The sequence below is a fragment of the Nannobrachium achirus genome (genome assembly GCF_963921795.1).
Source record: "Nannobrachium achirus genome assembly, chromosome: 3".
Classification (NCBI taxonomy): domain Eukaryota; kingdom Metazoa; phylum Chordata; class Actinopteri; order Myctophiformes; family Myctophidae; genus Nannobrachium; species Nannobrachium achirus.
Genome location: NC_137812.1, coordinates 46264354 through 46336442, shown reverse-complemented (window position 1 = coordinate 46336442; position 72089 = coordinate 46264354). Strand labels below are relative to the sequence as shown.

The window sequence follows — 72089 nt, the reverse complement described above, 5'->3', positions numbered from 1 at the left end:
GCAGGCAGTCGGCTCATTTCTCACTTTCAAAGCAGATCCAGGTCAACATGTTTTTAGAAATGCAGGCTGGGGGGGAGACAGTGACAGGCCAATCACTCCCCATGGATGAATTTCTCTAAATAAGTAATGCATTTAGTGTATTTTTAACACCAGATGTGCCAAAATGTCATTTTTGCCTGCTGTGTTTTTCCACTTTAAAGGACAACTTTAGTTTTTTACAACAAGGGTTCATATTTTAGATTGTAATTAAAGAATATAAAAGATGAGTGTTAAAATTATTTCATTTGCTTCTTTCTATTGTTTTAGAGATTCTTATTTCAGTGGTTGGGGGCAAGCGTACAAGTGGCTAAATATGTAATTTTACACAGAATAAGCCCATTCCCAAGATACAACGCAACCTTTCATGGTTGGATGTGACTTATGGGGGCTAGAAGTGTTACTGTAAATAGCAATAAAGAAACTGCTGGCTTATTGTGTGTAAAAAGACATATTTAGCCACTTGTACGCATGCCCCCATGCGTACGCATGCGCCACATTTTAGCACGGTAAACACGATAAAAGAATAGAACGAAGCAAATGAAAACATTTTAACACTCACTTTTTCTATTCTCTAATTACAATCTAAAATATGAACCCTTGTTGTAAAAAAACAAAGTTGTCCTTTAACATTAGTGTTTGAATGAACCACTTTGGACCCCAAGTCCAAAATGTCTAACCATCGGCACCCATATTCTGGTGGGAATATTAGCCAAAGATAGCAGATGAACATGCTCAGCTTGTATATTGTCTATTTTTGGTGGAGAAATCTGGTGTAGAGGGACCAAGTACAGAGCTAACTCAGGTCTAGATGGTTTAAGTGGTTAATAGGCTACATCTGTTATTTATCAGTTCAGAAAGCAAACACAAAACAAAGACATCAATATCATTATCATCTAATTACTCTGAATATTCATGTTGCGGATCAGTCAGGGATTTCGCCCCTCTTGTATTCTTAGAAATTATGGTGAATTTGTGGATATAGCTCTGGTGACGTCGCAAACGCTCTGGACCAGAGCTATGGATATACTGTACATGCAACAATTACTGATTTTGTGTTCGGTACATGATACCCTGCTATCTGCAGGCAACATAATACATATTATGAATATAGAATATATTGGGGCTGGTTTACCTGAGAATGTAAAAGAGTTTTTTTTGGGTTGTAGAGTACTGTAGAGGCTGTTCTGCATCCATTAAGTATCCCAGAGTAGGAGTGCTGGTAAGGATCAATAGTTGCCTTGGGGTAGGGTTACGATTAGGTTAGGAGTGCCATCATGGGATTGATCTCATATTTATATAGGACGTGATATATATATTTTTTTCATAAAGATTATTTTTAAAACCATGTAGTCCACTTGATACTAGTGTATATGGAGAGAGAACAGGGGACCAGAAAGATGGGAGTGACTGAGAGAGAGTATGTCATATACTGTAGCTTAGGCCACAGGTTTTCAATGTGTGGGCAAAGGGGTCCGCAATGTGGGGATCCTTGGCATGCATGTCAGAGTTTATAGGAATCCCTGATGTAGGCCATCATCATGACCTGGTGCCTGAACTGACATTAGTATGAGGCCATCACAAATGTGCCTCAGCCTGTCAACAAGTCAAGCAACATGTGACATCCCCTGACTTTAATAAGTCGCACCTGGGACAACTGTTTTCCAAGGCAGGCACTCTCACCATTCAGCTATGCCGCCCCCAATTACTGCAGATTTAGATTATTATTACAAAACATACGTACAAAGTGATACATTTTAGGTAACCTCTTCCACCACTGATCACAACAGAAGTGGATGTCTTCTTTGATATTATGGTAGTTATTAAGTCACATACTGTTGAGCAGTGGTTCTCAACCTGTGGGTCGGGACGTCCCCAAATTATTTGGGGGGGTCCCCAGATGTTTAACTTAATGTTAACATTCTTTTCTCACTCAGCAGTAAGCAGACCAACATACAGTATAAGTGTATAGAGGGTATATGCACATTTCTAAAGTGACAATCTAAGGACTTTTTAATACCCCCAGTTCAAATATGATTATTTTGGGGGTCGCGGCATGAAAAGGTTGGGAAACACTGCTGTAGAACAGTAGAACATTAAAAATAAATGTCAGCAGAGATTCTTTGAATAGTTTTGCCATTCTTAGCCTATGAAGTTGTGTGTCTAACTTTTCCAATCTCATTTCCATGGATACTGATCTCCTCTCTCATTATGCCACTGATGTTGCCGGAGCAACCGAGTGTAGCTATGCAACTGTGACTCTGCAAAAGGTTTAAGGCAAAAATAAATCTACCAAATTATCATCAGTGTTGTTCTAGACTAGAGTGTGTTATGTAATTAGGTTATGGCATAGATAGAGGAATAAACTTTCCTTCCCTACAATTACTCACACCGTAATTAATCATCACAAACTTTCAACATGCCTTAATTTAACACTCAAGCAACTTCACCTGTTGTTTTCCTCACCTATTTTCTTATACTAGCTGCTCGGGGGAAAAAGAAAATGTTACCATTGTGTACCTGTACATAAATAAAGAAACTTGAACCTCAATATAGTCAGGTGATATCTTAAAAAGTCCTGGAATAAATTCCTTACCAAAAGCTTTCTTCACCAATGTGTTTGTAAAGGTGTCTAGTAACACATCTCACAAAGACTGAAATTCAGTTTCCCTAGGAGAATCCGTTACAGCTGCTGAAAGTTGGAGTCCCATTAAATGAACTATACAGGATGAAACACACCAAAATAAATATGCTTTTAGTAGCAAGTGAGGGGTCAAACTAGGGGTTTTTAATGATTCTGAATCCATTGCAAGCATTTGTTTTGCAAGAAAAACATTTCTTGGGGTAAAGGCGGCTCTCACAAAACTGTGAAAAGTGATGACTCATCACTAAACATGGGGGCTATTTTTAGCCCAAGGAATGTTTTTTGTGCAAAACAAATGCTTGCAATGGATTCAGCATCATTAAAAAGTTTGACCCCTCACATGCTACATAAAGCATATTTATTTTGGTATGTTTTATCCTGTATAGTTAATTTAATGGGACTCCAACTTTCATCAGCTGTGACGGATTCTCCTAGGGAAACTGAATTTCAGTCTTTGTGAGATGTGTTACTAGACACCTTTACCAACACATTGGTGAAGAATTTGGTAAGGAATTTATTCCAGGATCTGACACTATTTCTGAAGATATCCCCTGACTAATATACAAATCAGTTCAGTGAATCTCAGATGAACAGTCAGCTATTTTTATTTCTCTGTGTACCCAGGGGCGTCACACCAAATTCTGGGCCCTGGGTACAAGGATTCACTGCGGGCCCCCCATGAATGTTATTCATAGGGGGAGGGGGTTTAACCCATTTAGACTGGGAACCCTTTATTACGCATTATTTTGTGCTTTAACTATTGAAGAATAGCATATCTACAAGCTCACAGCGCGGCACTGCGAGCTTGTAGATCTGCTATTTTAGAAAAATCTTGAAAATGTGTAGCCTGACACTCAGCCTGAATTGCATTTCGTTTCACTCCATTATTCTCGCCGAAACAAAATTTTAAAGGGGTGTGGCTAGCGATGCAGGGTCTGGACTCTGGAACCAGGCTAGAAAATGTGTGCAAGTCTTTGAAAAACCTATGTTTCTACGTCAGTGGTTCCGTGGTTCTCAAAATTTTTCATGTGAAGGACCCCCAAAATGAAATGTATTTGGCCACAGACCCCTCGAAATATTTAGTTCCAGGGACTCCCACAGAATCAAAATTTGAGTTACAAAAGTTCGCTTAAAAAATACATATTGAAAGATTTGCACACATTTTCACGACTTTTCAAAACTAGCAGATCTACAAGCTCACAGTGCCGCGCTGTGAGCTTGTATATCTGCTATTTTTCAATAGCTAAAGTATAAAATAAATAAGGCCCCTCCACCTTGGGCCCTATAGTAACTCAGTCCCACTCCCCCCCTTGTGACGCCCCTGTGTGTACCTGTGCGCGCGTGCGCGTGTGGGTGAGTGGGTGGGTGGGTGGGTGTGTGCGTGTGCACACGTGTGTGTGTGTGTGTGTCGTTGGTGCCCTCTGGTGGCTTCTATGAACACTAATATTCCCACTGGACCTATGGTGGACCTATAATGGTAAGCATTTTGTCATGATTGTCATCAGATGCGAAATTAAGCAAAAATAAATGCAGCCCTCACAAGAAAGTATAGGCCTACCCATGGGAGTTATTACAGAAAATAGAGTTGTGCAACTTATTTGTTCGCACAGGTTTTGACACAAATAACTTTGTGTCTTGTGCAAATAAATTTGCATAAGACGGAATTCATTTGCAAATGTGATTCGAGTTGAGGCTGCCGTTGGTTGTTTATGTTGCACAAAATGTGGACAAAATATTTTCCCAAATAGATATGACTGACGTCTGACATCATAGATGTTATAGGCCTTTGAACGGCTGGTTCTAAACCAACTGAGACCGGCGGTCAGTGATCACCAGGACCCCCTTCAGTTTGCCTACCAGGCTGACATTGGAGTTGATGACGCCATCACCTACATGCTCCACAAGGCTTTCACCCACCTGGAAGATCTGGGCAGCACGGTCAGAATTATGTTTTTTGACTTCTCCAGTGCTTTCAACACTATCCAACCGGCTCTGCTTGCGGAGAAGCTTGCGCTGATGGGGGTGGACAAGGGCTTTGTGGCATGGATCACAGACTACCTTTCAGAAAGACCACAGTTTGTGAGACTGCAGAGCTGTCGGTCTGATGTGCTGGTGAGCAACACGGGGGCCCCTCAGGGAACTGTGCTCTCACCCTTCCTGTTCACTCTCTATACATCGGACTTCCGCTTTAATTCCAAGACCTGTCATCTGCAGAAGTTCTCAGATGATACCGTGGTGGTCAGCAAGATCTCGACACGGCTGAGCACGATGGTGTGGTTAGGGACTTTGTGCAGTGGAGCGAGGCTAACCATCTCAGGCTCAACTCAAGCAAGACCAAGGAGATGGTGGTGGACTTCCGTACTTCCAAGAGAGTCCCCCCGGTGCCAAGCACCATTAACGGAGAGGTGGTTGAGTTTGTGGATAACTACAAATTCCTCGGAGTACACCTGAATAGTTCACTGGACTGGTCGGACAACGCGCAGGCGATTCACAGCAAGGGGAAAAGCAGGCTGTTCCTCCTGAGAAGACTGAGATCGTTTGGTGTGTGCAAAAGGATGTTACAGATGTTCTACCAGTCTGTCATGGCAAGTGTCCTCTTCTTTGGTATAACATGCTGGGGTGGCAACAACAGAGCAGGTGACACGTTAAACCTAAACAGACTGGTGAGGAAAGCAGGCTCTGTCGTTGGGTCCTCTCTGCAGGGGGTGGAGGAAGTAACCAGGGTGCGATCAGCGAGGAAGCTGGACTCCATCTTGGAGAACTCCTCCCACCCCCTCCATCTTGAGATCACCAGCTACTGGAGTAAGAGAGGAAACGACCGCTTTGCCTACCCAGGACGGAGATGCGAGAGATTAGGAAAATCTTTTGTACCGGCTGCCCTTAAGCTGTACAACGAGACACATAACGGACGAATGAAAAGGACTTCCTTCCTAACTTAGACTGACGGAACTATTGCTGTATTGACTTTGACCTCTAAGGACCTTCCAGGGAAAGTGCTCATGTGCGTCTTGCGGTGACATGCTTCCTAGTTTCTTCTTCTCTGAGCTGTTATTGTTTTTTTTTTTTTTTTTTGCACTGTTTTTTTGACTTTGCACTATTAAGTTGGAACTATTGCTGTATTGACTTTGACCTCTAAGGACCTTCCAGGGAGAGTGCTCATGTGCGTCTTGCGGTGACACGCTGCCTAGTTTTTCTGTTTTTTTCGCACTGTTTTTCGACATTGCACTATTGGGTTGTGTTGGTAGTTTCTGAGTATGTGTCTTGTTTAACAATGACAGTGAGATACTTGTTGCACTAACTAGCATTGACTGCTTTGGTCTCTTTTTGTAAGACACTTTATGTATATATACTTATATTTAATTCGCCCCCTCTATTTGATGCACCTTCTCTTTTTTGGTACTGTACTGCTCTTGTTTTTACTCTTATCTATTTTTTCCTACTTCTCTGTAACTTTGTAAATAACTGTATACTGCTGTGCTACAACTGGACAACTAAATTTCCCCCTTGGGATAATAAAGGTATCTATCTATCTATCTACTGACAAGATGTGACGGTTTTCATAGTTAAGTGCGACCTACGGTCGCAATAACCAACACAATGTAACTGTTCCTTCCTGCCTAAAGAAAAGGAAAAAATAAAAATAAAATAAGAAAACCTGCATGCGTACCAAAGCTACTTCCAGCTAAACTCAAGGTCTTCTGGGGGGAAGACCATCAATGGGGCAGACCCACAACACCCCGGGGCCCTTTGGTGTCGCGTTGGTCCACTTCTTTGCTCACTATGTTACTTCAGACATCATATGAACTTTATTCTGATGACATATCATTTCTGTTTTGAGAGTTGCACCAATTTAAGAAACGTGCCACACAAATACAGTTTACGGCTAGTATTGTTTTGTTATTTGATTTAGCTTTTCTTATACAGTATAAGAATTTAAGAGCAAAAATTAAGGTGAGTGATGATAATCCAATGTATAACTATACGGTTAACCTGTGACTAAAACATGGAAACTCTGTGTCTGTGCTGAATGACAGACTGCACAAACACACCTTCATACTCAACAGTGTTGTATGTTAGACTTCAGAATGTTATGTATTCCATTCCAGCATTTAGCTGCTGTGCAGGAAGCCTGGGACTCAAACAGGGATTCTACCACTTTTTGTGGTCACATGTTCAGATACTGGATTCTGATTGGCTTAAAACAGAGGTAAATCAGTCAACAACCTTGAGTTGGCTCATGGAGCCCGCCCACTGTTGTGTTGCAGTTGTAACATTTCCAAGTTACAACTGTGTTTTCTTTCATGTATATGGTAGTTGTAAGTTGTAGAAAAGCAATTTACCATTCGAGGGTCGTTTGGCTCTCGGCTTCGCCTCGTGCCACAACCCTGAAACAGTGGTAAATCATCCAACAACCCACTATCTCTCATGGTAAATGGCTTACATCACAGAGACACAGACCACTGCACCGCAACACCTTCACACTCAAAAGTTTATTTTGTTTCTAAAGCGGTACTGCTTGTCTGTCTCAACAGAGTCGCAGCATCACGACAGCTCTTGTCAGTCTTCTGACCTCACAAGTGATTGCTTCCACACCCTTTAGCAAACCTACAGGAGAGATGGTTTGCGCTGAGAACCGTGTGTGCTGTGATCTGAGCCCTGAACAGATCCAGCAGATGTCACAACGCCATGCAAGGCCAAGAAGGTGTGCGATATCAAGGCAAGGGTTCACTGGCCCTGGACAATGTCACACTCAACAACACCACGGAGGACATGGAAGTGGAGTACACTGTCCAGGAGAATATGTTGTACTTCCTCCAGCATGTTGCCCCCTCAACCCAGTCTCAGATGAAAACATACCTTATTTATGTTTCTGCCGACAAGTTTAACGATTATTATCTACAAATTTGCTGGGTTGGTCTTGGTCTCCCAGTAAGGAGAAAATACATGGAGTAGATGTCAGGCATGGAGAGTTGCATGAACGGTATTACGGTATTATTATGAATGAGGATGTTATGATGTAGGCATTTCTCAGCATGGATGCAAAATATGCCTAATACAGTTTTAGGTTTGTTCAGGGCATAGGCTACAAGCAAACAAATTGGCCATTGTAAAATGGCCACCTATCCAATTTTGGTGGCCGTAATATTTGCTTTGTAATTTTGGGATAGTGGTATATCTCAATTCTTTGGGCTCCACAGAGTAAAATAAAGAAGTCTCCATTTATTACTGGTGGGTTCGGTTTGAGTAATTCGCATATTTAACCATTATTCTTCCAAAAACTGGAAATGGCAAAATGTGCTTCTAGTTAACGTAGACATATGAGTCAAGGTACAAGTTTGTGATGTATAGCAATTCATCTATTAGCTGCCTTCCATGGTGCAGTCATGCAACATTTCCTTGTTAGCATAATTTGCAACAATAAGGTCAAAATCATCTTAGACTCTATGTCTATGTTTACATGTCCATGTCCAAATTATTATCTTGCCATAACTAAACCATGCAACATTTTGTCGTTATACTAAGGCACTATTACACATGTTACCCATATCAGCTACACTGCATTGTTTTCATGGTGATCTCTCTGGGGTTGGCTGCATTGTAGGAGCAGCCATCTGTATAACTAGCCCACCATAGGACATCTGTTGATGGAAGAAAGTCATATGGTTCACTCTGTAAAGATGATGATATTTGATAGGCCACATAGTCCCCATATTGTGTTCAAGTGAGAACCAATGGATGATTTCTTCATGAAAAAAGACCCCAGTCTGAATTTTCCTCTTGATCACTCTTAGCCAGGTCTCCAGCAGTGTAGCTGAGCTTTTTAAAAAGGGTCTTTACCTGGAAAATAATATCTGTACCTTTGTGATCAAATGAAGAATTTGGAAAACATTTGTAAGGTAGATGATCTTCTTTCTCTCTATGGACTCTTATAATTGCATGCTCTTCTTGACATAGATGGATTATGCTTGAGACTTGAATGAGTATTCAATGTCACAAATTTCTGGTCAGAGCTGTAAAGGTATCCCATGAATAGTGGTGTGTGTTTCACTTAAAAAGCTATCTAAGTAATTATGCTTCACCTCAAAGAATGCTTAAAAACTACTTAGATGATGTTGCAGTGGCCCTTGGAATGCGTTTCGCTGAGTTATATAGACACAGCATGATACTTTTTTCTTGTACAGTACCGGTATGTGTGTCTATGTTAAACTCAGACCACGAATATCTGTACAGTTATCATTTTGTTTACCCTATGATAGTCCTACCATACATGCTAAAAAAAATGCAGTGTTTGTTGCGATAGTGCCTTTTACGTGGTTAATGACATGTACATGAATGGCTACCAAGGGGCTTGGAGGCAAAGATCATGTTAATTCCAGTGAAAATCAAAAAGGCACAGCATAAGCAAGTGATAAGGTCTTCCTGAGTTACCTGTGTGTCTGTGTGTCTGTGTACTTTAAGGCATGACAAAAACAGAAGACATCCAAGGAGGAACAACATGGACCTACCATGTGGGGATCATTACTGTAACCAATTCCAGCCTAACACCTTTGACCCGTCTCGCTGTGGCTCCTGCCTGCGGCCAGGCTTCATGCACCTGAACACTAGCACTGCTGCAGATGCACAACAGGTGAGTTAACGTGCTAGTGAGAGATGAATATATGGTGCCAAAGGTTTCAGTCCATATGCTTGAAGATACAGTAACTTTATCCACATGAACCCTAGCATCCCTATTCTGGGCATGTCATACTAGGTGAAAATATAAGATCTACAAGCTGTAGATTGGCTTCTTCCACTATTGACATACAGTACATTAACCATATAAAGCTAAGTGCCAAGTGAGACCAGATTGCAACAGATTTGAGGTCATACTACCTTATAGTTACTTACTACTGTATAGTAGTTTAAGCATTATTAATTGAAAAAGAACAGTATCAAATGTAAGCCATACTCAATTACAATTAAAATAAATGAGTAAATAAAAATGAATCAGAGTGACTCAGACTTTTGGGCAAGTAAACCATTGCATAGCAGCAGATATCAAATACTGTATATAAGAAGTGTGTGTGGTAATGGAGTATATTCAATGTCATATGAACAAAGCGTGATAGTGCTACAGTGTAATGGGGGCCTACAGTTAGTCTAGGTCACTGACATGGTGACAAGGCTCAGCATCTGTTCAGCAGCCTGGTGCAGGTGCGGCAAATCACATGCTAACCACATGAACCCCCAGTAGGCCATCTCTATTCTGGGGCGAACATGCTGTGAATGTTTTTGAAGTGATTTGGGGTTGAGGGGAAAAGAGGAGTTTGAGTAAAGAAATGTGCAGTATTACACAGCCCTGGGGGACACTTGTCAACTGAGGACGGTATATAGGGTTTAAGTTGACTAAGGTTTTGACGTAATCCTCCATTACGGCACATTAACCAGGTCTTACTCCCCACAGGCCACAGGGAGAGCTAGGAAGATGCACCAGGATGGCATTTGATTCTGTATTATTAATTAATGAAAGCTCATTACAATCCTAGGGGAATGGGCTGTAATCTAATATACCCAAACACCATATGCACATGTAACCCTGTGCAACCCCAGCTCACTCTAGGCCTAAGTTACATTTTCCCTAAGGAGCATCATGAGTAAATTACTAATAGAAATCAATAACAGTGCTGTAATATAATGTCATAAATGACAGTTTCATATTAACAGAAAGAGGTAGCACTCTAAAGTAGTCTTCATGAATAAACAACACAAGGTTAAAACGATTAAAATGTGGTCTATTTTCTATTAAGGAGGGTAAAGGTGAAGGAGGAATGAAGATAAGGGCAAGAAGAGGGTGGGCGGTTCTGGTAATGCAAAAGCACCAGTGCAATGAAATAATGATGAGCATGGCCTGAGACTAGGTTGAGTTACGTTCAGTGCCGTTCTAATGGATTGGCTAAGCTAGACAAGTGTAGAGAAGGAACCAGGACAGCTCCTGCAAGAGTTGGCAGCATATTTGACTGATGGGAGTTACAGAACAATCAAGTAAGTCCCACACTTTGCAATTCTTTGATTTCTGATATACTGTACATTATATAGGATATAGTCAGCAAATGCAATGTGTGCATTGTTTTCTATTGTCTCCTCTATATAAATGGAAGGGTGGACAAGACAAGTCAAGTCAAGTCAAATAACTAATGAGCAACATTTTTGTCATTGTAATATTATGGCTTAATTGTTAGTTTTATAGTTATACTTGCATTATACTTACCCACTTGAACCCTACTATATAGCCTATACTTAGTTGACCAGGGTCCCAACAGGGCTCCACTAGGTCTTCAGGTTTTTCCCTCTACACCAAATCTCTTTGATGAAAATAGATGATCTGCCATTTTTGTGAACGTTCACGCCATAATAGGGACGTTAGGGTTCTGATTGATGGATTGATTTATTGAATACTTTATTATTCAGAAATGTAAACAGTACCTGGTACAGTAAGACATTAATAACACAAAAAGGTCCTGTGGACTTTCCATTGTGGTCCTATGTATTCAATTTCAATTAATGAACTTCATAGGTTTAAAACATTATAATTTACAAATCACGGTGGTGTGTTGTGAAATGCAGAGGGAAGATCATCCAGAAATAGCTCATAGAAATAATGAAAGAATTGTTCCAAAAATACCAAGGGACAGCCTCTGAATACCCTATGTCAGGGGTCTTCAACAGACACAGATTTTAGACATCATTAATTTTACAAACACTTAATTATTTAAATTATTCAATGATTTAATTATGTCATCTGTGTTCTTGTGCACCATAAGGATGACGATGGCTTCTCTGACGCAACTACAAGTGCTGCCAGTGATGCCATCAGCTGTGGCTGGACCTTTGAGTGGAGCCTGGGCCACACTTTGAGTCCAGACTGGGAACTAAATATCTGTGACAGTGACACACAATCTAGGTGAATGTACAATGTACCCTGTGACCTGATTTTTGCTAACCACATTGTGCCAAGAATAAGCTGACTGATCACTCTATTTGTAAGGTGTATCTGTGCTAGTAGGTATAATCACACATTCACAGGCTTCCACATCATTGGTGATTTGCCACAACATGTTACCAGTTGTGGAAAAGGTACACTGATTTGTATTACTTGATAGGCTTAATGCATCAACTGCACATTAAAACTAAAAAGGTTGAGAATTACTGTCTATTATAAGATATAACATTGTTTCAGCATTAAAAGATTGGTGTATAACAAAACATTGACTGTTGTTTTAAATTCCCCAGTCATCATCAGCAAGCCCAGTGGGCTTTCCATCAATTGTATTTCATTATTGACAGTTTTGTGATTATGATATCGTCGTTGTCGGGTGGAAACCTTGTACTGTATCTCCAAAACCGTTCGTTTTGTATTTATCATTTTAAAAATGATTTAAACTAGTGAAAACAGCCGATCTACAAGCACACGTCTCGCACCGCAAGGCGTTGTGTTCTTGTAGATCTGCTGTTTTCACTACTTTTGTGCGACGGCCTTGTATGACGAAGCAGAACTTTACTTTGCGAAAAACATACACATTTGAAACTTGGAGATAAGAGGTTTCTGCCCGATAACGACGATATGTATGTTACATAAAGCTCCATGCAGAGTAGACACGTCCAGTTTACCCATGTCAATATTGTGGATGACCTTCCGTTCCCCTCCTCCAGCTCTCCAGACCAGTGGCACAGCACAGGGACCAGTGGCTCCCTCAGCCCGGTGAGGCACGGCGTGGCTTGGCCAGATATGACCCGATTGGATCCTTCTCCCCACAGAGCCAGCAACAGCTCCTTAATGGATGAGAGAAGGGGAAGAGACCGGTCCCGGCGACCCTCAGGTTAGACATGACACATTATCACAGAAGGTGGAGATGAGTCGAGTGCTCTCCAACACATAGTGGCAATTGATACATTTATTTATTTATTAATTAAAGTTTCTATACAATGAGACGGTTTGCCTTCATATCACCTATCTAATTTACAATGCAGCAGACTCAACGTCCAAAGGACCTTTTTGTTAGTGTTGCATTCTGTGTGCAGGTGCAAGTGGTATTTAGGAGTGGACTGCAACCAGCCAGTTGGCCGCATGCTATACTGTATCTCCAGCTTATGGGATGCCCCTACCAGTCAATTACAACCAAATAGACTACATTCATCAACTTGTGTGTGTACACTCAATTCACACTAAAGAGTCAGAACTGTGTAGTCAAAGTGGCTGGCTGTACAAAACAGCAAACTCAGACACAAGGCAGGAGAAATGCAGGCACTCAAACATTGTTTGTAAACGATTTATACATTGTAGGCCTTAAATACTGTATGCCCAGTCTTCTATACTGCAGTGCAGCACAAAAAGTACTTGCGCAAAGCCTGCTGCCCTGATCTTAATCGTAATAAATAAGCATAAACAAACTGCTTCACGACAATGTGAAATATATATTTTAAATTCACAGATTAAAATCATGGAGTATTTCTTTAATGTCATTTAATGTTGTCCAGTCCATTCTCTGACAAACAGTGGGGGCATTCTGATTCTGGTTATGATTGGTTAGGGTTTTCTCAGTTTTGACGGCACATATTTTGTTGCAGACACTGTTGAAAAGCCTTTCGAGTTTAGACACTCGCCTAGCCTTTGCAATGAAACATGCTGCTAAATCGCCTTTGCAATGAAACATGCTGCTAAATCAGAACGTGACAGCATCGTGATTCATGACGCTGCTGGTGTAAATTGGGCGTTACACAATTGATCATGTTTGAGAGTGGGAAGCCAAGGTGGGGGAGCGACCTCTGTTGCTGCACTAGTGAATGCTACAGTACAGGCTTGTCAGGGTGCTTGTTCTGTAAAGAGCGGAAAGGGGATGAATAGCATGTACCTCCGCACACGTTACATCCTATGTGAATTTCCTCACTGTAAGGTGAAAAGAAGCAGACTGGCAGCATTATGTGGAGGAGACACGTGCTCGCCTACACCCTCCATAAGACCAATCAGCAGCAGTATGGGTCAATAGCAACAAGAGACTACTACAGCTACATTAGGAGAAAAGGGGGAAGAATTTAAAGACTTAAAGAAGTTTGATCCTGAAGAACATTTTATTTTATTTTTGCATTGTGTGTGTCATGAAATCCGGACTGTGGTGCGTTTGGTTCATGTACTCTTAGGTTAATTACTCACTGGTAATATGACAATGACCATAAATGTGTAATAATTTCAGAATCCAGAGGAGACAGGCAACAAGAGAGTGGCTACTTCTCTCCAGACAGAAAGAGGGTTGGTGAACAGCAGACGGAGGAAAAGCGTTGTTATCGTCACTATGAGAGAGGACATCCCCTGCCTAATAACGCTGTCCCTGATCCCAAAGCATGCGTCCCTTACAGGACTGTTAATCTTGGTGTCCCATCCCAGAGGAGGAATGAAGATACATTCTTGCAGGACGCGTGGAGAAGTGAGTCTCCACAGAGATACTCTTACCACTCCAACTTCAGACGGTCGCAAGAAGGTTCTCCAACTCGCCACTACTCCAAGAGCCCAGACCGCAAAGTGACAGAATCTCCGCAGGCATCCCAACGAAGGAGTTCCCACTCTAGGAGTCGTCCCATGTCTCAAGCCCCATCCCACGTTCCATCGCATGCTCCATCTCAGCATACATCAGGCAGGTCCAGTCCATCACGCCGGAGGGGTTCCAATCTGTCACGGCCTGCCTCACCCTCTCGTGCCAGCCCTTATCACAAGCGTGCAGACTCCTCGCACTTAGAGAACGGCACTTTGAATGGACGTAGCCGAGGGTCGAGGCGTCCATCCCAAGCTTCAAATGGTCACAGTATAGACTCCGAGACGCTATACAAGAATCTGGAATCAATTTCTCGCCGTGGATCCACGGCCATTCAACCCAACTCATATGAGGGATCACGAGCATCTCCTCGAACCAACACACGCAATAGCCATGATAATTCCCCAACCAGGAGTGGACATTCCCCGTCCAGGAGTGGACATTCCCCATCCAGGAGTGGACATGGCACTCACAACCACACTCCACAGAAGGAGCCTCGTTCCAGGGACAGCAGAGGGAGCAGACCTGACACTACACAAACATACTCAGAGAGAAACCCTGAGAGGGAGCCCCGTTCTAGGGACAGCAGACCAGACACAACAAGAACTTACTCAGAGAGAAACACTGAGAGGGAGCCCCGTTCTAGGGACAGCAGACCAGACACTACACAAACGTACTCAGAGAGAAGCCCTGAGAGGGAGGAGAGACTCAGCCCTCCTCAAGGCTCCAGGTATGGCTCCTCACATTCCTTACTCAGCCCCACTCACTCCCATGGCTCCTCTCCATCAAGGCGGGGCGTGGATTCTGAACTCCTTGCCCATTCGCTGCACCCCCATGCGGCAACGGCGGTAACGGATCAGGTTAATAACAGCAATAATAAAGCTAGCAGTGGCAGAAGTAGGAGCAACGCGGGAGGCTTGGGCGCCCTGCTGACCTCAGAATCTAAGAAATCTGAGGTAGCAGTTGAAGAGGTACACCTGCTATTCTTTATTTGTTTGCTTTGTATTTTGTTTAGTTTCCCTTAAGGTTTCAAAGGCACACAGTATTCCGTATTACACAACATACATTGTTATTAAAATGATATTGTAATGGCCATGACAACGACAACACATTCTGAATCTAAATCTGACCTAAATATGAGGTGGGAATGACCATTGATGACTATATCGAGATTGCTGGCATTCCAAGAATTTACATGGACTCAGAGGAGGAGTGCCAAGGGCTGAGGAGGAGGACCCAGAGTCCTAGCCCACGAAGAGACAAGGGGCCCAGAACACCTAGGTGGGCAGTGTACTATTTCACAATATGTAATTTTTTCCACTAGATTGAATTTTTATTGCGTTCTGTCTTTTTGTTTTCAATGTCAGTTTAGTTTTATATTAGTTTGAAAGTAGGTTTGCTAGTTTAGGTAAATACAAACTACTTTGCCCTCTGGTCATAGAAGAAATATATATAATGAGTTCAGTTTAGCAGGAAAGAAGAATGCTTAGAAAGATGCTGCTGCTGATGTATTTGTCTGCATTTCATCATTAAGCTTATTATGCTCCTACATTAATTCTTTCTTTTAAGGGATCAAGATGAAACATATATGTCCAGTTCAAGAGTTGAGCCAGACGAGAGAAGAAGAGGCAGAGAGAGAGGGAGAGACAGGCGGGAGAAATATCGTGACTCAGATGATGGAATGTCTCGAAGGCAGTCAACAACATCTCTTCACTCACAGGTACTGTAGATTGAAAGAATAAAAATATAAGCATTAATATGAAACGTGGCTACAATTTGGCAAAGTAAACATAAATACAATCTGCCCTCCTATTCCATTAAAGGGTTCAGATAAAAGTGGAAAGCACAGATCAACAAGAGGAAAGGAGCGGGGTCTAGCAGAAGACAGCCAAGCGGTGAGAGCTCTCCCCTTCATAAAACAACTAAGAAAGAAATGGCTTATTCATACATGCATACTTTATAAGCTCCCTTGACATTTAGCTCAGTTCTTTTGCCTCAGGCGGGGCCCACCTGTATAGAGGCACCTTGCAGAAAAAGCTATTAGTTAGCACTATAGTTTTCAGGGCAGAATGTTCATGTTGATGTATCATGCTTATTAATAGATTCTAGGATGTATCACACTATATATATCATATGTATGCTGCAAGCTCAGCATTGTAATGTCAAGAAGAGAACTTGTGGGATGATTTAAAAGTTCACAAGATGAGGATGATCACATAACATAAAAACTTTACATGATGGAACACAGGCATCAGATGCATCATGCATGTGACATATTAGGTAGGCCACTGTAGAGTTCTCAACAAGCCTGAAAATTAAGGCCCGGCCCTAACTGGGCCCTAACTGGGCCAGCCCGAGGCCCTACCCGGCCCGACTAGGCCCGACTAGAACTCCCTAAATGTCGTGTTCGGGTATGGTCGGGTTCGGGGAGAATTTGAACTCTAGGCCACTGTCTCAAATGTACTTCTTCTGTGTGACATACATACAGTAGTAAAATTGCTTTTTCTTCTGTTATTTAAACAATGTCTACTGGGCACCAAATGTATGCATGGTAAGTATTTCCTGTTATCTTTTGTTTGTATATTCTGACTTGCCTACTGCTTTGAGATACATAAGTCCAACAAATAAATTGTCACGTGTGCTATTTATTGCAAAATGAGGGTGGGGTGGGACAGAGCTGACTCTATATCACTATCATCTAAGATATCACCTTAAAAGGACATGAAACAGACAGAATGTGTATGTTTCTCTATTTCACTTCTCTTTTTTGAAGTGATTCAGCAAATGTCTCATCAGTTCTTCTTCTGCTTCCTGTTGTGGGGTCACTGCTAGTTTTCAGAATGAGTGAATGTGTGAGATAAACTGTTTCCATGTTAAATTACACATAACGTTTGCATGCCGTTGCTGTTGGGCAGAAACCTGGTATCTCCATAATTAAACTTTTTATGTTTTTTCAAACATGAATGTCCCACTTTGTCGTAACTGGTACTCAAAAAAGCTGCAAAAATAGTGCAATGTACAAGCTCACACAACACATTGTGACATTGTGATCTTGTATATTGGCTATTTTTAATGATTTTGAAAGTGTAAATTAAAGTACACTGTGTCTGTTTCATAAATATTCAAAGAATGAAAAGTATTAAAAAATAGCTTGTGACTAAATAATAACTACATTGGATCCATTGGAACACATGTTATTTTTTCTATTTCCTGGTTTTGGACATACAAGGTTTCCTCTGCTCATATTTGGGTTATTGAGTGCATGCCTGCATGTCTCAGAAGGAGGAAATTCAACATCAGTTAGACACTTTTAACAGAAAGAGTTCAGTTCAGTTTCCTGTACAGTTCATAGCTGTGACGTATACTGTTTGGTTTTGTCTCGCTTGTAGCTGGATCTTTTTTATCTTAAGGGATGGATGTCCAGACTAGATGGAAATGGCAAGGTAAGAAGATGTTTGGTTTTACAACAAGTGAATAATGTATTATTATTTTTTTCCAACAATACAACAGGACAACTTTGTTTTTTTACAACAAGCATCAGATTTTAGATTGTAATTAGAGAAAAGATGAGTGTTAAAATGTTTTCATTTACTGCTTTCTATCTTTTTAGTGATTTTGATTTCAGGTGGGGGGCATGCATACAAGTGGCATATGTCTTTTTAGACACAATAAGCCGGCGATTTCTTCATTTCTATTTACAGTAACACTACTAGCCCCCATAAGTCACATCAGCCCATGAAAGATTGTGGTGCATCTTGGGAATGGGCTTATTGTGTCTAAATAAAACATACTTAGCCACTTGTGCGCATGCCCCCACCAACTCAAATCAAAAGCTAAAACGATAGCAGTAAATGAAAACATTTTAACACTCACCTTTTCTTTTCTCTATTTACAATCTAAAATATTAACCCTTTTTTGTAGAAAAAAACAAAGTTGTCCTTTAAGTTAACAAATACCTTTGAGCTTTAAATGCAAATGGTGAAAATGGCTCCTCTGTGTGTTAAACAGTGGAGGAAACACTGGTTTGTCTTGGGTGATAATTCATTGAGGTTCTACAGAGACTCTGAGGCAGAGGTAAGATTCATGATTTCCGAGGATTTATATTTGAAGGCTTTGTTGGATATAACACAGCCAGTAATGTTTGTATTTGTATGTATTAATTTTAGAAGAACAATTTGGGGACCCATTTGAATGTTCTCATGCCGACATGACCAACCCCTTGAAATACACCACCCCATAAACTATTTCAGCATTATACAGTATGGGAGAATCATGCCAAATGTTCAATTTATATGCATTCCTTCTCAACATTTTTCATCTTAGTTGTGTAATCTTAGTTCCTTTTATTGTGTTGCAGTCAGACGACCAAGATGGAGAGATTGATCTAACATCCTGTGTTAATGTGTGCGAATGTGATGTAGAGAAGAACTATGGCTTCCAAATACAGGTATGTATTTATGCACATTTACGCAAGCACGCACACATGCACACGTGCACAACCACACACGCACGCACGCACGCACGCACACACACACACACACACACACACACACACACACACACAAATAAGGCAAATAAGGATTGCGTCTCGACAAAAATGAAAAAAGTGACAACACGTTTGTTCAGTTGAAAGCTTTGAAGGAGCTTATCTAGACACCAATCACAGTAAAACAAAAACAATAGGCCTACTTAAAAAAATATCAATTGAAATTTTTCACAGAAGCCCATAAATTTGTGTTTTGCTTCTTATCGTTTCATCTCCTCTAGACAAAGAGAACAGTGTTCACTCTCTCTGCCACTACCTCTAAAATGCGACGGAACTGGGTAAAGCTACTGAAGCAGGTCATTCAGACGAACACACGGTGAGTCTGAAGACTGTGGCTTTACCGTGTACATTGCACTACTGTTACAGTACGTGCTGTGTGTTTAAACCAGACATTCTCAACCTTTTGAATTAAAGGAGGACCCCCAGTTTGTTAAAATATAAATTATAATAATAATCTCTGGGACCCCAATCTACACTGTAAAATCATCAGTGTTAATTTCACTCTCTGAGAGTGTACAAATGGAACAAAATGGACCTGTACGGGTCCCGTTTGACCCCTGGTGGTCCCCTGAACCGAGGTTGAGAACCAGTGGTTTAAATGACAGCAATTCAATACAACAAAACAAAACAGTGAGTCTGCCTTTACTTACAAGGAGCACATCCTGTAAAAAGGTGCTGAGTTTCACTCTTCCAAAAAGCACTTTGGAGAAAATTAACTTCTAGAAGTATAGGTCTTAATAATGTAGCCTACAGAGTAAAATCGTCAGTGTTGTCTAAAAGAAAAACCTAAATGGACCTGTATGGGCCTATACAAAGTAAGTTACCGCCTACCGTTATAACAACTTACTCAACTTTAACTCTTAGTATTGCCAACTCTTACTGTACAGAATGTATCATGTGTGCTATAATGTTAGATGTATAGCATCAGTAATTGATGCACTTGTCTTTTTGAATAACGGCAATGACTCAAAATCCACTGACAACTGTAGAGAACAGATGTTACAAAGATCATTTTCTGAATTCCAGAACATAGTGAAGAAATGCAGACAATATGATCTGTGGTCTGCTGTGTACTGGACACAGTCTATTATTACGGGTCAGATGGGTAACATTATCCTCTTGTCTTTCCCCTGATTCCAACCTCAGCCAATCGGATACTGCTAGCGAGAAAGAGAACCCCCTCTCTCAGAGACTGTCGTCATGCCAACCTCCCTCTCGGCTCACCTGCAAAGACTCCAGCTCTAAAACTACTCGTTCTGCTAACTCTCGTGATCATGCTGACCACTACCAAGATGGCTCTGTAGACCTGGATCTGGACAGAACACCATCTGGCTCATCTCCAGCCAGTCACAGAGAAGCCGGGGAGGGCTGGGACATAGAGCAAGCAAGGAGATTGGAGCAGAGGAATAAGTGGTTTGAAGAGGGCGTCCCAGGTAGTGAGATGGGCAGCAGGTGGGACTCGGTTGAGCTGAAGAAGGGACGTGTCCCCATTCCTGTAATTGACACCATAGACTCAGAGGTCAACAAGAAGTGGGCAGAATTGGAGAGGATATCTCAGAAGGACGTCCCTTTGCAGTCTCTCATTGAAGCTCAGACGCATCAATCAAGCACTCAAGACGCATACCAGCCTCCCATTGGCTCCCAAACTACTATTCAATCAAGAGCAAGCCCAGAGCTGGACATCGCTTGTGTGATTGATTCCAAAGCCAATGAATCTAGCTCCAAAGAGACTCTTCCATTTGTGAATGGTGCCCAAACCAATAAATCAAGCACAGCCGAAGCCCTTCAAAGGGAGGTAGGAATACAGAGAACATTCATGCTGTGAATGTACTGTATCTATAAATCCCCCGGCTAATTGTTTTATGTATTTATAGAGGGTATGCGCATGCATAAATTGAATGGCAAATCGAGTGACAAAGTGAGTTTAATGTTGTTTAACATCATTTAATGCATTCAGATAGGACTGTCTGGACGTACAGTATTTTTTTTGCCGCTCAATAGGCTCTCAGGTAACCTGACTTGCGTCAGATGGTGGCAGTAGTGCGTAGGCTACCGCTCTACTTTACCATCTGAGATCTCTCGGGCAGACTCGATGTAATGGGCGGGCCATTTTTTGAAATTCTTTAGCAGGTGATTGGATGTGGCCGTCTCTCTGTCACAGTCTGGGAGTGCCAACTCCAACCACTCATATTGGCCTGTCTGCATCCACGTGGTCTGCAATCAGACTCTATTGGCTCAGAGCCGCTCAGAGCCCGCCCGTAGCTGCCGCTGATTGGTCCGGCCCGGGGCTTTACGAGCGTTATCAACTCCCACAGAGAGATCTCAGATGGTAAAGTAGAGCGGTAGCCTACGCAGTACGCACTACTGCCACCATCTGACGCAAGTCAGGTTAGCTCTCAGGCGTTCCTGCATAAACTTCCGGGCATGATGATGATGTCACGCACATACCCTCTATAGTGTGTGGGTGTGTGTATATATATATATATATATATATATATATATATATATATATATATATATATATATACTGTATATATTTCTTTTCCCTTGTCTTGTCTCTGGAGCAATAACACATCTCTCCACGGCCTCCTTTCCCTTTCTTCTTACTCCTCTTCCTCTCTCACTTCAACTCCTCCTCTTTCAACCATCCCATGCTTTCCCTCCTCATTGTTTATTTGTGTATCCCAGGCCCTGTCCCTGAGACAGCAGGTGGAGAGCATAAAGAAGGACCGGGTGGCCATGGGGATTGAGATAGACAGTCCATGCGGCCCTGGGGCTCCTTGTAGGGCCAAACTGGAAGCCATGGTCTCAGCTCATCGCAAAGCACTGGAGGAGCTGCAGGAAAAACATGCCAGGGAGATCAGGGAGCTGGAGAGAGAGAAGGACCAGCTACTGCAGGAGGAGAGTGAGGCTGCTACTAAAGGTAATATGCATGTAATAACACAGTACAGTGAGGTTCCAAAATGCAGCTCCATGGGAAGAGAACATGCAGTACCAAGACTAGAAGACAGTCATCTAAGCCTTAGATTCTAAGTAGCTAAACATACATGCACTTATATTGTACATCTCAGTAACCAAACCATCATTATTATGGCTCCTATTAGGATGCCTTTAGTGTATGTGTGTTTGTGTATGTGGTCATGGCTTAGGGTGTACAGCTATATTAATGTAGTCATGACGAATTTATTCTACTGTATAGGAAAAACGAACCATATACTGTACTTAAATATTCAGATAAACAGTACAGCTGAATTTATATAGCCATAAAGCATTATAATATAAATGGTTGTTTTACACATCTAACTTGACAAAAGTGGCTATATGGGACCATCAGGTGGCAGGCCTCTGGTTCAGATGGTCTAAATCTACTGCACATGTACACCTACATGTACAGATTTTCTTCAACCCTGATTTCTTCAATGGCTTGCATGAAGGTGCCTTTACCTCAAACATGCTGTACAGCTTCACTTTCTATCTATATCCATGTGCTACTTTGTTGTTTTTGAGCGGTGGTAAACCGCTCCATAGAGTGGCTGTGCGTGTGTCTGTAGCCTTTTTCCTCAGCGTTTTGCCATAGTAAAACGTGTGTACGTAGCATCATGTTTGTCTAGTGATGTCATATGTCTGTAGCCTTTCTCCTCAGCGTTTTGCCATAGCAAAACGCTATGTGTGTAGCATAGCCTGTCATCCTAGACTCAAATCCTAGTCTGAAGACGTTATGCAAGCACGACCACCGCTCACTTCACATTGGGTGTGATTTTTTTCTTTATACTCTTTTCAATTCATTGTACTACAGCTATGGAGGCACTAAAACGGGTTCACAGAGAAGAGGTGGAGAAGGCCAGGAGGACGGCAGTAGGGGGAACACATATGGATACAACATACAGAGGACAACGGTAAAATGATTCAAAACATTCCACCTCATCAGTGTTAATATATTCATGTGTAACTCAGAATGTAGAAATGTAATTAAATGGACCCCTTGGATTATACTGTGTATTCTCCATCGTGCTGAAAGCTACTTTTTGTGTGATATGATATCACATAATAAGATGGCCCATAATGTCCGTGTGTCAGGCCCCAGGCTGACTCCTTACACAGTGAGCTGGATGTTCTGTCTGAACGCTACTCTCAGAAGTGCCTGGAGCTGAATCTGACTGGGCAAAGCGGCAGAGGCAAAGAGACAGAACTGGGTTCCAAGCAGAGGGAGATGGAACAGCTCCGCAAAGAGAACCAGGTTGGAGAGAGAGAGACGCATCAGTAAACTCTGATACTTTCTATAGTATACTGTAATTAACCTCTTCTTTTAGGAGCTCAGGGATAAGCTTGCTGAGGAAATCAGTCGGATGCGTCTCCTGGTCACAGGACAGAAGTCAGATATAACTGCCCTCGGAAACACTGAGCGTAGTGCTTCAGACACAGAGGTATTTTAAAATAATGAGTGACCTGACGTAGTTGGGGTACTTTTCTTGTGTGAGTTTAGGACTTTTTCCATGTATGGATCTGTGATTCTCATAAATGCTGAATTGATGCGGAAGAGCTTTGACTCAGTTTGGGGGACAATTGACAGGATCTGGAATATTCCACTGATATAAATGCAGCCTCATGGGGCCTTTGCTATGAGATATTAACACAGATCAATTACAGAAATGTTTGAACATAGTTATTTGGTGGTGGAACCCAATTAGAATGAAATAAATTGACCAGGTAATTCTTATTGCACATCATACCCACATTACAAGTTCCCTGTGGCAACACAGCTTATTTTTTATTTTATCTTTTGGCAAAAAGATAAAAGGGACCACATTTGTGCCATCAACCAACCTCTGATTGGAAACATTCTGGGGCAGAACATACTGCCATCTACTGCCTGAAATACATGAATGAATCCAAGATTTCGAGACAGGATATGATCCCTGTGTAATGCAGTAGAGGCAATCAATTCAACCACATGAAACCTGGTGTCCCTATTCCGGGGTGAACATTCAGCAAAAATAGCATATCTAAAAGCTCACGTGCCGCCTTGCTTCGACACGCTGTGAGTGTGTTTATCAGCTATTTTCAGCAAAGAGATTTGGCGTAGAGAGAAAAAAGGAGGACACAGGACCCTGGGGGACTCCGGTCAACTAAATAAATAGCCTTTTATGTACCCTGTTGTACTCCCCATAGACAAAACCCCTCCCTCTGTATGTGTGAAATGTAATAAGGTGTATTTCTGTTGCAGGTAATGTTAAGAGCAAAAGAAAAGGAGGTGGAATATCTTCAAAAGGAAATTAGCTGTTTACGGTCTGAGGTTCAATCCCTCATTAAGGTACTGTCTGATGCTTTCTTTGGTCTGTTTCTAAGACAATCATGTAAAACATACAAATAATGATTACAAATGTTTATAATTAAACCATCCATTCTTCCCTATGTGACTTTTGACATGTTTGTCATGTGCCAACCTCTATTCCAGGAGAAGGAAGCAGCGTATGAGCGCTATAAGACAACTTATGTGGAACTGAACGAGATGAAGGGCCGCAGCCAATTGGAAACAAGGTCCCTCAAAGAACATCTGAGACTGGCCAATGCTGCACTGGAGGAAGGGCCAAGAGACACCTGATTGGTGGAGACACCTGCGAAGACTGTTAGCCAGTACAATACCTAATATGACTTGCAATGGCTCTGGTGGAATATGACATTTACTCTAGGACATTTGCTCAGCACACCACTATGCAATTGCTGCCTCAATGAAGATTCATTCAACACGAGAACAGAACTACCAAAGAATGAAAGCGCTCACACTTTTCTTTAATATTTATAGACTCAGTTTATTGACCTGTATACAGGCACATGCAAACAAGAGTGAAGGCCTGACTGATTGCCATGATAGCCTCACATAAATATGATATGGAATCTATTAAAACAAAAAATGTTAATGAGGGAAGGCAGAAGGAAGAGCTGGATGGACATAGAGCGATGGTCACAGTGATGTTGCATTCAATCAGCATTCGATCTCCTTAACTCCTTCCTGGCACTAGCATCCATGCCCTAAGTCATGATTGTACAGATCCTGCAGAAGGAAATAGATTTCAGTTAACATCTGTCGAATTGTCATCATTGCAATTTTATTTTTTATCCATTTCTATAAAGAAGCTCAGACACCTTTTACACACAGTTTAAGATTTCCAATAAAACTTTTAGTATATGAGATTATGTTTGAAAATTGTGTGTCTGTAATGTCAATCATGGTGTCCTTTCTCCTCGTTTACTAACGTTAATTCAGTCGTCGTCATCGTCATCCTCTGGAACAAAGATGTCATGCTCCTCCAGCAGGGCAGCAAAGTTCTTGCTGATAAGTGTTCCAACGTAAAGGAAAGGTACAACCACTGCTGTCATTCGGATGAGGCCAAATGATGTCTGAAAAAACATGAGGGGAAATAGGCATTATTAAGCTGGAAGGCGATATTTAAACTGGGGGAGAAAAGGAGCTGTTCAGATACAATCTGAATAATCCATTTACATATGAAAATCCACTGACCATTCAGCAAACTAGAATAATGTGTGCTTATAACGGTTTACATTTGTGAATATCTTACCTCTTGTATTTCCCAAATAAAATAAATCAAGCTTTGAATAGGTGTTCCTAGAGGGAGCATTGGAGCAACCTGATACTGGTAACAATTACCATGATACAAACCAAGGGATTTTTTACTAACCCTGTCACTGACGACGATTAAGACCTGTAGACCTAATTAGAATGTTTTTCTGTGCTGTCATATAGTGTGTTAAGTTTTAATAGTCAGTGTTCCACTCAGCGGCGGGACCATAGGGGGCGCGTGAGTGCTTGAGCGTACAGTTATGAGAGCCCATTGATTTTTCGCCGACTCAGTCTTTTCACAAGTTTTCCCAAACTGGCCAAACTGCATTCCTGGCACTCGGCCGATATCACACGTTGGCTTTGTTATACACAGCGTCAAAGACCGCCCCACATCCTGGCTGTATGATGTAGCTCTGTTATACTGTAGCCTACCAAGACGAAGACGCACCGTCTCTGCGACCCCTGTGCCCCACACGCTGGACCACTAAAACGGCATCGCTGCAGACTGCAGTCCATTGCTTCCAACTACATTGCACTCAGCCCGTGGCCTGCGTATGCAGCTAGACACTTTTAGCACGTTTTTTTTGCTTTGAGAAGCAGGCTAAAGTTTTTCTCACGTGTGGAAATGGTCAACACACATGTGGAGGATTGTGTTGTCGGAAACAGCGCCCGCAAACGCATGGTGCAATTCTATGGAGACGACTTTGATGAAGCCAGGCTGACACTGCATTGTGACGTTTGCCTGGAGATGGCAAAGACCAGTGGACTCACACTCTTTACTTATTAAGTAAAAGTATCAATACTGCAATAGATGTACTTCAATTCAAAATGAACTTGAGTAAAAGTACGAAAGTATTGGCATCAAAATGTACCTACTTAAAGTACCAAAAGTAAAAGTACAATTTTTTGGAAAATAGCAGATCTACAAGCTCACAGTCATGATATGATGCGTTTGGAGCTTGTAGATCGGCTATTTTCAAACAACCTAGGTATAATGGCTAAAGTGGTTAATGTGTGTTTTAAAATATTATAACTTATATCCGAAAAGTAACTAGTAACTAAAGTTTTCAAATAAATGTAGTGGAGTAAAAGTACAATATTTGGATCTGAGATGTAGTGGAGTAGAAGTAAAAGTATTGGAAATTGGAAATACTCAAGTAAAGTACAAATACCTACTTAAAAAGGGGCGGGGTCAAAAACGAGCACCCAGCTCAATATTGAAACATCATCGTCCCTGGTTCCACTTCCTCTTAAGAATTAAGAGTATCTGGTGGACTGTGGTGGTATGACCTCAGGAGCTCGCATAAATGCCAAGTCTCGATACAACCTCTTCTCTTGTCATTTTAAATGAATTACTTCATTGCTTTGAGGGGGACATAGGCCTACTCCTGATGGCTTTAATGAATTGTCTGATGTAGATTCTAATTTAAGTACAGGTTTCACATTACAACATCAGAGGGACGAGGAGTCAGTAAACAGTATGTTACCAATCGTTACATAATTTTAATATTTCTTAATAGTATATAATGAATAGCTTATAGCTACCTAGATTAGATTGTTTACTGGCATCACGAGACGAGTAGACAATGCAGCGTTCTGTGTACATTTAGTACACGAAATGTAAACATTTTTATTGAACATTTTACTTCCTGCCTTGCCTTTAGGGTGCCTTTACCTAAAACAAACACACGTTGATTGGCTATCGACTCATTTTCTAGAACGTATCATCCATCCCGATTGGTCACAGCTCGTGTCAATCATCAACAGAAACAGATAGCTTTATTTGGCTATGTCCGGCTGTGATCAGAACAAAAACACTTACTTTATCCGGTTTCGGTAGGATTGCGCCCGAGGTCGTTGACACCGCAGTCCGACATGGAATTCCACTGCTTAATTTCGACGTTTTAGAGCCGCTGTTACAGCTTATTAGGTTGTTTTTCGTGGCAAGTCGGCGCGAGAGCCGGAATATTGCTGTCGCCATTTTTTCCAGTAGGGGCGGGACCACCAGGCCAGGGGGGTAGGGTTGGTTAGGGTGGGTCGACTTTGTGGATGACTGCTATATGGGCGTGTCTTGAACACAAAACAAACAAAATAATAAAATATATAATTTAGAGAATTAAGTGTCTGTCGTCATGGCTGATCCGATGGTAATACCATCATCGTATTATCATGCCTCTCATGTAGGACAGGCTACTACCGGTGAAATGTACAATTCCAACATGTATGGCAGTTCAGTCCTACCAGAGAAATTAATGTCTTAATACTCTTTTTCACAATTCCGGATTATTACTTTCAAAACGTTCATAATAATTGGGGTTGATGATGGCTACACTATTTCGCCTGCCAATCATTCATGCACTGACATATATGCAGGCTATGCAGCCCACCATCTATTCATCTTGCGAGGAACATGTGGTACTTATTTTGCCTTTATTGAGGCTTTGTTGTTTATGGCAGTGGTGGAAAAAATAGGCTACTATTTTTTTTACTTCAATATAAAAATACTCTGATATAAGTCTGGAAATCAAAATGTACTTGAGTAAAAGTACAAAAGTATTGGTATCAGAATGTAATGAAAGTACCAATGTATAAAAAATCTTTTATTTTCATCTATTTTCAAATTGCCCCCCCAAAATAGTGTTTGAGTCTCAAGTATAGTACGAACACCTCAAAATTAAGTAAATGAACTTAGTTACTTAACAGTTAACACCACTGTCAAATATGTAGGAGGTGCACTTATTGGGCCCCTCATTGATTACGGACTGCTCGTATGGCAATGCCCCAATTGCCTTAAAGTTAAAGCTCAGACACCTTTTACACACTAGGTGTCTGAGCCCCACTGGGGCCTGGGCTGTTTGGACTTTAGTTGTTGTATGTTTCTTATCTTATAAAGTGCTATATAAATAAAGTGGATTGGATTGGCAGTAGCCTCGGAAACCCAGGCATTTTATTTCGGTGATAGATTGGCAGTGACCCCAGAACAAACTGATTAGGGTCGTGCTTGGTCTTCCTCACCTCACCGCTTATCACTAGTGTGGGGTGGATCAAAGTACCTGACAGAGTGCAGCATCTTGCAATGGGCCTGGATTGGTGTACAAGATACACTACACCTCCAAGATACCCATGTACCTGAAAAACTGCTTCCAAAAAGTCAAGGATGTCCACAGTCACAACACCAGCTCCACTAATCATGTTCAACCCAGATTTAACACTATAAAAGGCTCTAATTTGTTCTCCAGCAACATGTGGAACACCCTAGCTACCGCAGGCCTGGTAATTGGTCTGAAATGTCACCTTCAGACTCGAGACTTGTAAATAGAACAAGGCCCCTTCTGTAGTTTTTTCTTTTCTGCTTTTGTAACTGATGTCATCCTGTGCAAAGTACTCTGTTCTATTCGTCTGTCTTTCAATGTTATATGAGATACATAAAGTGGTTCCTGTGTAAATAAGCCGTAAAGCTTTTAGTTGACCTTGTACCAGTAATTGTGCTGTCATGAAACTGTACTTTTTCCTATTAGTCTAGTAGCCAGCCCATAGAGCCCCATTGTAGACCCGGACATTTTGAGTACCCTAAAGTTTTATGTTAGAAATGTTGAGTATGGGTCCTCAGCATGTAAAAACCACCGGATGCTAACTTGTATATGTTGAGCAATTTTCATAATCAGCCGCTAGAGTTGGTGTCCCATTAACTTTACATTACAGGAAAAATAAGCAAAAAATGAATCTGCTTCAAGTAGCATATGAGGGGTCTAACAAGGGGTATTTCATGATTCTGAATCCATTGCAAGCATCCGTTTTGCACGAAAAACATTCCTTGGCGAAAAAACGGCCTTGGTTTAGTGATGAAAAGTGCCGAGTCATCACTTTTCACATGTTTCTGGGGTCCGTTTTAGCCCAAGGAATGTTTTTCATGCAAAACGGATGCTTGCAATGGATTCAGAATCATGAAATACCCCTAGTTAGACCCCTCATATGCTACTTGAAGCAGATTAATTTTGTGCTTATTTTTCCTGTAATGTAAAGTTAATGGGACACCAACTCCAGCGGCTGATTATGAAAATTGCTCAACATATACAAGTTAGCATCCGGTGGTTTTTACATGCTGGGGACCCATACTCAACATTTCTAACATAAAACATTGGGGTACTCAAAATGTCTGGGTTCACATTCTGGCTACTAGACAATCAATGTAAAATGTGTTATTAAACAGTAAACGAATACAATTCAATTCAATTCAAAGGAGCTTTATTGGCATGAGAAAACACGTTTTACATTGCCAAAGCAAGTGTCACAAATAAAATAAAAACAGCTCGGGGACATATGGGGAACATTATACAGTTGGAGGGGGTACAGCATTGTGTAAACAGAGCTATGTGAATACAAGGCAAAATAAAGTACCCCATACGCCAGAAAACTGCCGCACTTCCTCCAGGCGCAGAGCGCGGTACGACGCCTACCAAAAAGATAGGAAGTCGAGAGAAGAAAGAAAGGACATTGAATAAAAAACTTGCCAACTTCTAGCTCAAACTGCTAGAAGCGTAGCAAATGCCGTGCTCAACATTTCACTTACAGTACAACTGACTTATTTATTTTTTATACAAAATCTTATTTTCCAACAAAATTCTCTTTAGCTCATTCACCGGGGTGGTCTGTGTGTGTGTGTGTCTCAACTCAACCACACGAGCACAGTTTGTAACTGAGACGAAGACGAGGTGGATCCACATCACCATCATCATCCAGACACTCTGGAAACAACGTTAGACCTTCTGTCCATCACATTACATCTACATATAAACACCTCGAGGGATAATAAACCAAGCAGAACATTTGTCGAGGGGTTTAGGCTGGTGTTTTCGAGAGAACTTGGGGGGGCTCCTCTCGGTAAAAGTTGTCCGCGGTGGTCAGAGGACCAGACTGAGGCCTGCATGTGTTGAAGAGCATCGTGGATCAACACCGGGGACAACATGTCGGCCCAAGCCCAGATGAGAGCGATGCTGGACCAGCTCATGGGGACAGGGAGAGATGGTAAGCAGCCCCCCTGCGGCTGGTGTTGACGACAACCACGGTTATGATCCGTACGTCTCAGACCTGACAGGCTAAAACGAGGCTAGCCTTCAACTGCGTTGGCATTTTAAGGCTAGCCCCGTTAGCAGCTAGCATTAGCCTGCCAGACCTACTAATGATGAGGCATGCCTTGCTAACCTAGCCCGGTAGCTAACTTGGCCACTCGGGTAGCTAACTTGGCCACTCGGCTAGCTGGCTACCTGTTGTCTGTTGTGATGCTGAGCGACGTCAACTAACTATAATTGGTTCTCAAAGTGGGGTCCGGGGACTCACAGAGTTCCAAGGGGTCCCCAGCTAAATGATAGTTGGGAACCAAATGCACCCTTATGGGTTTGTACCATAGTGGTTTGTACTCAGAGTGTACAAATGGAACGGATCCATTTGGTTTCATTTGTACACTCGAGAGATAAATTATCATTGATTTTACTATACAAATTGGGGTCTCAGAGGAGATAATGATATTAAATGGGGGCCCGTATTCTAATTCCTGTCAAACTGGGGGTCCTTGAAATTGAAATGGTTGGGATTTTCATACTGCACATACAGTATGAAACAGCTGCTACTTTTAAATGCATTTTGAGAAGAAACAATGCTGCTATTTGATCCAAAAGCTTTATATACTGTACGTGTATATATAATGGCACAATGCATCATAGCTCTGTTTACACAATGCTGTACCCCCTCCAACTGTATATGTTCCCCATTTTCAACTGTTTTTATTTTATTTGTGACACTTGCTTTGGCAATGTAAACGTTTTCTCATGCCAATAAAGCTCCTTTGAATTGAATTGAATTGAATCACTGCTATAGCGGTAAAAATCTTCTCTTATATATGCGTCCCTGTCATATCTTTTCAAATGAAAAAGTTTGAGAAGCACTGCTTTACACAAAAGACAGTAAAGTAAACACTGAGTGTCAATGCCCGTGATGTTTTGCGTTTACTCCCATGACCAACCTGCGGCCCCTTATTTGTACAGGAACATCACTTTGCAATTTAATCAGTTTGGTCTGTATCAAAATCGCTTGCACCTCCTTCATATCAGCATGTTTTACGCTTATAGAAATGTTTTTCATGGATATTACATGTTTTTCCTGAATTGTATTTTATTTTATAGGAGACAGCATGCGCCAGAGAATCAAATTCTCAGATGAGCGGGTCTGCAAGAGTCACCTTTTGGATTCATGTCCTCATGACATTCTGTCAGGCACTGTGAGTATCACTTCAAGTTCAGACCCATATCTTTGTACCCAGCACTTGCTTGTAATCCATGACAGCTGTTTGAGATTAAATGGACAGAAAATATGTCACAATTAACACTAGTGTTCTTATGATCCATTTCCAAACGCCTAGAAACGTAAATTATTTACATTTAATGGATATTTCAGTTTCACCCCACATTGATGTATTGATCATTGTCATTTTGTTTCCTACAGAGAATGGACTTGGGGGAGTGTGTGAAAGTACATGACCTGGCCCTTAGAGCGGACTTTGAGATTGCCTCAAAGCAACAGGAGTACTTCTTTGAGCTGGATGTGAGTTATGTTACTGTCAATCACACTGATAATCTGTGTATTGGTACATTTGTTTGTCTTTTTTTCTTGTTTTAAATTATGACATAATAGTGACACCTTCGCATAGGAAACGTGACTGTGTACAATTTCACATGTATAAAAAGTACAGTTGAAATAAACATTCATGGCTTTGGTGATTTTGCACAGGCTGCAGAGCATCTTCAGTCTTTCATTGCTGACTGTGACCGTAGGACTGAGTTGGCCAAGAAGAGACTGGCTGAAACACAGGATGAGATCAGTGCTGAAGTCGCAGCAAAGGTGACTATTAGGGATGTAAAAATATTTCGACTCCATTATCGACTCATGCACACAAAAAAGTTTTAATGGCTTGTTCAAAAACGTTATGAATGTTAATGTTTTCCAAATGGGAGAGGAACGATGTGTGTGGGTGTCTGTGTCAGAGTCTGTGTTAGTGCATGTCTGCACGGACTCCATAGGAGTGCGCGCGGGCAGGCTGGATTTTGTGTACCTCCTCCTGCTTGCCTTGTGCATGCTTGAAACGAAAGCTATCTTAGAAATCAAATGGCTGGGCCCCAGGCAGCGTGTGATGATTTTGTCAAGATCGACGATAAAACGACACAAAGTAGGCCTAAACATTTTTTTTTGCTTTGTATGACAATCAGGCTGAGCGTGTCCATGAGTTGAACGAGGACATAGGGAAGCTGTTGGCGCGGGCAGAGCAGCTTGGTGGTGAGGGTAATGTGGACGAGGCCCAGGAAGTTTTGGAGCAGGTCGAGAAGACCCGGGCCATGAAGAAAGAGGCAGAGGTGAGAGAGCCATGAATGGTGTTACTTAAAAGTGTTAATAAAAAGCTGCCAACCAATGCATACACTATTCAGTCCTTAAGCAGTTTGCTGAAATATTTATTGTCACAAAAATACTGATCTGGTTAAATTTCAGATGTGTTCACCTCTCTACCATTACCTTTTTGTCTCTATACTCTTCTCTGAGAATAAAGCAAAACGTTTTACAAAACAAAAACATGAAATTATGTTAAGTAATGATGTTGAATTCACAATAATACACAATTTTCACATGCCATTAGTAAAAGGCAACAGGTGACCAAGGACAGTTCAAAATCAAAAAGAATGTTTTCCATTCCTATAGGATGTGTACAGGAATTCTATGCCAGCCTCCAGCTTCCAGCAACAGAAGCTGAGGGTGTGCGAGGTGTGCTCAGCCTACCTGGGTCTCCATGACAATGACCGCCGTCTGGCTGACCACTTTGGAGGCAAACTGCACCTGGGTTTCATCGAAATCCGTGAAAAGCTTGACAGGCTACGGGTAAACCATATTTTTATATCTACACGTGTTAGTAAGCAAAGTGGCAGAATTGTTACCTATGCCTGAGAGGCTAAATGTGCTGTTTCCATATTATCTACTACCCTGTGCAAATGCACAGGGTTAGGATTATGCATAATTAATTATATTCGGCTCAACTATAAGATAAATGGTTACAATGTTGCACTGGGTTTGTTATTTTCTTTAACAGAAAGCAGTTGTTGAGAAACAAGAGAGAATGCGATTGAGAAGAAGGGAGGAACGTGACAAGGAGGAAGAACGCGAAAAAGAATGGGAGTTGGAGCGTGAACAAGAGAGGGAGAGGGAGAGAGAAAGCGAGCGTGAAAGGGAGCGAGAGTGGGAGAGGGAGAGAGAAAACAGGGAGAGAGAACGAAGGAGGTGAGTTACTGTTATGACGACAACCATATTCGCACCAAAAAGTATCTTGTGTCATCAGAAGGCTGCAAATGAAACTCCATCTTTGTCTGTGTTTGCTTCTCAGGTCAAGATCAAGAAGTGGAGAGCGATACAGGTATGCCTACTTGCTTTGAAAGTTTTTTATGAGCATACATTGATTGGTGAATGAGTGTGGTTTCATTCGAGAGAGAGAGCGAATGAATAATTCTCTCCTGATCAGCGCTCAGTAAGGATCTTATCAGCCATACAGGACTTGCGTACTACACAATACACATAATTATAAACAGACCTGGGACCCTAGGTGATAGAATCTGAACCGATCCGAACTAAATCTGAACTAATAAAACAAACTTGAAAGGGTCTCTTATTGTCGTGGATCATACACCAGCAAAGGAGGCCGTCAATGGAGAGAGCGGTAGAGCAAAGTGGTTGAATAACTTGGTGACATGATTTTAGCATAACAGTAACAAAACAAACAAATAATCTGATTATGGCTATAGCATACATATTAATGGAAAACTCGGTACTAAATAACATCTAGGCTCATTTCCCTACTTATATTGATCAGAAATGACTTTCCATGGGGTCTATTAGGCAGAATTGCCCCTGTTCAGTTCCCCCAGAAGAAGCCCTCCTAGCATAGAGTGGAGCCCATAAGCCTATCGTATTTACACTGTTTGTTGCGGTCAAAATAGTTTTTCATGAACGTGTTACTAGTTGTCGTTACAATAAAACACATCCATGCATCGGTTGTCACACACGAGCTGTCAGTCTCAAAAATCCCAGTTTTTGGGGTGAACTGCCAATCAAAGTGACTGTACTGGCCACTCTATGCTATGAGTGCTGCAGGGTTCTCATGGGCTTTTCTGCCTAATAGAAAAATTAGGAAAATTAGCCTAGATTTTATTTAGTCTGGAGTTGTCTTTTAAGACTGAACGAGATGCAAAGCCCCAACATGTAGCCTAAAAAAGCAGATGACTTGTTTGCCCTGATTTAATACTTTATTTTTGGCAAGTGACAGCCCTTCATGATGGAGCAGATATGCTTTAGGAAACTATAAAACCAGGACCATCTAGCTGTGAGGCAACAGCGCTACAGACTCAACCGTGCCCCCGTGAATCGAGTTTCTAGGTGAAAGTATGAAGGAATAGGAAGGGTCCAAAGTTGTATCAATTAATTTTTTTATGTTAAATATCTAAAAAAGGAGTGATTATATGCACAATTCATGTCACATTAAAGCACTATAAATGAAAAAGAGTTCATAATATGCATCTGACTGCTTGTGTTAACTGATGCAGTATAGCCATGTGCAGTAATACAGAAGATTTAGATAAATTGTAGTATCAAATCAATTTTAGGTGAACAGGGTTTCTGCTAGACATTTTCTTGGCCAACTAACGTGACCAGTGAGATTGTATTTCTCCGGCCAAATGATAAATTCATCTGCTATAATGTAATAAACGTCAGTGCATGTGCAGTGAACCATCCAGCACACTCGTTACACCTTGTTAGTGTGCAGCAGCAGCGTTTCTTTCCAATTTATCAAAGATGCACTGTGCTGCTCCTGCATTTAGTTTCCTAAAGCATATCTACTCCATCATGAAGGGCTCTCACTCTCCAAAATTAACAGATGATTTGGCCGTTTAGTGAAACTGAGAAATATGTCCAGATGTTCGCTTTCAAAATCCCTTTTTTAATTCACGTGTATTTCAATACCTTTCTCAGCCACTTCTCTCGTAGTGATAGCAGTTAGACTATCAGCCATGTAGTGTTAATGCACAGTGTAATGCGCATGTCAATGATCCTGTAAGTAATTTTCCCACAGACCCACACACCCCATTTAAGACCATAAAAGGCAACCTTTAACATCCAACATCAGATGAAAAACATAATCATGTAATGAGAATAAGAAATTACACATTTTAACGTCAAGACCAAAGGCTAATAAAACATGGAAAGGATATTATATAGCCTAAGCTAAGCCATTTACATGGAACTATTGCTCGCTCACCTTTGCGAGGTAAAAGGATGATGCAGGAATCCTCGGATAATTCAATCAGAGCTTTATTGATTACTGAGGGGAATCCGTCTTTTGGACAAACTTATCCTATCCACTGTACCATACCTTACCATCTGATAAGATACCTTATCTTATCAGATGGTAAGACCACATTCATGTGATGCAGCCAATATTATAAATTAATAGCGCAGCATTGGAGTTTGTAATACGCAAAACTGTGGCCACACTCGCAGAAACAGCAAACATGCTCCATGCTGATGGACCTAATGAGTTGCGTTTGCATCGTCTACTGTATAATATGCATCCAAATGAACGAAAGCGTGAAAGTAACAGTTTATGGAAATGAACGAATCGTTCACGATTCATTCTTGTGATTCGTTCTTATGAACTAATCACTCATGAACGACACATGACTAACGTCCACCAAAATCCACGGACAAAAGGAAATGTGATGAATCAGACTCTGTATGTGGAAAGGTGCTGATATGCGCAATATAGGTACAAATGATGCAGACCCAAGCTTAGTAAATGAGGCCCATTTTCCTTGTCATCTAACGCGTTCCTGTCATTCCATGTAACTATCCCAGGGATGGAGGCAGCTCGTCTTCCCATCATTCAAGGCGGCACCACTCTTCTCGTTCCAGAGAAGAGGGGGGTGGTGAACGGGACCGGGACAGGGAGAGGAGGCACCGACACAAGGACAGGCATCGCTCACGCTCTCACTCTCACAGGAATAAGAAGAAGAGGTGAGGCTGTCTCTCTGTTGGCTGTTGTGTCTGAAAACCCTGGCTGCTATGCAGAATACATCTTGGATTATGAACTGATCTGAGACCATTTCTTCCCTTTATGTAACTGAAATTCACCAGTCAAGTACAGAGATCAGTGCCACATTCTAATATGTTACATACAGTATGAGGCTTAGGTATCTCTATTTTATTTTGGATCATAAAGGTGTATTTGCCATACATAATCAAGCAATCAAAACTTTTATCAATTTATCAGTGCCCAGTGGTGGTGGCTAATAGTCAATTGTCTGCGTGTGGACTACTGTTAAAACAGTGTTCAACCCTTTTCATATCAACGTCCATTATTTATTCAGCATTTGAGCTGTGGACCACCATTTGATGAGATTTAGCCTCTCAGACCTAGCCTGGAATCTTTGGAATCCGCCAGCTGGCCTGCTCAATTGTGAATCCATTTCCTCACTCCAAAGAGTTAGGTGACCAATCAGGACCCACTATTGGTCTTGTCTAACCAATTGTGTATATAGCCATTTTTTTGCAACCCGCCCCTTGGAAAAAAACCTTCCATATAGAAGTACCAGATCAGATCCATGCAGTGATATAGTCTGGCTACACAAGGCTATCTCAGATCCAGAGCTTAGAATATTTTGTTGTCGTTGGATGAGACAATTCCACACATGCTGTATTGTCTAATTGTGTAGACTTGTAAATTAAGTAATGCAGATGTTTAACAATAATTTAACTTGGACCACTTGATTTGTTATAATAATAGTATTGTGAGTGCTTGGGGCTGTCTTTACTATGAACACATGTCAATGTCATTGTCAATATGCTGGAGTGATGGATGAAATGGCTCGGTCTCCAATGTGATCCTTTTTGTGTGTGGTTCATCTTTTGCTCAGGTCCGACTCCTCCAGAGACAGATCATCTAACACCCGCGACGGAGAACGCTCCCTGTCCCAGGAGAGATGGAGAGAGAGTGGAGGAGAAGGACGGCGAGAGGAGAGGGTGGAGTTCGGAGACAGGAAGAGGTCCACCTCCCCGGACATGGCCAAGGCCAGGGAACGAGAGAGATCCCTCTCACTTGAGAGAGATAGACACTCCAGCTCTGAAGAGAGAGAGTCTGGGGAGATATGAGGCAGAGAAACAATCGAAAGATTGGATTTGGATATATTGTTTAGTTGAAGGATCAGGATGAGTCCAGGAGTGTGTGTGTGGGCGTGCATGCGTGCGTGTCAGTACTGTATGTGTGTTCACGTTCAAAATGGGGCATATACATTTACATTATGGGGATGGGGTAGGATCTGGACCGGGAGACTGATGAGCTCATTGGTGGAAAAGGTCACTTGCAAAGAAAAGATGTATGTAAGGAAATGAATCTGAACGCAGGTGACTTAAGATCTTGTAATGCTGTTATGACCAGGAAGCAGTTCTTTTATTCTCTAAACCCATCTTGTGTAGACTTCATTGGATTATGGCAGTGGTTCTCAAACTTTTTTTTTTTTTTTTTTTTTCAAGGACCCCCATAACTCTGAGATTGTGCAAATGGAACCAAATGGACCTGTTTGGTTCCATTCGTACCCTCCCTTTGGAACCCCCTCAAGGAACCCTGAGGGTCCCTGGACCCCACTTTGAGAACCACTGGGTTATTGTAAGGACGGGTGTGAAGAAACACAAGACCTACTTTTAAGTTTGTGTTTTATTTTACTTAAGATATTTTTTTATTATCATTAGTAAGACCTTCATTGTTAATACTGTTTTTCCTCTGTGTTCCATTTGGGGATCTGATGTCAGTTTCAAATAAAGGGTTGACTAGCGGTGGAATAATTTACATACATTATTAGACTCATTGATGTGAAAACACCCTGAACAAAGCATTTTTAATGTTTGTATTTAGAAATATGCCTTACCATTCTCATCTTAAGGGCAAGTATGTCCTGCTTATTGAAATATGGCACCCCAGCGTTGATTGTCTATAAATTATGATTAGAGTGACGAGCCTATACTTGGAAAAATAGACATACTTGACCTGTGATGAAATCCAAGTTTCTCCAATACTGGACTTGTTAAAGTATTTGCCGTGCACATGCATTTTCTGTACTGGTATTTTTTTGTTGAAGCCCAATAAACTGACTTGTTTTCCTCTTTTGCTGTGATACACGTTGGATGTTTGGGGGATCTGTACTTTGCTGTGCCATCTAATATGAAGTGAATAAAAGCTTCTGCTTCCATTTATATGAATGGGTGTCTTTATTGGGATTTGTCACTCACCCTCTAGGTCCATAATGTTTTGTATTTGCATCATGCAAATACAAAACATTATCAAGTCATGCAAATTGCATGACTTCCAACAAAAACGTTTGAAAATGTTATACAATGTCCTTGTGTGCTGCAGTACGTCTCTCAGACCAGACGCTAGATGGCAGCAGAGAACCACTTGCAGCTGCTTGCACACACGGACGTTACGTCGTCTTTACGTCAGACGTAGGTTTGAAATTGAGCGCACGTCACGCATGAAACCACAACAACAGTGCAGCTTATCATGCTAACGTTAACTTGTCTTTAGCTGTTAATAAACCGAACACCATTAGTTTATATTTATCTTATTTACTGACAACATGTCAGTTCTGAAACCATTCAGTACATTACCTGGGTTAAATGAGGCGAACATTCTGGTTTGTATTTCTGGTTTTGTCGGATATCGAAAACCCGTGCATGCATGTCTTGGCTTTCTAACATCTGCCACTGCTGAATGCATGATATTTATTTTATTGGTATGTTTTGTTAATGTTATTATGCAACGACGGTATCAGATATACGAGCTCGCGTTAACGCTCTCTAACTGCGACACTTAAACTTGTAGATCAACTACATTTCGGTAATTTGAAAATAACCGATCTACTTGTGAGTTTGAGCTTGTATATCTGCTATTTTCAAAATATTTTTCTACATTTGAAAACTTTAAATGGAACATAATGATCCTGCTCAATGAGTACAAGTTAAAGTACCAAAAGTAAAAGACTTTTACTTTTGGTACTTTAACTTTGATTGATTGATTGATTGAAGACTTTATTAGAAGTTTGCATAGGAAAAGGTACAGTTTCATGACGGTACAGTTCACTGGTACAAGGTCTACTAAAAGGAGATCCATGAAAAGACTAAGCTTATTTCCACTGGAAACCATTGAAGTATCTCATATAACATTGAATGACAGACAAATAGAACACAGTACTATGCAGTAGATATGTAAAGAAAAACAAAATAGAAGACAGTAAGTCAAAACAAACAGTATATACAAAGAAGGGGCAGGGGAGGGTAGGGTTGGGCTAGATTCTTTTTTACCAGTTGCGAACGGCTGCTGCCTGTAAGTGGTTTTTCAGGGCAATTTTAAAGGATGCTAGTGATCCACACTCCTTTGTGGCCTTCGGTAAGGCTTTCCACATTTTGGTGGTATAGCAGAAAAAAGAGTTTGACCCTTTGTTGGTTTTGACTCTGGGTTGAAAGTGATCTGTGGCGCTGCCTCTGGTGTTGTAATTATGGACATCCTTAATGTTTATAAAGTATTTTGACAGGTACTTGGGTATCATAGTGGTGTAGTGTATCTTGTACACCAGGCCCATTGCAAGTTGCTGTACTCTGTCAACTACTCTGAGCCACCCCACTCTTAACTGGTGAGTAGCGGTGAGGTGAGTCTGATAGGGAAGTCTAAGCAGGACCCTAATTAGTTTATTTTGGGCTGTTTGTAGTTTAGTTTTCAGGGCTTGTGGGGCGTCACAATACCATACGTGGACTCCGTAGTCAAAGAGGGGCTGGATTATTGCACCAGCTATGGTCTTCAGTGTGTTGGAATTGACCATCGGGGCGATCCTCTGTAGGAAACGAGTTCGTTGGTTGATTTTATTTATTACTTTAGAAGTCATCTTTTCACTGGAAAGATTAGCTTCAAGGATACATCCTAAGTAAGAGATTTCGTTTTTTCGTGTTATGACCTTGTCACCCACTTTGATTGTGAAGTTATCAACTTTTTTGAGGTTATGATTTGATCCAAAGAGGATGGACTCTGTTTTACCCAGGTGAATTGATAATTTGTTGTCGTTAAGCCATGTGCAGATCTTACTTAGTTCAGAGTTAAGTGTCTTCTCAACCTGCAAGTGGTCCTTGCCCGAGACTAGGAGAGCCGAGTCATCCGCGAACAGGAACAGGTTGCAGTCACAAGCAGATGCCATGTCGTTCACGTATATTAGGAACAACAGAGGTCCCAGTATGCTACCTTGAGGAACACCACAGTTTACCGGGAGGGGGGGGGACAGGGTACCGTTAATCTCCACCACCTGTTCCCTCCCCACCAGGTAAGACTGCATCCACCTCACTGCTGCGCTGTCAAGACCGATGGCTTTTAGTTTCTCAATCAGAATAGAATGATTTACGGTGTCAAATGCCTTCTGGAGGTCCATCATGACCATGCCGCTATATTTGCCGTCATCCGCTTCGCGTTTGATTTGGTCAGTCAAATAGAGAAGGCATGTGTCAGTGGAATGAGATTTTCTGAATCCAGATTGGAACTCGTAAATCAGATTATTCTCATCGAGATATCTTGCTATCTGTTCGTAGACTATTTTCTCCATGACTTTGGATATGGAGCTAAGAATGGAAACTTAAACCGAGTATTTCTGCATTGCAGTATTGATACTTTTACATAAGTAAAACGTTTGAGTACCTTTCCTCCACTGGTGTTATGTTCACGTTTTTTTTTTTTTGCTGTCCACAGCTGGTAGAATATGGAGAGGAGTTGCAAAAGGATCTTGCTCTAGCAATGGTGGAGAGTGAGCGTCGTGTCGACGTGATCGTGTGAGTATAGGGACTGTCGGTTATGACATCACCGCAAGATTCGGGGCTTAACTCCGCCCACTTTGGCAGCCATTGCCATTGCTAGGTCTTGGATGCATCAAGATCAGTCTGTACTAGTTCTACTTGTTGAGCAAGCAACGATACTTTTACTTCAATTGCTCTAGGCTTTGATTGCATTTCAATAAAACCATATTTGATCAACATAACGATCACACACATTTTACTGTTTATAGGAATGTTATATTATTATAAACCGATCTTTATTTCCAAAGCAATGGATGAATGTGATGGCTGTTCTGATCTGCTTGTGCTCTTTCTGCGCTCATGCATGGACAGCCGAAGTCGCGATTTTAGCGTGATATCTTTTTATTGGGAGACAATAATGAGCACCAGCAAATGAAAGCAGACATTCCAGTGAATATGGACACGTTTAAATTTTAATTTTTTGATGAAAATTGACAGAGTAATGGCCGAGTCAAATTGCAAGTGGTCTTGGCAGTGGCCCAATAACTGGCTGTAGGCACGCTATGTGGTGTAAAGTAATTAAGTATATTTACTTAAGTACTGTACTTAAGTAGGCCTACACTTTTGAGTTATATGTACTTTGCCAATATTTTTACTTCTTCTCCACTACATCTCTGATCCAAATATTGTAGGCCTGCTTTTACTCCACTGCATTTATTTCAAAACTTTAGTTAGTAATGCTAGGCCTAGGCCTACTATACTTTGTAGATTGTGATTATTATTACAAAACATCATTAACCACTTCAGCATATACATATATTTTGACCATTTGAAAATAGCCGATCTACAAGCTTACAATGTTAGATCCATGCTATTTTCAAAAGATGTTTTGATAACTTGAAAGGGACATTCTGCACAATGAGTAGGCCTACTTTTACTGTTGGTACTTTAAGTACATTTTGATACCATTACCAATACTTTTAAACTTTTACTCATGTAAATTTTGAATAGGCCTACTGGACTTCGACTTGTAATAGAGTACACTTGCATTGACCAATCCATCTTATCTACAAACAGCGAACTGTCATTGCTGTTCTCCAGTCATTGCTTCCTTTTATCCAAGAGTCTCACAAGAAAGATAGCAACAAACATGGCGGGCGGAAGTGGCCGATTTTCGCAAGGCCACGCCCAGTCCTCACCCCCTATTAGTAATAAATGTACATAACTGTCATAACAGTGTTATGTAATCCGGAGAGAGAACTCTCACAGGATACAAGTCAAAGTTGTAGGCCTAGTGATGATGACAGTAATACATTAGCATATACAATTTGAACTGGAACACTACACAATTGCGTTGTGTTAACCAATAAATATCACTTACCCTACGTTTAATTAACCTATCATGTTAACTATAATGAAGGTATGTGAATCAATAACCATTGAAATGAATTGATTCCAACTCTGTGCCAACAGAGCCTTCAGAAATAAAGTAGCTATTCTCTTGCTATGGATTAAAGTTATGATGATGATGTTTTTTTGTGACAAACTCCACAATGTCATCTTAATACTCAGTAATTTTAGGCCAAAATTAGGCTAAACCTAAAAAAAATTGCAATAGTAGCAAACTCAACTGATTTTGTATCCTCAATATGTCCTTAATGAGGGAAAAAAAGTCCCAAGGAATCCCATCAGGGGAAAGTTTTGAAAACGACCTACCTACCTTCACTTACTATACACTACACTATAAAGGAAAAAATGACTCCCAAAAAATCTGCTTTAAGTGGGATGTGAGGGGTCAAACTAGGGGTTTTTAATTATTCTGAATCCATTGCAAGCATTTGTTTTGCACGAAAAAATATTCCTTGGGCAAGAAATGGCCCCTCAAAATGACGGTTTAGTGATTTTCACAGTCTTTTGGGGTCCGTTTTTAGCCCAAGGAATGTTGGATTCAGAATAATTAAAAACCCCTAGTTTGACCCCTCACATCCCACGTAAAGCAGATTTTTTGGGAGTCATTTTTTCCTTTATAGTGTAGTGTATAGTAAGTAAGTGAAGGTAGGTAGGTCGTTTTCAAAACTTTCCCCTGATGGGATTCCTTGGGACTTTTTTTCCCTCACTAAGGACATATTGAGGATACAAAATCAGTTGAGTTTGCTACTATTGCAATTTGTTTTAGTTTTTTTCATATAACGACTGGACTACACTGTCTAGAACCATTATTTTAAGTAAATGCATATGAATATGAGGGACATGCTGTGTCGTGGACACAGCACGACACACTACACAATCCCATTATAATGACCTGCTGCTACTAATCCTCATTCTCTGTTTTGCCAACCAGGAATCTGGCAAAGAAGCTGCCATTAAGCACTTATAAGCATGATGCCAAACCAAGGATCGACCTGGTGGTCTTCATCATCGACCTGACCTCAGAGCTCTGGTAAGAGCAGCTGTCAGGGTAGAGGGTAGTGTCCCCATCTGTCCAACTCCACGCTGTATTATACCTGCTTTGTTTGTTGCCAATAATCTACAAATCTATTTCTAGTATTTAACCCATTTAGACCTGAGGCCGATTCTAGAAACGCCTTCTAAATTCTGACCTAGTTTTCTGAGAAAATGTTGCTATATACTATACTAGCAACAGCTACCCCAATGAGTTGGCAGGGCTACTTGTCAACTACTAGGTATCCTACCCGACACCAGAGTCTAAGGCCAAGGCCAGAGGAATCTGGATATTTCATATATCCCAGATTTTCAGATATCCACATAAAAAAATATCTAGGTCCACACGACAAAGATATCTAGTCCCCAGACCTCCACTAGGGGGACAAGCACACACACACACACACACACACACACACAGTAAAGTCTTCAGAGATATCCGTGTTCCATGCCTACACAGATCCAGTGAATCGGATATGTTTCAATGTCTTCACTTATTTATCCGGTTTCAAAAATATCCAGTTTAGCGGCCAAAATATCCAGTTTTGTGTGCCCCAATCGCACAAAGAAATGTCTAGCTTCAGAAATATCCAGCTCTGTGTAGTCTCAATTGTAGGGATTCTATTTCTAGATAGTACTAGTTACTGTGTATAGTTACTGTGTATTGTATCAATGAATATACTATACTATACATTAAAATAGCGTTTTATCGATTAAACAGCTTTAATTGTAATTGCTTTAAACTATCTTTTGAACGGGGCTAACCACTCCTATACGTGGCTTTGCGTGTATGACCATGTGTTTTTCCAAGGGTTATCCCAATGGTATAAAATACTGATGATGTAGGTTTTCCAAGGGTTTTCCCATGGTATCAAATACTGATATTTGACCCCCCACATGTGTCTATCATCATCAGCAGCAGCAGCACCGCTCACTTCACACTGATTTTTATTTTGTAATATGGTGACATTAAGTCTGTACTTTTCCAGTTCAGGGTACTCTTTTGTTTGTATTTCATGATCATGATCATGTTTTTGGTTTTTCAATAGTTTCACGTCAGCAGAAGATTCCCTGAATTACTTGGATCCTGGATATTTCCTTGGGAAAGTCTGTTTCATGGTTACTAAAGGTAAGTAATGTAAATTTCAAATTTACTTGCTGACTTTGTTCCCACTTTTGCTGGTGTGTAAAAAGTAGTTAGTGACTGGGAGTGGGATGAAATGGAAGCAATTGATTAATCCTTGACTCAGCTTTTGTGTTGTTGTTTTTTGTCTGACAATGTGCCTTCCCCTCACTTCCCACTAGCTCGAAATGGTTCAGTCCCCCCAGAGCGCCTGGAGAATGTCAGAACATTGGCTGCTTCACACCATTGTCCACTACTGTATGCAGAGGTACTACATATGATCAAAACACAAGCAAATTACTAGCCAACACTGTCAAAAGCATGAGTGCCGTCCACACATTTTTGTCCAACAGGAACAAGGGCACTCCTTGACAGTGTTGTTCTATGTGTTCTCCACTGAATGACGGACAGAAAACTTCAAATTTATTTTCCTTTCCAGACGACACCCTCCGGTATCACCAATGCAGCGGATAGGCTGCTCACTATTCTGAAAGTGGCAGCTGGCTTGGTTCCAATGACAACGGCTCTCTACCTCTCTCACTTGTCCTGCTGCAAAGTGCCCTCAGACATCGACCCGGAAGAATTTTCATAAAGCCTTAAGCCATATATCATTGACACTAAGGCTTGCCCATCTGCCCCTGGCAGGTAAATAAAACCTTCGGGCAGGTGAAGTTTGCTTTCAGGTTGCACGACCGGGCAAGTGTTCATTTGAGAGGGGACACAACCGACACAACACAAGATATGTCTAAACACCTGAACGTGGCCTGAGTGCTCCGTTTTCCGGTCTTTTGAATGTAAAATAAGAGCACTGTTTACCTATAATGTGATGTTTATCTGTTGCTACACTTAAAAATGTAAAATAACAAGTGTGAAACCATAGACATATTCAATCATTGCTATATGTAGGATTATTGAGCAGGTTTTCTTCTTTTCAGCTGAGTGCACAAATAATACATTGAATTTTTTGTAATCATTATTTTACACTTGTTCATTTGATTTACTTAAACCCTTTTGCGCTTTCATTCATTAACTTATTCCAGCTTGTTCGTTGTTTGGCGATCTTCTCTGTTTACTTCCTAGACATTTTACTTGTTCATTTGGGTCCCACTATACATGTGTTTGCATCCCATTGTAAATAAAATGCACAGAGAGTTGAATTGAATTATGGGTTATGCCCTTGAATACTAGAGTGGAGTTAACAGAACAATGCACTAGAGTTTGAGAATCGGATCTTGTCATATGGGACAACTTATTATTTTTTTTAAGCCATCAAGAACTTGACTGCATCTGTCATAATTAAAATATTAACCGGCCATTTACTGCTACTCAGTTTATATTTTTACAAGGATCAGACCACATGACGTAATGTTTTTCCATTACAAAAAGAAGAAAATATATATATATATATATATGTGTGTATATATCCTAATACAATATTTTTGCCTAGTGCCATACTCTGTCATAACTGAACAATACCTACAGTAATATGACATTAGTGAGCAGTGACTCTTTGAAAATGTGACCATCAGTGCTTCATGGCACGAGGTAGAAGGACAAATAAGCTAGAGGGTTATACATGCAGTCATGCTCTGCCAAGAGGGTGACTAGTACCAGAATGTCAGGCATCATTTCAGGCACAGACACAAAGCAACACCCTAATAATAGTTATGTTATCGTCAGAACAATTACTGGTATCCACCCTTTTTAAGTAGGCCTACCACGTTTTATTTGGATGTTCCAACTTTTGAAATGAGCTCAGAGCTTGTGCAACATGGGTGGGTGATGGGCATTCTCTAACGAACTGTTCTGGCTGAGGGATATGGAAAATGTATAATTCAAGGGGCCTTATCGACTTTTTATGGTGACTATAAGCAAAATCAAGTTATCAGACTCTGACAACACTATTGAGGCTATTTACTGTAGAGGGTCACCTCCAGTCAAATTTGGATAAGCTGGCAGGAATGGAGTAGCCTAGTAAACTAGACTCCTAGGGATATGGAAAATGTATAATTCAAGGGGCCTTATCGACTTTTTATGGTGACTATAAGCAAAATCAAGTTATCAGACTCTGACAACACTATTGAGGCTATTTACTGTAGAGGGTCACCTCCAGTCAAATTTGGATAAGCTGGCAGGAATGGAGTAGCCTAGTAAACTAGACTCCTACCTTCTGTGAGAGTGGTTTACGAGGCTAGGAATGGAGGAAAGAAGGGGCAGCGCCAGAGAAATGTCCCACATGAAAATGTCAGAACTAGTTATGGAGAATACACCTCACTTCATCACAAAGTCAGATAACCGACATGGCAAGAACATTTTAATCACACAGGATTGTAAAAGTGGATGTAATGGTGTATGTATTTGAGAGTTTGAGAATGTTCGGACTTGGAGATGTATATATAGTGATCAACACACAACATTTTACTGCAGGATTCCTTTTTCTGTTTTGTCTTTTATTCATTTCCAGTGACAGTGTCACTGCCCAGCAGCACTGATTTATAACCCTATAATACTACAGACAAATTAGATTATATTAAAACAGACTTTCATTTGTGTAATTATGTGTTTATGAATGAAACACATGCACACAAGCACTGACTCAATGACTCAATCAAATTATGTTTGGGTTAGTTAATACTCAGCAGAGCACTAAATGTAAATTGGTTATATGTAACTGGTACACATTGATGAAATCATTTGCCTTTTTGATTAGATTTAAAAGAAAACTGAAGAATAAGGCAAGGTACCGACATTTATTTTAATAATCACTTTAATTCAACATTATCGAGACAATGTATTTAGTATGGGATTTAGTTCCGTTAAATCTCACCTTCATAACCCTTAAAATTCTCAGCAACACTTGCAGTGGATGATATCTCTTTTGTCTTTCCTCATCAACTTGGTTCTACATAAGACACTTTAGCTATCATGGCCAGAGGTTTAGCCAGCAAAGTCCAGCTCTTTGTAGGTAACATCAATGTCAGCAATGACTATACCCATCACGTTTCTGAAGGCAGTCTGCCCTGCTGCGTCCAGTCCTGCCTTCTCACCCAGCACCTTAGCAATGATCTCAGTGATCAACTGAAAAGAGAAAGCAGGGAATCAGGATAACTTAAAGGCATAGTTCACCCGAAAATGACTTTTTTTCTATTGATTACTCACCCCATGCAGACTTGAATTCATGGATATTCTTTAGTTTTTGTCGCATAAGGCAAAAATTTGAAGAGACTCCTTGTGTCTCCATATAAGGAACCACTGCTGGGCATCAAATTATTGGCTTAGGAATGTGACAAAAAAATAGTCTCCATGGGGTCAGGTGGAAACAGTCCAAAACTGTTACTTTTTCAGGATTAAAATTCAAAAGTAGCTCTAAACATGTCCCCCCCTCCCCAGAATGACTGTGGGATGAAATAGGTCTACTTATTATTATTATTAATTGTTAACCACTGAGGCAACACATCTACTTCATTAACCAATAAGGCTCACCTTGAAGTTATTTAGTGGAATCTTATGGTTATTAGCATGGGTGGTGGCAAGGGGTTTGAGGATATCAGCATGGCTGCCTTTGGCCTTCAGCAGTTGCCCAAGCTTCTGCAGCACCGTGGCACCATGGGCAGCAACCGCTGCGTTTCCTGCTAGGTCACCTGGGGCGATGCCTGCAAACTTGGGGAACAATGCCTGGGTCTCTGGGTGCGCTGTGAACAGACTATGGAACAGACAAAACAATAATGGGAGATAAAGTTTAGGATTCTGTCTGTTTAGATTTTTCCAACATCCATGGCAGGCTTCATTCAACAGTTGTGTTTCATAGTAAGGTTGACCCAGTTCACTCACTGTGTCTGAATCATTGTTTTATTTTTTGGACATGTAGTGTTATCATCTCATATTTACTAACCCTGCCAGCACTAGGCCTCCAAATATCTCATAGTCTGCCTCCACGGCACCCCAGCACTTCAGAACTGCATCAAAGTCAGCCATGAGCTGAGGAGAGAGGATGAATAGTGATATATATTATTATGGGGTGGCCATAGCTGGAAGGTTCCTGGTTCATCCCCTGGGTCTCCCATGTGTTAAAGTGTCCCTGAGAAACACTTAACGCCTAACTGTATTAATAGCGCCCACTGCTCCTAATACTTTGGATGGGTAAATGCAAAGGACAAAATGTCACATAATGTGCAAATGTACAGTAAAGAGCAGGGACTAAATTAATTATATATTTGAATGACTGGAATAATAATACTTTTTGTGACGGTGGGATTAAGTATAACACTATACAATACAATAGAAAAGAAACGTAAAATCAGCAAAGCGTGTGCATGTCATTATTACATATTTAGCCTTTTATTATTTGTACATATTGTCTAAATGTTATCATCCCATATGTAAGTGACGGTAAGATGTGCAACATGTCATGTGGATTGGAGGGAAGTATAGGGCAGGGCAGCTGAGGGCATTGATAACAGAGTAGCTGAGGACTAGGTGTCTGGCCATCAATTCATTTCTAGAAAGTTGATACCGGTACTTCAGATTACATTAGCCGTCGTCATTCTTACATTATTCATAATAAAGAGGACGGATTTATAGTGTTGCATAATTAATCACTTAATCCTGACACCATTGTACAACGAAAATAGCCGATCTACAAGCTCACAGAGCTTATAAATGGCTTCTAGCTTATATGCTATTTTGTGAAGCTATTAATAGATAGAATCTATGATAAGTAAAAGAAGAAGAAAAAAAAAACGTTAATGTAATGTGCAAAGACCTTGACACTGAAAATCAGTATTACCTTTACCGTTGATTCTAACCTTTTCCACTAGCAATTCATAGAAATATTCATTTCTATCAAGGTGATGCTTTTGGCTTTTTAGTTGTATTCAACCTAATATTTTCCAGTCCAAACTACTTGATTAATGTCCTCAACGCCACAAATCCTGCCCTTTAAAAGTCTTATCTTATCATGTTCTCCAAGCAGTCCAAATAAATGGATATCTATCTTATATGAAAACAAAAATGCTCTTTTTCCATTTAGCAATTAATAGAATTATTCTATCATGATGATGTTTTGGCTTTATCTATCCTAAATGGCCAACCACCACACTGGAATCAACTGGAATTCACCTTCTTAAAATGTAATCTGTTCCTGTCTGTCACTCATCAAGTGAAATAAGAAAATTCACCTGTGGAATGTGGATGTTGATCATCACCATCATCATCATCATCATCATCATCATCATCATTATTATTATTATAGAAGACCTAATACAATTATTATAGTCTATTTTCAAGTTCAATCAGTGAGGACAAAAAAAAGAACCTATGTGCTATACAAGACATTTCTAAAACTATAAAATTATAAGTTAATCAGTACGTACCAGCAAATTAGTAAAATATCCTGTGTGAAAATATCAGTCCAAACTACTCGATTAATGACCTCAACCTCCCCAACCCTGTCCTTAAATACCCTTATCTCACCGTGTTCTACAGTACTTTCACTCCAACCCATCAATCAAGTTAGTGACACATTAAATTTTAAAATGTGTGTGTGTGTGTGTGTGTGTGTGTGTGTGTGTGTGTGTGTGTGTGTGTGTGTGTGTGTGTGTGTGTGTGTGTGTGTGTGTGCGCGCGCATCTGCGTGTGTGTGTGTGTGTGTGTGTGTGTGTGTGTGTGTGTGTGTGTGTGTGTGTGTGTGTGTGTGTGTGTGTGTGTGTGTGTGAGAGAGAGATAGAGAGAGAGAGAGAGAGAGAGAGAGAGAGAGAGAGAGAGAGAGAGAGAGAGAGAGAGAGAATGAGAAAACGCACATCCACAGTGGCGATTTTATTGCAGGGCATTTGCCAGCTCAGGTTTCTTTTTTTTTTACACCACACTAATGAACTAAATGATGAAATAAATGTAATTATGGTTTGCAGGATGTCTGCAAAAAAAGACGGGGGGAACGTAGTTCAACTTCATCAAGGTAATCTCACAAACCACTGGACCGATCAGCACCACATTTCTGGTGCACACTGTCAGAACATACAGTATTATGTGTTACACTTTTTGTAATATAACATTTCAAATAGTTTTATTATGGAAATCAATGCAGATCAGATTGGACTGAAACATCTCCCTAGTGTGGTCTTACTGACATCATATGAGCGCACATCATTGGTTTTCAAAGTGGGGTCCCTGAAGTTGATAGTTGTTAGCCCCGCGCCCCTAGTGGCCAAAAAGTGAAAAACTTCTGGGAACCCAGATTAGGACCCAAATGGACCTTTACAGATGTGAAACGCTGAGAGTGAAATGATCCTTGGTCCATTTGGTTCCATTTGTACCTTCTCAGAAGGGGCCTTTTATATGGAGACGCTTGGAGACGCTGCCGGTCTCATTTTGGATTTGTTACCAAAAAGACATCGCGTTTACACCTTGTATTGGCTCGTTTTGTCTGTGTTTACACGACAAGTTGACAACGCATGAATTCATGCAAAATGTGTCATGTTCCCGGCCTACATATACTGTGTATTTGCCCTTCAACTATAAAATATATAGGCTATTGTTTTTAATGAGACAAGCATTGTAATTAGGCTACGCTCCCAAATCCATATTATTATTGTCTGTTTGCTTATTGAATGATCCCACAGCGGGGATGGGCGACATAGCCTAAAGCCGTCGAAAATGTTCTGTCTATCTGTGACACGGAGAAGAACGCACCGACGGAGGGACGGCATGCATGCCTTCGCACGTGCAAGACACCAATGTTGCCATAACAGATCTGTTATAACCATGACACACGATAGAATAGCCTAGGCATATAGGCTACAAAAACTACGGTAAGCATTTTGATAACCAAATAATCATGTGGCACTGTAACATTACGTGGGCAATTATGTACCTTTTTGAACAATATGTGTAGGCGGTCGTGCAACACCAAACAAATAAAAAAAAGAAACTAGGTTTGAAATTGCCTACTTTCTCTCAATTCTACCATCTTATCAAAATATTAAACAAATGTCAATTTATCTGACGTTAGATAGTGAATGTGTTGTTTAATTTGGCTGTTTTAATATTTAAATGGTATGATATGAAAGCAACATGCATGCCTTGTTAAGAGAGGCTGGGCGCACTGGAGAGAAAAAGAAAGCCGACTCACTATCATCTTATCAAATTATTAAAACACACACTGTTTCTCTCGGGGGAGGGAGAGGGGGTTCTATGACCAATTCTCCTGTATTTGGTCGTTTTCTTTGGTTACACAGCTGCGAAAACGATGTGGAACCACACTAATCCACTTCCAGTCCCGAATTCAAAAAAGTGTCGGATTGGGTCATAAAAACGCGTCTCCGGGTGTCAAAAAGATTAAAGATGCTGCACACCAGAAAATAGTCATTGATGGGGATGAGGTCGAGACTGTTGATGAATACAAGTACTTGGGTACAACGATTGATTCAAAGCTGACATGGAATTCGAACACCGATGCCATCTATAAGAAAGGCCAGCAGAGGCTGCATTTTATGCGCAAACTGAGAAAGTATAATGTGGATAAAAGTTTAATGTTACTTTTCCATCGCTCCTTTGTGGAAAGTGCATTAACTTTTTGTTTTATTGCCTGGTATGGCTCCTTATCGTTGGTCAACAAGAACAGGCTCCATAAAATCATAAATGTATCCAGCAAGATAGCTGGGGTACGGCTGGAGAGTATGACCTCTATGTATGAGACCCGTGTGCTCAGGAAGGGCAAAGCCATTTCTAGGGATAGAACACACCCATTATACAGTCAATACAACCTTATGCACTCAGGACGACGGTACACAGTACCTGCGTTGAAGGCGAGGGCCTCGAGGACATTTGTCCCCACTAGTATAGGGCTTCTGAACAAACAAGCCCCAGCTCAGTTCCGTGCATAAAGTGTTATGACTGGTAGCCTGTTTTGTATCATGTTGTTAGTGAACTGTGAGTTTGTCTTGTTATTCATGTATTGTGGTGTGTATCATGTTGTCAGTGAATTATGAGTTTTGTCTTGTCATTCATGTATCGTGTATTATGTGTTGTGATTTTGTGTCCTGATGACTGCTTGGTGCAAAAAGAATTTCCGCAAGGACAAATAAAGCATCTATCTATCTATCTAAAATGGCCGAATCACTAGTAAAAACTATCGGTCTCAAGGGAATTCGTCCTCGTATAACAACCGCTCTAAGCGTTAGTTATGGGGTTCCATGGCCTAATCTATATCAAATTGAAGGACGTCCTTGAAATCAAAAGGTTTGAGAACCCCTTGCATGACTGAGACTGACATCATATGAAGTCCAACATTGCCATAATCTCTGTGCTCCACAGAGCAACCAACTCCCTATCAGTAACAAAGAATTAACAGGATATAAACAACTACCAGGAGCCCCAGCAGAGCCCCGTCCTCATGCTGGTCACCAGGCCAGACCACAGCGCCTGGTCACACAATGCTGTGGGACGCATTCCATTCCTCAACAAGGATTCATGCAGGTCAGCCAACGTTACGCGGCTACAGTACATTTGGTAGGCCAGCACGTACAGCACGGCCGAGTTGTCAATCAGTTGCCAATGTTGATACAAGCCCAATATGTGGTTTGAATTTGGCAAGGCAAAGTTCCCCCCCAACAGCTGCATACAGCTGCATGTCCTGCTTATGCCACACACATGATCATTAAATGTGGGATATCTTTGTAAAAGGAGATTGACTTAAAAGAAAACAACAACCACAATTCTTTTATATATTTCAGCTCAGAATAACCACACATACTTAGATTGAACATACCATTTATTGCAATGATATTACCATTTATACAATGATATTGCACTTTGTTTGGCGATGTAGCTCTGCTGTGATGACACATATCATAATCCATTGAAGACAGAACAATCTGTAAACAATATTACCATGAGTAACTAGGGAGGAGCACAGGGAGGTGGATGGATCTTTTAACCCTTATAGATGCACAACCAGTTGTAACAGCTAAACACCTAGAATGTACATAGAATAGGGAGCTGCTTAAATACACTGCTTGAGATGCATTGTGGGTAAGAGGGCGTATGAGAATGAGCTTGTAGCCAATGAGAATGAACATGAGGTGACAGACTGCTCTGTGGGAGTGTGAATGAATTAACTTGTTAAAGATGGGGTGCCATGATTCTTTCCCCCTCTAAAACATGATTTTCAACTATTATGATTATACTATAGGAGGAAGGTTTTTCCAAAAAAGTGTACAGAAAGAGTTAAAATTAGGTTTTTATGTGGCCACACCCACCAGTTCATTAAGTATGCCTGGTTGTCATGTTGGGTGGTGACCCAGCTGAAGTTAGCCACACCCACAGTGGTTCTATGATGTAATTGTATCTGTGTTTTTGGACCGGCACTTTTGACTCACAAGGTGGCAGCCTACAGGGGGAAAAAAAAACAAATACAAAGAGAATACACAATTGCTCATAACAACCACACCAGGGGGTCTAATGAAATACTGTCAACCTCCTAGACAAATGAAAAACAGAAAAAGTACAAAACTATGGCACCGCCTCTTTAATAAATGAAGGGCTTCCATAAAAGAACTTCCGCATGCTCAATAAAACATCCAAACAGTTTTACAAGATAAAATGTACATAATACAGCTCTACAGTGACCATTTCAGTGTTGTGGCACAATAAACTAACGGTATGTTGAGCCCATGTGATTGTGAGCACTGTTTTACCAATGATTTGAGTCCTCTAGGTGTAACCTGACCGCGCCAGATAATGGCAGCAGTGCGTATGCCTGGCTGCATACCGCTCTGCTTTACCATCATCTGGGACCGTTCGGGCAGACTCGATGTAAGGGGCGGGCCATTTTTTCAAATTCTTTAGCAGGTGATTGGATGGGGCCGTCTCTCTATCACAGTCTGGGAGTGCCAACTCCAACCACTCATCAGCCTCCTGGGTTTCCACGTGGTCTGCAATCAGACTCTATTGGTTCAGAGCCGCTCAGAGCCCGCCCGTAGCTGCCGCTGATTGGTCCGGCCCGGGGGTGTGATCAACTCTCCCAGAGAGATCTCAGATGGTAAAGTGATCATAAAAGTGAATCACCATTGATGGAAGCTTGTGTAGTTGCTCTAGACAGGAGCTCTAACGACCAGTCCAGAAAACAGAGGTGAAACATTTTCACTCAAGGAAAAAGTACATTATGAATTAACCATTTAAGCCCCATTTCAAATGTATTGAAAATAATTGATCTACAAGCTTACATCACATCACAAATTTGATGTTGTGAGTTTGAAAATGTTTTTAAACTTTTTTCCTTTACTTTTTTGGGGGGAGGGTGTGTGACTACATTATATTAGAGCAATGCACTGACATTAGAAAGAAAATGTACTAAAATTGTACTTTTGACTTCTTATTTCAAAAAGCATGTGCTTTTGAATACTTACATAAGTATTTTTAAAAGCAAGTACTCCTCCAGTTCAGTAGGTTTAACTCATCAAGCACAAAGCTTTCACTAGTTGAGTGATATGTTTTACTCTATCCACCAATATCTCTATCCACCACCGCTACTAGCTCTGAACCAGAGCTACTGTACTGACACCAACCATCGGTGTGTTGTAGCTATATACTATATAGCTACAACACAGTAGCAACACAATAGCCTATATAGTATATAGGCTATGTTGTATGTTGTCTTGGCCTGGGAAGTTGGGACTGGGAGGTTTATTTGTCTGTCATTTAATGTTGTATGAATTGAGAAAAAAGGGACCCCAAAAAGCTTTCTTGTGGTCTTTGAATGATTTAATACTTTAGAAGTTTGCATGGGTACAGGACGGGGTCCACCCTGTTCCCCAGGTTCTATGTTCCCCACAGGTTAAAATGCACCTGGTTAGCATTCACCAGTTTTGCTGAGGACTGAGGTTAAGGTTATGGTTAGGTTTAGGGTTAGGGTTAGGTTTAGGCATAGTATTACTGAGGCTAGGGTTAGGGTCGATTCATACCAGCGCGGTGCAGCGCGATGGCAAGTCAAATATGTATCCGCCCTGCAATGCTCATTCATCGGCCACAAACGTTGTCATGCCACGGACCTCCAATATTTACAAGTGACTTCGGCACTAGCCGTTAAGAAAGTATGGATGAACTCCCCCCGAACCTAAATAATTTCGGGTCGGGGAGCCCTCCCGAACCGAAATTAGTTAAGCCGACATCATAGTCGCCTGGGCGGTGGAAGGCTTTACACCGCGGTGTAGTCTTTTCGAGTCTTTTTGAGTCATGAAACTACAACGTTACGTCATTCCTCGCGGTGGAGAGCTTTCCACCGCGAGTCCCGACACATCTCTCTGTTTTTGAGCAGTGGTCACAACGCTCCTATACGTGGCCGTGTGTGTGGGTCTGTCTGTCTGTCTGTTTGTCTGTCTGTCTGTCTGTCTCCGTGTCCGTAGCCTGCACTCCTGCAGTAACCTTTTCTGACCACACATGTTAAGGGAGGGGCGCTGTTGCACACACACACACACACACACACACACACACACACACACACACACACACACACACACACACACACACACACACCACCGCTCAGTTCACACGAGTGTGATTTTTACTATCAGACAGGCAGGCTCTACACCCCGTTCACTGATTGGTCGATCTAGACCAGTCAGTCACGGTGTACAGGACTCCACCGTGAGTGACTATGCAGGCATTGACACTAAGGCTTGCCCACCTGCCCCCGGCAGGTAAATAAAACGTCAGGGCAGGTGAAGTTGGCTTTCAGGTTGCCCGACAGGGCAAGTGCTCATTTGAGAGGGGACACAGATGTCTATAAACACAACACCAGATATCTGTCTAAACACCTGAACGTGGCCAGTGCGCTGTGTCTTCTGGTCTGTGGAATGTAAAATAAGAGCACTATTTACCTATAATGTGCTGTTTTTACTATTGCTACATTTAAAAATATAAAATAACAAGGTATGACATTTTATCGCACAGCCCCAGAAAGTAAAGAAATAAGTGTTATTTCTTTATTTCTTTGAGCGGTAATTAAAATCGTACCTATCATTTTATAATGGACGATTTACTTTTCGGGCAAGTGGGCATGACCTTTGGGCAAGTAGAACATGACCTGTACTTGCCCGATGGGCAAGTGCCTCTGAGACCTTAGTGTCAACCCCTGCTATGATGTCCTGCACTTATTTTCTGACTTGAGGTGGAAAGCTTTCCACCTCAAATTTGCGGTGGATAGCTCTCCACCGTACACTCTGATACGGGCTTGAAGCCCGTATCAGAGTGTACGGTGGAGAGCTATCCACCGGTGGAGAGCTTTCCACCTCAAGTCAGAAAATAAGTGTAGGACATCACATCATAGTCACGGGGCCCACGGTGAAGTCCTTTACCGTCTAGACCGGTTCAGGTCGACCAATCAGTGAACGGGGTGTAGAGCCTGTGTCTGATAGTAAAAACAGAGAGATGTGTTGGGACTCGCGGTGGAAAGCTCTCCACCGTGAGGAATGATGTAACGTTGTAGTTTCATGACTCAAAAAGACTCGAAAAGACTACACCGAGGTGTAAAGCCTTCCACCGCCCAGGCGACTATGATGGTTAAGGTTAGGTTTAGGTGGTAAATGGGGAACATAGAACCACCTGGGGAACATAGGTGATAGTAAAATATGTTATTGTTGTTTAACATGGTATAGATACCATTTTCAGTGTCAATGTCATGATGTTTTGAACAACTAACTAACGCAGGAGAATGACCACTGAGAGATGCCAATCAGGTCATTATGTACAGGACACAGGATAACAAAACGCCAAACATACTATCTGCCCTTACGACTGGTGCCTGTAACACGAAAACATATGATATCCATTGCTCTACTGTACTTGTCATGTTTAACTTTGTCCAATCAGAATGTGACTAATGTATTCTGTAAATCCATATATCTGTGAAATCATTATGCTTGTCACTCAGAGAGAGCTACGATGGGTGATTTTGCTCTATACTGTACTGCTGTACAGTAATTTGAACTCTGACTAAACTTCAACACAAAACGCATATTCCCTGGTGTGGTCTCATTCATTGTGTGGAGTACTTTATTATGGTTGGAAAACTGTTTATCCATATGGAATATGATCCAAATTCCATCAAATGGTCCATTCGATTGCCGGATTAGCTCCGAGGAGATATTGGGGACTCAACTTTGTTGGACTCATTTTCTTCTCCGCTGCTAGAACCAGTTACGGATTTCTACTGAGTTGACGTTTATGGATTCGATACAGCTGGACAGTTTGTTTTGGAATCCCACTTCGTTCATCTCTGCTAGTTCATCTCTGCTAGGAACATTTCAATGGATATGTGCGGAGCTGCGGAGAAATCGGACATTATTTGCCACTGGATGCCTTTCACTCACAACGCGATGGGACGCGTTGTGAGCTTGTAGATCTGCAAACCTCATTAGAAAGGAACAGACAACGCAAACAATGTTTTCTGAAGGGCTTGACAATGCCCCCCCCCAGCCGAACCTGGCTGGCACTGCCTTTCACAACGCGATGGGGCGCGTTGTGAGCTTGTAGATTGATGCGTCGTCCTATATCCTAAATAGTCCAGTTATGAGACGTTTACACAGGAGCACAGTTCAGCTATTAAAACTCAGCATTGTTTAATGATTACACAGGGTAGATTCCCCACATGAATATATAAACATATGAACAGCAAATGCATGAAGGTAAACAGAATACAAGCCTGATATTTCACAACATAAAGTTGCATCCACAGCAAGCTAGAAGACAGCGTCCACCTGAAACCAACAAGTTTCAGCTGCACTCCGGAGAGATCTCTGAGGAGTCCCTCTCTCACAAAGTCTAATATATCAACATCTGTCCAGCAGGCTGCTGGAGCAGCCCTTCTGTGATTGGCCAGTAGTACTCAGAGCACACTCTAAAAAGATATGGTTGCTTGTGGCTTAAAGGAATAGTTCACACATTTTCACATTAATCCCTCCTTGATCACTCTTAGTGATCACTCAGTTTAAAATGTTGAACACAGTTTTATCATTTCATGTAACATGCTGAGTATTAAACAATAACATTGTTTTGCTAAATCTTAGGTAATCATTTGGGTTGGTCCCACAGATTCCTTTACAAGCTTTACAGAATAAAATTTCATCTGACTAAATGTGTAACATTGAATATATCTTTATTGCAATTCTTCTGAGAGACGGGTCTTTTGCTGCGTCCCAGGAATTGATTCCGTACCCCGACAATCCAAATTTCACCCACTGCCAATTAATAGTTCACATGGCAATGAGATAAAAGGACTATCGGGAGGTTACTCTTCCAAGACACAGCCAGACTCGCCCCTCCTATTTGTATCCTTCACCCTCTATCGGACTTGATGGAGTGGTGATGCATGCGATCTTGAGGTCAAATTGTGGGTCAAGGAATGCTCTAAAGGGGCCTTCTGTGTATAGCTATTCATTTAATCACATTCTGTGTGCCAAGGGAGTGTTGGGCGTAATGTGCCAAAAAATGTCTAAGGAGATAAGGATATCCCTGGGAAAATATCAGTTGTTTCTTGACATACATCTATCCCATAAAAATGTTGCATCTGTTTATTATACATAATTGTGTTATGCCCCTCCTAGATAAAAATAAACATGTGTAGAATTGTAAAGAGTGTTCGATCCCAAGTTTTGTTCAGTGAAATCTGGACTAAATGTCATGTGATGAGTGAGGGGTGTCACCATGTTAAACTACGGCAGTAGACTGTGCACTTGAACTATGAATATTTAATTCCAAAAAGCCTGTGTGTTAACATAGGGACACAGCTGTCTCTACTATCTACTGAGAATCGGGAGTAGAGATTTGACAGGAAAGCAGAACGTTAACCCCCTCCTTTTATGACTCACATAAAAGCGAATAACTAGACTTGTTATTCTTTACCCCAATTAAAATCTTATAGCTGGGGAATATACATATAATATATTTATACCTCCCTCCTTGACATGCCAGTAATGGTATGGCACATGTATAAATATAGTACTTAGTTTAAACCATAGGGCACACAGTTTTGTTCCTCTTGGCATCGAATAAACAACAACGGGGAAACACAGCAGCATATAACACTAAAGTACCGGGAGACACCACACCATGGGTAAAATTACTGACAGGGTCACGAACACACCCATCAATAACAACATTATCAATTATTGTCCCCAATGTGAATATAGTACAAATCCAAGTTTACTATAGGCAACCATCACAATGTTGTACCACAAACCTGAGACCCTTCAGGATTTAGCCGTAAGCTGGAGGTCTTTTTATGATTAGACCTGTAGGGCCGTTGTATTCTCAGAGAGACCCACCGCACACCCACACAACCAAGGCGTATATTCCTTATCAAATTGCACTGAAGTACTTTAATTTAATCTGTACACTTGAGTCCTCAGAGCGTACGTTACGCCTCAAACAGTTGTTGGGACTTTTTTGGCTCCCAGAAATAAGAATGGCACGGTGACCATAGCCAGACAACAGCAACCCCCACCAGCTTTTCTCCGCTCAACCAGAATAACGGCAGCATCAAACAGCCTGATAATTTGAATAATAGTTGGCTGCCAAGTGAAACTACAATTTGTACTGTTACACCTATCGGACAAAATACTAACAATAATTTAGAATAACCCAACATGGTGTGCGCCCACGTAATCCTTCAGATCTGCCTACAACTAAATTACTACAACTAGAATTATACCAGAGGTAGGCAACCTTAGAGCATGCTTTCATTACAGTTCCAGAATTGTTTTCTGAAAAAATAACTAACATAACTTACAGGAAATGGGTGTTGTCACTTGCCCTCATTGGCATCAACAACACAAGTATAAAAGACAGTTTCCCTAGACCCATTCTAGTGGCAAGCAATACAGTAAAGACCAGTGTTGCCAGATTCTGAGCGAAATAAGTAACAATGTGTACAAAAATAACACTAACGGGAAAAATCTCGGAGGTGTCAAAAGATAAACTGGAAATAAATATCACTCAAAGAACACAATAAAGTAACACTGGCATGGCAACGTTTTGACCGGGTACACTATACAAATCAGCGTATACAACACCCTTTCTTTCTTATAGAAATGCGTACAACAAAATACCGCACTTAAAACCTAGCAGATCACATAAATTTCTCAATACACGACCCTCCTTGACAAGCAAAGTAAAATCAAACAATAAAAAATAACAAAGACCTTTCTAACTGTGGATCATGACATTTCAGTTATATATAAAATAAACTTCCCCATTCAAACATCTTATTTTTTTTTCCCTCAGTATTGTTCATGTAACCTGGTGTGGTTCGGCTTATCCATTATAATTATAAATTCAAAATGATTTATCACACATTTTCACCGCGGATCACTTCCTCATTTACTGAAAGCAGACCTGCAGAGGACTGGATATGAGATTTATGGCTTTTTAAGTGAGCCAGAGCTCTGGGATCCGTTCCTTTCAAAGATCCGTTCTAAAGACACACTCATTCCAGTTATTTAGTTACTTTAGTTATTCACCTCTACATTGCAATAAAATAATGTTTGTACTTTTTCCACAACTACTCATTAGAAAAGAGTGGCCCCCTCTGCTGCGAACCAGATCCCATCACTCGCAAAAAACCTTTCAGGAGCACGTGGTGAAATTTACCGGGGGCATAGAATGTCAATAAAACCCTGACCTCTGTCCGGGGACTGGGGAGGGAGTTGGGTGGGTTATTGCTCCGAGTCTAATGATCATTATAACACTGTCCCGACATCAAAACATGAGAGATTTTTTACTATGGGGTGTCATTAAAACTTTGTTGACACGGCACATCTGAAAAAGAAAAAAGATGGCCCTACATTTTCAAAAAGGTTACAGACACCCTCCTTTATAAAATTCAATGAACTTAAAACATCAACGGGGTTACAAAAACAAACAAACAACAACAACAAATAAAATAATAATAATAATAAAACTTAAAACTACAACATAAATATTGTGTCATTGTCATTAGCAGATCTATATGCATAGTCAACTGTAGTTGTAATCATCATAGGGAGAGAGCTTTTGCACATAGCAAAGGTATTATGACCTACAACATCTAAAAGGGGAATCATATAGCCTAAGAGTGGGTATTTCTACCATGTTCCCTCCACTATCTGAGACTGATCAAATGACACAAGCTTACACGTTCGGACACAGCAAACCCATGGATAACTGTCCACTTAAGTTAACTAACATCTACAAAATGGTCAGGGCTCAGTAAAAACACAAACAAAATGAAATAAAATACAACAATCCAACTATTGCCAAACAAAAACAACACAACCTAGTCATGTGGTCTAACCAGGAATGTGTATGTAGCTTACGCACGTCAAACACACAGGACATTTACCTATAATCCCCTTAGCTTCTACATTTTTTTATTTTTTTTAGATAGATATCCATTTGCATTTGTTATATTGTTGATGATGTACTGACATATTATCTTGTTCATTATCGCGGCGTTATCTGCTTATTGTAAGTCGCTTTGGATTAAAAGCGTCTGCTAAATGCCTAACCTGCAAACTGTAAACTGTACACTCTTCTGCACCATAATGGTACATATAACCCCTCCGATTGCTCTGCCATGGACAAACACAAGTACATAGATGAAATACAAATAACAATACAACCTTGTATACGATAGTAAAGAACCACAGTAAGCAACATAGGTATATAGCCCTACAATATAGTACAGTCACTGAAAAAAATAAAAATAAATAATAATAATAATAATAATAATAATAAAATAAATAAAAATAACAAGGTGATTGCCCTCAACAATACAGCTCTGTTTGCATCGCGTGATTTATATAATACTTGTGAACGCCGATCTGCAAGCACACAACACACCGCTTTTGAGAAGCACTGTGATCCTGCAGATCGGCGCCCCCAGAGCTGAATCCTAGCACATTCTTATCATACAATTCAGCCACTAACTCAGAAACGAGCCTGTCCTGCCTTCAGTATACAGCAGCAGCAGGATAGACAGTCGATGCAATTATTATTTCCTTTAAAATTCTATATCATCTATAAATTACAGCTATGATGTTTTGATCTGAGGCTAATAAATCCAATATTCATTGGTCAGTGGGCCGTTGGTGAGGCAGTCACTAATGCCATAGGCTACTTTTGAGATTCTCATCAGGCAGACAGACAGCTGTCACTCTGGGCTCTTACAAGTTAAGGAGTAGGCCTACATATTGTTGAATCAAATGAGTTTATTCTTCATCATTATGGGGAATGATACTACACATAACCTGAGCAAGTGGTTACAATGACGGGGGGTAAATGAGGGGGGGGGAGGGGGTAGAGTTCACTTATATAAGTACCACTAAAAGGTTTTAAACCCACAGAAATATATTGGCTTGTTTGCATTGGGGCCCCTTTGTACTCAAATCATAAAATAAAATAAATAAATAAAATAATGAAGGCCACACGCAATATTGTGCTGAAAGTTTTCATGGCATTTCTACAAGCATAATTCTAAATCTTCTGCCTGCACTGTTAGCTGGAATTTAGGGAGTACACGCATACAAACGCATGCATGTGTGGGAGGTACGGGTCCCACAAACCAAGCACTGTGGGAATGTTAGAGAGTAAAAGACCTGACCTTGAAGCACTGTAGTAACTGAGGTCTGCACCTAGGATATGTACTAATCTAATTGTTTCGATGCTTATTACTCTTACTCGTGTACATTTCCAAGACAAAATATTTTACTGGAGTAAATTTCTAGGAAGGCTGAAAAGTACTGAGTACATTCCGGTTAGCTGTTGTTTCTAAAATGCAACAAGGCTTCCATAACTGCTATGTTTTATAATTCAATATGACTAAGAAAAGTACTTCCTATACTTCTACTTGTCCTGATAAACATTTTGACCCAGTATACATAGAATTTGGGTAATCATTTATTCATAAGAGCACATTTGTGCACTTAATTCCTCTATTGTTTTCAACATAACTATTAAATTACTTTTGGATAGGGTTTTGCCCTTCACTGAATCACATATCCCAAATACTTCAATTTGGCTTCTGATTGATTTAATAAATTATTAAGTGGGGCACCATGGTCAAAATAAAGCAGTGTTGCATGTTGGGGCCTGCAGACCCCAACAACACCCTCCATTCAATCTATAAAGTATAACAGTACTGTTATGCTGTTTGAAGTGTACTCAATCATGCACTAACACTACACATACAAGGTTTTGTTAGTGACAGGAGGAATGCAGAGGAATCTTCCCTTGCTCTCCTCACACACATGCACTCACTCCCACACACACACACACACACACACACACATCGCTCACCCTCTCTCTCTCTCTCTCTCTCTCTCTCTCTCTCTCTCTCTCTCTTTCTCTCTCTCTCTCTCTCTCTCTCTCTCTCTTTCTTTCTTTCTATACCACTTGGACACACTCACACTCTGTAGGCCTACACACAAACATTTAACACTTAACAAAACATGACACTTTACATGACATACATGTGTATTTCACCGATATAACCATTTTCAAAACGCAACGAAAGAACAGATATTCCATTCTCACCCGTGGTGGCATTTGACCGTGTTATGGACAGCTGCATCCACACTTTAAAGCACCCTCTTTCTGCCTTTGTCTTTCTATAAGAATGACATTCTGTCACAAAGTCATTTTATCAGATTACCTGTTCCTCAAAAGGTATGTTTGTTCTCAATATTGGGGTGGTTTCGTAGAAATCCTACATAATTTATGGCCTTATGACCAAAACCCAGCGGAATTGAAGACTCAAATGATCAATTCACTTTGACTCAGCCGCAATATTGAATGATACAAAAAGGTTCATTTACAGACATGTTGCTGTAGCAAGGCAAAAAGATAGTTCGCCCTGCCCCCCTCACAATTCATTATTAAGTTACTAAAACTCTCCTTTTCTCCTGCGCTCATTAACTGCCAAAGACCTTATCTCTTACCACAGCAATAAAACAAAGGAACCACTATGCCCTCCTTTCCTGTCCTCCCCTTCCACCAGCAGCTTTCTCAGGGCCATGCACCTACGGTACAGTCTACAAGAAAAAGGAAATCACACCCAATGTGAAGTGAGCGGTGTTCGTGCCTGCATAACATCCTCAGACTTGGATCCAAGTCTAGGATGCACAGGCTATGCTACAGTACACACACACACATTTTGCTATGGCAAAACGCTGAGGAAAAAAGCTACAGGCTACAGACATACACACAGCCACCCATTATGCCTAATGGCTGCTGTTGTACCAAACATGTGACTATGGGTGGCTGTCAAGGTGAGAATATTGGTCCCATTAGTCCGGCAGGGCAGCAGTCCGACGGTGGTTAGGGTTATCGTTAGTGTTAGCGTTAGGGTTAGGTTCACAAAAAGTGTAAACAATCTGGAATCATCTTGTGGTCCCTGGTTGGCACAAAATATTTTGAAAATATGCCTACATATCAATTTGGGAGTCCTGTACAGGGTTACCGGAAAACTCCTCCTCCTCAGGACCTCCATTCACAGGTCCTACTGGTGACCACCCTAGTGGACACGAATGATGGAGGTGACCAAACTCATGACAATGCCAGCATTCTGTGTTCTGCAGTAAACGTGCGTATTGCTGCGTGTTAAGACCCTGATGTTGCTGCTTTCCTCTCCTCCTTAAACCTCTTTGTGTAGGTCCTCTAAACACAGAGTTTTGCATTGGGTAAGTATTTTGATAGCACATGGAGGAAGGTGGGTCTATCATTGGCCAATCTCCAATCACCTCCTGTGGGGCAGGTGTGGTTGTGCTCACTGTCAACATGCACTCAGCAAAGGCTGCATCTTGGGCAGCTGTGTGAAGTTATTTCTTCTGTCGCTCTAATTCCTGTAGTTGTAAGAGTGCTATTTTATGCGTAATTTCCGTTGTGCTCTCTGATTTTGTGTTATTTTCCTTGATGTATCTGTTGTAGTGGTGAAGCACAACAGCTTGCCATTCAGCCTGGGGTTCGACACTTAGTCCAGCGACATCCGCTAGGGTGTCACATAATTTGTCAGGGAGGCCTGTAAGAACCATGTCACGAAAGATTTGAACATGGGTATCATCTCGGTCATAATGTGAGCACATTGTATGGAAGTAATGGCTCTGGGCACGCGTAATATAGTCGTGAATGTTCTCATCAGGTTTCATTTTAAGCGTACGCATTAAGGCCACATCCGTCTTCATGGGAAACTCTAAACGGAGTGCATCCCAAAATCGTGTGCAGACTTGGGCAAGCAAAGATGTGTCTGCTATCTGCATGGTTCCTGCAGTATTTTCAAATCGAGTTAACCACATAGTACCTTTGATTCGACCCAAAATGGCCCGAAGATCTCTCACTGCAACTTCCTCATGGGCTGTCAAGCGGTTTAATTCTGTTATCCACACATTAACACCACTAGACAGAGAGGGTAACTTGCACACGTAGGCTTCAAGATCCAGGAGTGACCATGGCTCATAAACCTGTCTGCCTATGTGATGGTCAAAGTTTACTGGAAACTGGCCACTGGGTACTTTGGTGTTTTCGTCAAAGGACAGTTTGTGCTCTGCATCACCATGGCTCAACATTGCTGGTATCTCATGCAAGCTGGACTGTGAGCTAAGGACAGATTTATGCCTTGGCATGCTTGGAATCTGCACACCAGAGCTGAACTCCTGCAGTATGTCAGCCTGTTGTGGTGATGTTATAGGGATTCTCAAGCCCTCAATCATATTCCCTGCAGCAGGAAGGCGAAGCAGATTTTGACACACTTCCTGCACCATGCTACTGGCTCGCTGCAAGATCTGTTGCTGTTCTAGAATGTGCTTGAACAGCTCAGGGATGGTTAACCCACCCGTAATGTGTGTGGTACTCACACTGTCACTGCCTATGTCCACCTCATTGTTTGTCACTTCGACAGGATTTGTAACAACAAAATCCTGACACTGTAAGTTAGATTGTGCATCATCGAAAATAGCCATGGGTGTGCGAGGGGAAGCAGAAGCATAAGGCGGGGGAGGCGGACCCAGCTCGGACAGATCCTGATAAAGCACTTCACATGTCAGCTGTGCTTTAGATTTTTTCTCAGGAGAAGTCAATAACAGTCTTTGATAGAAAAGGTTGGAGACTTGATAGCGCTTCTCAACGTATTCCTCTGTACTGCTAGAAAATACAGTTTTCTTCGTTCCTTCTTTGGCAAACCGCCAACGCTCCTCCTCGAATTTATGTATTTGGCATATTTGATCTCTTGTGACAGGCCAATGGTGGGGGTCAGTCTGTACACAGCCACATTCACAAGGGTGTAAGGTTAAGATCAGAATTCCTTCATTCTTCCATTCTGTCAATAAGCGATTGGTCCAATGGAGAAGGGAAATAGTCTTTGTCCCATGTGTGGAGTCAATGCTCCTTCCATATAAAATGAACTGCTGTTCAAACGTAGTGGCCATGTTTAAGATTTCATCAAAAGTAGTGGCCATGTTGAAGATTTCAAAGGATTGGAGAGAGGTTCTTCCTGATTTTTTCCTAAGTGTCTGCTGTCTGTCAATCGTTTTTATTTCTTATTTTTTACAACTGCAAATCTCTTCCACCCCGTCAAAACCCTAGGTTTGCCTGCTGTCACAGGACTTACGTCGCTACACGCCGCTAGCTCAAAATAAATTAATAAACAAATATTAATTTATTTCGGAGCGAATATGAGTTGTCACACAACTTCGTCCTCAAATCTTACGATTTGTGGCATGTTTGACCTGTCATACCCACGGAAAACAGTATCAGTATTTCCCTACAAACCCCGCCCCAATCACATCAGCTTTGTGTTTTGCGGCAAACCTGATAAAATATAATGACTCAAAAACGGACTGTTCTAAGACACAAACGATTGAGAGCCATTTATGGAACCGTGTTTGCCACAGCCTATGAATTATAAGTGGGTGCGCCTACCCAGTCTATCCTATAGAATCTAACCCATAAACCTTTCCCTCGTCACTTACCCCTCAAAGGGACCACACCCTAAACTGGTTCTTTTCACAAGGACAGGAACTCAGCAGCACTCAACAGCAGCCATGTGCTGGTCTGAAAGTTGGAGGAAGGAAAACAAAAACATATATATATAGTATCAAAACCTGTCGCTTATCTTTTTACTTCGAGGCTGAGCGACTAGCAGTCTCACCGTTCGTACTTCATCTCCAACGTAAAGAGCATTTAACATTTGTTTTTGATCGAGACGATAAATCTCACCGCTGCTACCTCCTCCAGCGTACAGAGCTATATTTTTGATCGAGACAATAAATCTCACCGCTGCTACCTTCTCCAGCGTATAGAGCATATATTTTTTGATCGAGACAATCGCCTCACCGCTGCTACCTTCTCCAGCGTATAGAGCATATATTTTTTGATCGAGACAATCGCCTCACCGCTGCTACCTTCTCCAGCGTATAGAGCATATATTTTTTGATCGAGACAATCGCCTCACCGCTGCTACCTTCTCCAGCGTATAGAGCATATATTTTTTGATCGAGACAATCGCCTCACCGCTGCTACCTTCTCCTGTTGTTAACTATTATTAAAATCGATTCAAAAGAGCTAATAAACATACAGACAAAAGTCTCTCATACAGTTCTCAATATAATATGGTGCAATGAGATTAAAAGACTTAAGTTTGCACAGAAATTATTCAAATGCTATTCAAAAATCTATACCACACCTTGTCTAAGCATTTAACTCAAATTTGACCTTATATCTCAGACTTCACCAGGCAAATCTACACCCTATGACCTCAAAGCATTACTGGTAAATGTGATCTCAAACGTCACCATCCAAATCCACACAAGAAATCAGATGCTGTTCATAATTCATGTCATTATCTCTACACTCTAAAAACAATACTATCATTGACCTAAATTTGGTATAATGCAGTTTTCGTACAATACTTTACATGGTACAATTAACTATACTAAGCATATACATGCATTTTTTCAGGGATCCCTAAATTGTACCATCAAATATTGCTAAAAAACCTGCGGATGGGTCCCCAATTATGGACCGAAAAGTCTCCTGGACTGGACGCCTGGACTCCAGACAGGATAGACGTCGAGGGTCACCAGCTGATGCGTCGTCCTATATCCTAAATAGTCCAGTTATGAGACGTTTACACAGGAGCACAGTTCAGCTATTAAAACTCAGCATTGTTTAATGATTACACAGGGTAGATTCCCCACATGAATATATAAACATATGAACAGCAAATGCATGAAGGTAAACAGAATACAAGCCTGATATTTCACAACATAAAGTTGCATCCACAGCAAGCTAGAAGACAGCGTCCACCTGAAACCAACAAGTTTCAGCTGCACTCCGGAGAGATCTCTGAGGAGTCCCTCTCTCACAAAGTCTAATATATCAACATCTGTCCAGCAGGCTGCTGGAGCAGCCCTTCTGTGATTGGCCAGTAGTACTCAGAGCACACTCTAAAAAGATATGGTTGCTTGTGGCTTAAAGGAATAGTTCACACATTTTCACATTAAGATCTGCTACGTGACTTTCATGGATTACAATGTCCCGAAAAGAACAAACACTCTTTTGACCCTGGGGACGCCCCGAGATAATGGTACTATATATTTTGTTTACTTTTGACTAAGTACGACTTAAAAAAATCAAGTTCTGACTGACAAACCCATGTGTTAAATGTTTTTGATATATTATCTGTCTAATCATCTCTAATCCAATTTTCCTCCCCTGGTTACATTTCGGTTTGTCTATTATGAAAGCAGGAAAATCAAACCAAGTATGAAGTGAGCGGTGCTACTTCTGTGTACAATACGGTACAATATGTGCTTGGCTTATGCTGCTTGCTTGCTCAATGCCTGCTGCTCGCGTGAGCTGCTTACGCTGCTTATAGGCTGGCACGGCCTATGTGTTATTTTATTGTTTTATTTTGAAAAAACTTGAGGGGATTGCTGGAATGGCTCGATAATCTGTTTTTATCTCATTTTCCTGATTTTATTTTGAGAGGCCACAAGCATTTTTACTCTGTGTTTGACCTCGCTCTCTCTCGAAAAAGGGGTCTCACTTTCTTTTTCTCCCTCTGTTCTACCCACTTGCCCGGTTTACCTCCCTGTCTGAATTATGTGTACATATGACCTTTGGATAACAATGCACTGGGGTTATATTTGAATCTGTCTTTGGTTTTTCTCCCTCTGCCTTAATTATTTTTTTTCAATGACAGGTGACAGGGATTATTTTTACTTAAGTTATTTCATTATTATGACAGGATGGAATCGACCTGGATAGACAGGTATAGTGGAAACTCCACTACACTCGCTAACCAACTTGACTGACTGACTGACTGACTGACTGTTTTATTTCAATTTTATTTTTAACGGGTTTTCTTCTGTCCTTCTGTTTTGTCGTGAAAGACACTATTTCCTGTAACAACTGAACGCTGGCTGACTTGTTGAGATTGTTTTCATTCCTTTCAAAACACAACAAAAAACAACTGATAGTGTGCCTGTCTGCTGGAAGACAGGCCTTCAAGGTTAGAGGGTCTGTGTGTGTGAGATTTATTATTAATGTCAACATCCCCCAACCAAACTCAAAATAGATCCTCAATTATTTAATAATCCTTTTCTTTTAAACCACATTTTAGGGCTTCCGGGAAGATGGCGGATGGAGTAACAGCCTGAAAAGCAAGCTCCCCGATAGTCGGAAAATAAACTATGCAAAACAACATGTAAGATAAAAACATTTAAAAAAAAAAGTGTGTGGAAGAAGCTAGGGCGACTCTAGAACCGGTAAAAAACACATAGTGGTGCTTAAAAACAAGTATTTGAGAGAAATAAGAAGAAGCTAAGATGGCGACAGCCGAGCAAATGGCGGAGGTGATCAGAGGACTCGCTGACATCAAACAAAATATGGAAACTTTTAGACAAGAAGTGAGACAAGACTTTGTAAAGCTGAAAGAAGAAATAAGGAGAGAGAACCAAGAAGAAATAAGGAAACTAAAAGAAGAAATGGACACGCAGCAACAGAAGGTGAGCGGAGAGATGGAGGAACGAAAAGCGGAGATAGCGGAGGTCCAAAGCCGAGTGTTAGCAACGGAGGAGTGGCAAGTAGAGGCGAGTGAGTCGGTAGAATACCTGGAGGATCGGGTGAGGAGACTACAAGAAAGGCTGCTGGACATGCAATCGCGGCAAATGAGAAACAATATAAGGCTGTTCAATTGTCCAGAAACAGCAGAAGACGGGTCAAACATGGTTGACTTCATAGAGCAACTGATGTGGGCTGAACTCGACCTACCAGAGGACACGGAGCTACAGATCATGCGAGCCCACCGAGCCCTGACGCGAAAACCTCGGGACGACGAGGCTCCCCCACGCTCGATCATTATCAACTTCCACAGATTTGATGTAAAAGAGTTGGTTCTCAGAAAGGCGTGGGCTAAGGAGATAAAGGTGGCCGGGAAGAGGCTCGGATGGGACCATGACTACCCACCAGAAGTGGTCAAACTTAGGAAGGAGTACGTGCCACTTAAACGGCTGTTAAAACAAGAAAAAATCACGTTTCAATCCCCATATACAAAGCTAAGAGTCCAGTGGGACGACGGAACGAAGGTGTATACGTCCGCGGCAGAAGCAGCGAGGGATATCCGAGCTAGAGGCTACAGGGAGAGGACAACACCGCGGACGCGGGCACCAGAATCGACGGCGGGGGACGTGGAGGCGGCGCTGGGCGAGGAGACGACGCAGGATACGGAGAAGATGCAGGATGAGGAGGCGCAGCAAGAAACGGGAACGGAGAGGACGGCTGACACGGCGATGGAGAAGGACAGACGAAGGAAGGAAAACGTGGAGAGATGGCAGCGTGTGTTGAGGAGAAAGACGGGAGAAGAAAAAAGAGGAATGTTGAAAAAGGGGAAAGACAGGAGGCAAGAACAGTCAAAGAATTGGCACAGTGGCCCCCAGCTTGTGCGCCTGAGGACACCACCGCCGCCGCCACCACCATCAACGACACCACCAACAACGCAGACACGGGTCGTAGACCCGGCGGCGGGGGACGTGGAGGTGTCGCTGGAGACGGGAGCAGAGACGACAGGCGAGGCGGCGATGGACGAGAGACGGAGGAAGGAGGAGGTAGAGAGATGGCAGCGAGTATTGAGGAAGAAGACGGGAGAGAAAAGTGGAACGGTGGAAAAAGTGAAAGAAAGAGACAAGAACAGATAAAAAAGTGAGTGCGGTCACCGCATGCTA

The 72089-nt window shown here is 41.3% G+C and overlaps 4 protein-coding genes across 4 annotated transcripts; 2 read left to right on the top strand and 2 right to left on the bottom strand.

The window, feature by feature from the left end:
• Window positions 1–24574: 24574 nt before the first annotated feature.
• LOC308281656 (essential MCU regulator, mitochondrial-like) lies at window positions 24575–27359 on the bottom strand. The gene is made up of 3 exons (XM_080721890.1): window positions 27193–27359; window positions 25046–25189; window positions 24575–24842 (listed from the first exon to the last, which is right to left on the bottom strand). The coding sequence occupies exons 1-2, from the start codon at window positions 27349–27351 to the stop codon at window positions 25052–25054; spliced, it is 297 nt and encodes a 98-aa protein (XP_080578016.1). The 5' UTR covers window positions 27352–27359; the 3' UTR covers window positions 24575–24842; window positions 25046–25051.
• A 2460-nt stretch (window positions 27360–29819) lies between these two features.
• Window positions 29820–38684, top strand: LOC308281903 (putative RNA-binding protein Luc7-like 1). The gene is made up of 10 exons (XM_080722244.1): window positions 29820–30395; window positions 31550–31644; window positions 31869–31967; window positions 32154–32264; window positions 32630–32773; window positions 33114–33290; window positions 33499–33686; window positions 33790–33819; window positions 36312–36470; window positions 37370–38684. Exons 1-10 carry the CDS (start codon window positions 30335–30337, stop codon window positions 37602–37604), a joined length of 1299 nt encoding a protein of 432 aa, XP_080578370.1. The 5' UTR covers window positions 29820–30334; the 3' UTR covers window positions 37605–38684.
• Window positions 38685–38998: 314 nt separating this feature from the next.
• Window positions 38999–45581, top strand: pane1 (proliferation associated nuclear element). The gene is made up of 6 exons (XM_080722052.1): window positions 38999–39142; window positions 41236–41315; window positions 43621–43719; window positions 44771–44850; window positions 45027–45112; window positions 45284–45581. Exons 1-6 carry the CDS (start codon window positions 39086–39088, stop codon window positions 45434–45436), a joined length of 555 nt encoding a protein of 184 aa, XP_080578178.1. The 5' UTR covers window positions 38999–39085; the 3' UTR covers window positions 45437–45581.
• A 2200-nt stretch (window positions 45582–47781) lies between these two features.
• Window positions 47782–48819, bottom strand: mb (myoglobin; the record flags this gene model as incomplete). Its single annotated transcript, XM_080721293.1, has 3 exons — window positions 47782–47922; window positions 48328–48547; window positions 48737–48819. 3 exons carry the CDS (start codon window positions 48817–48819, stop codon window positions 47782–47784), a joined length of 444 nt encoding a protein of 147 aa, XP_080577419.1.
• Between the last annotated feature and the right edge of the window lie 23270 nt (window positions 48820–72089).

What these genes read in the sequence shown, in the direction of transcription:
- LOC308281903 (XM_080722244.1), top strand. Translation starts at nt 30,335, where the DNA reads ATGTCGGCCCAAGCCCAGATGAGAGCGATGCTGGACCAGCTCATGGGG. An exon ending in CATGGGGACAGGGAGAGATG is followed by an intron (nt 30,396 to 31,549) that starts GTAAGCAGCCCC and finishes TTTATTTTATAG; the next exon opens with GAGACAGCATGCGCCAGAGA. An exon ending in CCATGAAGAAAGAGGCAGAG is followed by an intron (nt 32,774 to 33,113) that starts GTGAGAGAGCCA and finishes CCATTCCTATAG; the next exon opens with GATGTGTACAGGAATTCTAT.
- LOC308281656 (XM_080721890.1), bottom strand. Translation starts at nt 27,351, where the DNA reads ATGGCGACAGCAATATTCCGGCTCTCGCGCCGACTTGCCACGAAAAAC. An exon ending in TCCTACCGAAACCGGATAAA is followed by an intron (nt 25,190 to 27,192) that starts GTAAGTGTTTTT and finishes ATGTTTTTTCAG; the next exon opens with ACATCATTTGGCCTCATCCG.
- pane1 (XM_080722052.1), top strand. Translation starts at nt 39,086, where the DNA reads ATGTCAGTTCTGAAACCATTCAGTACATTACCTGGGTTAAATGAGGCG. An exon ending in TAAATGAGGCGAACATTCTG is followed by an intron (nt 39,143 to 41,235) that starts GTTTGTATTTCT and finishes TGCTGTCCACAG; the next exon opens with CTGGTAGAATATGGAGAGGA. An exon ending in GACCTGACCTCAGAGCTCTG is followed by an intron (nt 43,720 to 44,770) that starts GTAAGAGCAGCT and finishes GTTTTTCAATAG; the next exon opens with TTTCACGTCAGCAGAAGATT.